The sequence below is a fragment of the Apium graveolens genome, chromosome 1 (genome assembly GCF_009905375.1).
Source record: "Apium graveolens cultivar Ventura chromosome 1, ASM990537v1, whole genome shotgun sequence".
Lineage (NCBI taxonomy): Eukaryota > Viridiplantae > Streptophyta > Magnoliopsida > Apiales > Apiaceae > Apium > Apium graveolens.
In genome coordinates this window covers 56,493,062-56,565,150 of record NC_133647.1, presented here as the reverse complement: position 1 = coordinate 56,565,150, position 72,089 = coordinate 56,493,062, and the positions used below count along the sequence as shown (strand labels likewise).

General features: G+C 34.7%; 1 protein-coding gene and 1 long non-coding RNA gene across 5 annotated transcripts; one reads left to right on the top strand and one right to left on the bottom strand.

Moving 5' to 3' along the window:
* Nucleotides 1–21,113: 21,113 nt before the first annotated feature.
* On the bottom strand, nt 21,114–22,827 carry LOC141719819 (uncharacterized). The gene is made up of 3 exons (XR_012574167.1): nt 22,372–22,827; nt 21,398–22,234; nt 21,114–21,244 (listed from the first exon to the last, which is right to left on the bottom strand). It is a non-coding gene; the product is annotated as an uncharacterized LOC141719819 (long non-coding RNA).
* Nucleotides 22,828–34,270: 11,443 nt separating this feature from the next.
* LOC141663987 (dol-P-Man:Man(7)GlcNAc(2)-PP-Dol alpha-1,6-mannosyltransferase) lies at nt 34,271–64,538 on the top strand. 4 transcript variants are annotated; one of them, XM_074469856.1, is made up of 20 exons: nt 34,271–34,402; nt 34,481–34,566; nt 37,103–37,144; nt 37,239–37,284; nt 38,119–38,187; nt 45,131–45,186; nt 45,768–45,885; nt 45,995–46,053; nt 47,111–47,182; nt 50,204–50,267; nt 53,828–53,931; nt 54,651–54,722; nt 58,221–58,307; nt 58,398–58,465; nt 58,593–58,661; nt 58,738–58,820; nt 61,012–61,111; nt 62,780–62,845; nt 62,951–63,044; nt 63,983–64,538. In XM_074469856.1, the coding sequence occupies exons 1-20, from the start codon at nt 34,378–34,380 to the stop codon at nt 64,073–64,075; spliced, it is 1,473 nt and encodes a 490-aa protein (XP_074325957.1). In that variant the 5' UTR covers nt 34,271–34,377; the 3' UTR covers nt 64,076–64,538. The 4 variants fall into 4 exon arrangements, with proteins under 4 accessions (XP_074325957.1, XP_074325950.1, XP_074325944.1 ...); XM_074469849.1 differs by having other exon boundaries at nt 38,101–38,187; nt 58,738–58,817; XM_074469843.1 differs by having other exon boundaries at nt 38,101–38,187.
* The last annotated feature ends 7,551 nt before the right edge of the window (nt 64,539–72,089 follow it).

Genomic DNA, 72,089 nt, shown 5'->3' with positions numbered 1-72,089 from the left:
TCATAATTTACAAGTTGGGGGAGATAGTTAGATATATTTGTGATGTCATGTCTAATCTGTTGTGTTTAGTTTCAGAACTTAATATCAGGACTTACTGGAAATCAGAACTTACTGAAGTCAGAACTTATATTAGAACTTAAGGCCGTCAAGATTTATATCAGGACTTAAGTGCGGGTACTTCAGATAAGGAATGCGGCTGATTTACAGGAGAGGATCTGGACTAAAACAAAAAAAGATATGCACGAAGAGTTGGACAGCTAGAAGACTTGTAGAAGACAATATTTGATTGATATATTTTAGGAGACAGAAATATATTCCATATCAATTAGAAGATATCTTGTAACTGTGTACTATATAAACACAACTTAGGGTTTACACTATAAGTGTTATCATTCACGAAAACATTATTCATTGTAACCTAGCAGCTCTTAGTGATATTGTTCATCACTGAGAGAGTAGTTTAACCTACTTTGTAACAGAGCTTATTATATTGAATAAACTTGATTACTGTTACATACTTGTGTTCTAAATTGATTTGATTGTATAAACATTATATTCAACCCCCTTCTATAGTGTTGTGTGACCTAACATGATGATAGCCCGATCATAAATCGATTTTCGAGAACCATGCCACTCCTTTCAGTTGGTCAAATAAGTCATCGATTCGGGGCAAAGGATATTTATTTTGGATAGTTAACTTATTCAGCTCACGGTAATCGATACATAATCGCATGCTACCGTCCTTCTTCTTTACGAACAACACTGGTACACCCCATGGGGATACACTAGACCTTATGATTCCTTTGTCGAGAAGTTCTTACAATTGCTTTGCTAACTCTTTCATTTCAACAGGCGCCATTCGATATGAAACTTTTGAAATTGGTTCGGTTCCTGGTGCCAAATCGATAGTAAACTCAATTTCTCGATCCGGAGGTAATCTTGGAAGTTCTTCTAGAAAGACCTCGGGAAACTCACAAACTACAGGAATATCTTCAATCTTCGGATTTTCTTTTTCCGTATCCAATACATAGGCTAAATAAGCTTGACATCCTTGACGTAACAATCGCCTTGTTTGCATCATCGTTAAAAATTTCTGCTTTTGCTTTTCGCCTTTAAACGTTACTGTTGCATTTTCTTCGGTTTGTAGATTTACTTCTTGTTTGCACAATCGATCTGGGCATTATTACTAGCTAACCAATCTATTCCTAAAATAACATCAAATTCTCCTGACTTGAAAGAAACAAGTCAACTGAGAAATGATGTCCTGCTATTTCAATATCACAACCTGGACACACTAGATTTACTGCTATCTGATCATCGTTAGATAACTTTATGACTAATATTTCATCTAACCGTTGAATTTCACAATATAGCTTAGGGATAAATTCTTCAGAAATAAAAGACCTCGTAGCTCCAAAATCAATCAATACTTGAGCATTTAGAAAATTTACGGGAAGCGTATCTGCAACCACATTCAGACTTTATACAGCTTCTTTCATTGACATATTGAAAGTCCTTGCCCTGGGCTGATTCTGTGGTGATGGCGGAGGTAATGCTAAAATCCTTGGAATGCTGGCGGCCATTGCTGCTCCTCTACAGTCTTTGGCAATGTGTCATTTTATTTCGCATTGGAAACAAGTGACTTATGCCTTCCCCATCGGACATTCTCCAGAATAGTGTCCCTTCTACTTGCATTTGAAATACGTGACATTTGGCTTGTTACAAATCCCAATATGTTTCTTTCCACATGTTCTGCAATCAGGTATTGGCGGTCGGATAAGTCTTTGTTGGTTTGAGGCTGGGAGTCGGTTACCCGTCCTCTGGTTGCCCTGCTCTGTCCTTCAAAAATTCATATTTCCCCGGGCTTGGAATCCCGGCCTTCTACTAGAGCGGTTCTGGAAACTTCCCGGTCCCTTTTCTTTCTGAGACGCTTCACTTTCTCCTTCAATAATCAAGGCCTTTTGAACAACGGCTGTATAAGTCGTCAGCTCGAACATTGCTACTCTACTACGGATCCATGGCTTCAATCTCTGCTGAAACCTCTTGGTTCGTTTCTCATCCGTGTCTACTTGCTCTGGAACGAATCTAGCCAACTCAGTGAACTTGGCTTCATAATCTGTGACCGACAAATTAACCTGCTTCAACTCCAGGAACTTAATCTCCATTTGGTTCTTCATATAGGGAGGAAAGTACTTTTCCATAAAAAGATCAGTAAATCTATCCCAAGTCACCACACCTTCGCCCTCCAAAGCCTTCTTTTATTCCCACCAGTAATTGGCCTCACCTTTCAGAAAGTAAGTAGCAAAATCCATTTTCTGACCTTCCTCAACTTTAACTAACACAAAAGCCTTCTCTATTTCTTTTAACCAAGCTCTCGCCTTTGTAGGGTCTGCGGAACCTTCGAATTCCAGAGGCTTCACCGACTGGAATTGCTTAAAAGTAACTACCGGTGCTGCTGCTGGTGCTTGTTGCTCTGGATGAACGGCTTGTTGTAACATTTGTTGTTGAAATTGCTGCTACTGTTGCTGCATCTGCTGCTGCATCATCATCATTTGTTGTTGCATGAGGTGGAACATCTGGTCCATGAGATTATTATTATTCTAACCCTCGGTGTTTCTATTAGACGAGTCAGGTCTTGCTTTTCTTTTAGGGACCATAGTTCTGATAATAAAACAACTGGTTCTTTTAATAACAATTTATTAAACAAGTGATATGAATAAAGAAACAGTTTGTATGGTATTAAAACAAAATTTAAATAGTTGATATTGGAAAGAAAACAATTTACAAAATATTTAAAACAAGTAATTAAAAACAGTTTAATATCTAAGTAAATCACTTGGAAATGATTTGAGAAATTTGGGAAAAATAAATAATACAACATGGTTGAAATTAAAGACAACATTTTAAAATATGCAACGGTAAAATAGTAAAATAACTGTAAATGTTTAAAAGATTGGAAAATAAAAAAAAAACATGAAAAGGTTCATTTTATTTATTTATAGGTATAACACCAACTACAAGTGTCAGTGCTTGATACAAAAAGGTCTACAACATATCAGGCATACTGCTACTACTCCCAGTCAAAACTAACGGCTACACCCTTACAAACTAGTCATACTATACTATGTTGCATCTATCTACATATAATACATATAGTACAACATCATACTGTCAGCTGAAATCAAAATCCAGGTGGTACATGGCTCAACTCTTGCTGTAACGCCTCTAATACGGCCTCCGTCAGTTGCATCGCTTTGCGGTATACGGCATATGTGCGCACATCCTGCTTTCTCAAATCAGCCATCTCCTGAGATCCTGCCCTAAGAATCTGACGAAGTCTATCCCTCAGTATATAATCTGGCTGAAGTGCTCTGACTGGTCCATACTGCTGAGTCTCAAATAATCCAAGGATCTCTCGGCACTGATCCTGCCATCTCAACCTCTTCTCTCTCTCACTCTGGAACTGTTGATAGGGTACCATATGGGGCTCGCGAAGGTCGGTGCAAGAACCTCGAGTAGGTAATGGCTGGTCAATAACTACCTCATCCATAAACTCCTGCTGTGGAAACTGGTATATCCTAGGCATAGGGGCATAAATAGCCAACGGTGCGGGAAATAACACAGGCTGCTCTAGGGGTGCAAACATAGGTGGCTCTGGCTATAGTGGCGGCTGTGGAATCTGAGGCTGCTCAACAAGTACCTGTGGATCCAAATCTTCCCATAAAGGCAACTCATCTATGTCAGGAATATCAAACATCGGAAACTCTAATGGCAGAAAATCAGGTATCTCTGGCTCAAAATGAGGAAAATAATCAACAAAGTCAAGTACCTCGGGTGCAGTGGGTACCAGCAACTGCTCTGGTGCGGGTCCCTGTGGCAATGGTGGAGATGGTGGTACTAGTGGAAACATCTGAACTGATGTTGGAGGTACCGCAGGTCATGAGGCTGTCCGCTCAGAAGACGACGCTGAAGAAGCCATCTAACAGAATAATCATAACACAAGAAAATCAAATCACATGCCTAGAACTCACAAATTCTTAATCTAATAAACAAATAACCCTAATACCATTTCTCCTATCTCATGTGATCTTCATATCTTATCTTAATACTAATGTTCTTGTTTTCAAGGGCCAACTGTAATACCCTCCAAATCCGGGGTAGAGATTTGGGGCATTATTAACACTAACTACTCACTAAACCTGTATAAACAAGATATAAAGAAAATAATTACCCCGAACTACTACTACTCAGGATCTTTTCAAGGTTAAGGATTGAAAACAAGAACGACAAACCAACTTTATTACAAACCATTCTAAACAAACTGTCTCAAGAACTCTCTTTATTATAAAATATTATTCTATTCGCATTTTTAAACTAAACATCTTTTATTCACACTATCATTATCACTTATCTTGTTACACCTGATCTGGCAACTCAAAGCTCTCTTCCGAGATAGGGACAAACACTCTTGAAATTAGAGGGTCCCGCAGCTTGACCCGCTTCTTGACTATTCGGGTTCTGATAGGTTTTATTCTCAGCCTTAACTGAAAAACAAAGTGAACAACAATATTAGGGGTAAGCCAAAATTGCTCAACAAGCCTGCAACAATGTTTATATATATAGTGTAAAGAGAGAAGAATAAACGAACTGGTAATCTAATGATTTGAACAACCATCTGTTTCTGTAACGAATAATAAATGCCATTACTGGCGAGTTCCAAATGAACGAGACTGGAAACAAGAACCAACATATGCACTATAACCTGCTGATCAGTCAGGATACAGTGCGAATCTACCCAACTGTATAGACCCAACCAACATAAGGGGTACCCAGGAAACTATGGCCTAATAATCAAGGGTTCGGGTTATACTCATCCCATATCATAACCATCCAGTCCATTGCTTAGCATCCGGAATAATCGGTATGCTTTCGATATAATCCCAACATCGGAATATATCAAAGTATATGTGTATATGAGTGTAGACAATTGAAACAGGAATAAGGGATTCATTGAAATAGGAGAAATCAAGAATCGAAATGAAATGGGGATAAAGAAACAATATTAGTGTATCAATGTTTATAAACAGGAATTATCAAGATATAGTTGTCATGAAAATTGTGAATCGATTCACTATTCTGAACTTAAAATAGGGGAAAAAACTTGCATGGCGTGCACTCACCTCGTATGACTTACTGTCTTCCGACTCTTGCTTGATTTGCCTTGTTGGTATTGAATCTATGATGGAAAGATATTTGTTTATATAACTTATTACATACGCGTATCTCGAATTGATACCACGTAACCCTAATAGTCTACCCATTCGATTCTATCTGACTCACATATATAATTATATAACACAGAAGGTTCACATAATCACGTAAAGCACATAGCACATAAGGCACATAATTGATTTTAGACTTATTATTATGTTAGATATATTTGATAATGTCATGGCTAATGTGATTTATGTTTAGTTTTCAGATCTTACTTAAACAGGATAAATCAGTACTTACTGGAAGTTAGGACTTAAGGATATCAGTACTTATATTATCAGGAGATAATCATCAGAAGATGGATATCAGAACTTAAGTACTGAAGGACGTTCAGATAAGGAAGGCAGCTGGTTAAAGGAAAGAAGATTGAGATAAACATAAGAAGAGATATGCATGAAGAAGGAATTCTATGAAGAATAGAATACTTGGAAGAAAAGATATCTGATTGATATATTTTAGGAAGTAGAATTATATTCCATATCAATTAGCGATTATCTTGTAACTGTGTAGTATATAAACACAGACATAGGGTTTACACTATAAGTGTTATCACAATCGAGAAGATTATTCATTGTAACCCTAGCAGCTCTCGTGATATTTGTTCATCACTGAGAGAGAACAGTTCCATATTGTAACAGAGTTTATTGTTTCAATAAAATTTGTTTTCTGTTACTTGAGTTATTAAAGTTCGATTTGATTGTACTATACATTGTATTCACCCCCCTCTACAGTGTGTGTGTGTGACCTAACAAGTGGTATCAGAGCCTATCTGTTAACACACAAACAGTTTAAGATCCAAATATAATCATGTCTGAAGCAGAAACTCCAACTAAGCCCACCAAAGCTGAAGAACCTCCAAAGACACAAATTCAAAGCCGATATGAGACTATTAGAGTTCCCATATTGAGACCATCTAAATATGCCATATTGAAGGTGAGGATGATCATGCTTCTGGAAGCTACAGATCCAGAATATCTTGATAGAATCAAGGAAGGGCCTCACAAACCAACCAAGCTCGCTGTTGCAGTTGCAGGTGAAGCAGCAAAGTCTGTACCAAAGGAGAAGAGTGATTACACTGCTGAAGATATCGCATCAATTGCTAAGGATGCTAAGGTACGACACTTACTACATAGTGCTATTGATAATGTAATGTCAAACAGGGTAATAAACTGCAAGACTGCAAAGGAGATATGGGATGCTTTGGAAACAAGATGTCAGGGAACGGATACGATCAAGAAGAACAGGAAGACATTACTCACTCAAGAGTATGAACACTTTGACTCAAAGGCTAATGAGTCATTGACTGATTTATATGATAGATTTGTCAAACTCTTGAATGATTTGTCACTGGTTAATAAGGAGTATGATCTTGAAGATTCAAACCTTAAATTCCTGTTAGCTCTTCCTGAATGATGGGATTTGAAGGCAACAACAATAAGAGACAACTATAATCTTGATGAAACAACTCTTGATGAAATTTATGGAATGCTCAAGACTCATGAACTTGAGATGGAACAAAGAAGCAAGAGGAAAGGAGGAAAGTCAAGGACAGTTGCTCTTAAGGCTGAAGAAGAATCCCCCAAGGCAGCTACCTCAAGGAAAGACAAGGGTAAAGCTCTCTTCACAAAGTCTGATACTGAGTCATCAAGTTCTGAAAGTGATGATGACTCAGAATCTGAAAGCTTGCCTGAGATGGATGTTGATGAAGAGATGATAAAGCTGTGTGCTCTTATGGTGAAAGGGATCACAAAGATTGCATACAGGAAGTTCAAGAAGGGAAAGAAGTTTTCCAGGAAAGGCACAAGTTCTGATAAGAAGAATTTCAGAAAATCTGAGGGAAGAGGAGGAAATTCTGACAGAGGAGATTATACAAATGTCAAATGCTACAACTGTGGTGAGAAAGGCCACATATCTCCTGATTCCAAGAAAGTGAAGAGTGACAAAGGCAAGGCTCTTGTCACAAAGAAGAAAAGCTGGACAGACACCTCAGATTCTGAGAGTGAGGAGAATTATGCCTTGATGGCAAATGTTGATAAGGCAAGTGCTGAAAGCAGTTCTGAAGCTGCTGAATTAAAGGTACCTCAAACTACTTATGCTTTTCATACTGATTATATTAATGAGTTGAGAAGATATCTTAAAACCATGTTCATTAGTTATAGAGATCAAACTTTAACATGTGAAAGATTAACTTCTGAAAATCTTGCTTGCAAAAAGAGGAATGATTATTTAGAAAAAGAGTTAGTCATGTTCCATCAAACTCAGAAAGATAGAGATGATGCTTTCTATGTTAGGGATGAAGTGCTTAAAATGAATGAATCTCTAAAAGCTGAGTTAGAAAAGGAAAGAGAGATTATCAGGACTTGGACTAACTCTAGCAGAACAACTCAGAATTTGTTAAGTAGTGAAAACTGGAAAGAGGGCTTAGGTTATGGAGAGGATAAGAATGATAAAGGAACTGTAGATATTAAGCCTGTAGTTGTTAAATAAAAGCCAAAGTTAAAACCTGTTAAGTTTGTAGCTGTAAAGTCTAATAATGAGAAATCAGAAGTTAAAAAGGAATTAACTCCTGATAAACTAAAACAGGAAAAGACAACTGAAGTAAACGTAGGCTTAATGACTAAGAAGCAGCTTAAGCATAAGCTGAAAGATGTTAAGAATGCAAACAAGGTAAAATCACCTAGGAAAAATAGGAATGGAAAGGAAGGTGTGAATAAAAGCAATGATTATAAGCCTGTTCCTGAAGCTCCTAGGAAAACGTGTCATAACTGTGGAAGTTCTAACCATCTGGCTTCTTTTTGCAGGAAAAATAAGAACATAAACTCCTTACCTTCAAAGTCGGGAGTTAAGAGTCAGTCTGTTAGATATAAGCCACAAAATCCTTGTTTTCATTGTGGTAGTTTATGGCATTCCATTTATACTTGTAAGGAATATCATAGTCTGTACTATGATTATTATCAAATAAAACCTTCTTTAAAGAAAGTTAGCATTGTTCATTCTAGTTTAAGTTCTGATTCAAAGTCTGATAGTGTAAATTCTGATAAGAAAAATGTTAACATAACCTCTGATGCTAAATCCGCTGTAAATGTTAATAAACTTAATAAGGCCAAAGGATCCAAGCAAGTCTGGGTCCTTAAAACTAATCATTAGTGGCCTTTGTGATTGCAGGACAACAGGAAAAACATCCTAGTTCTGGAGAGTGGATGTTCAGGACATATGACTGGAAATAAAGCCCTGCTATCAGACTTTGTGGAGAAGGCTGGCCCAAGTGTTTCTTATGGAGATGGCAACATTGGAAAAATATTGGGATGTGGCAATATCAATCTTGGAAATATCATCATTAAAGAAGTAGCTCTGGTCTCAGGACTTAAACACAATCTGCTGAGTGTCAGTCAAATCTGTGACAGAGGTTATCATGTGGATTTCTTTGAAGAACACTGTGAAGTTGTAAGTAAATCTACAGGAAAAGTTGTTCTGAAAGGATTAAGGCGTGGTAACATTTATGAAGCCAAGCTTTCAACAAATACTGATGGTTCTGCAATCTGTCTGATGAGTAGAGCATCAATTGAAGAAAGCTGGAATTGGCACAAGAAACTCTCTCATTTAAATTTCAACAATATATATGAGTTGGTCAAGAAAGATCTTGTGAGAGGACTGCCAAAGTCAGTATTTGCTCCTGATGGCCTTTGTAATTCTTGTCAGAAGGCCAAACAAAGAAAATCTTCATTCAAGAGCAAGACTGAATCATCAATTCTTGAGCCTTATCACCTACTACATGTTGATCTATTTGGTCCAGTAAATGTCATGTCTATTGCAAAAAAGAAATATGCTATGGTCATAGTGGATGAGTTCACCAGATACACATGGGTGTATTTCTTGCACAAAAAAAGTGATACTGCATCTATCTTGATTGATCATGTCAAGCAACTGGATAAATTGGTCAAGGACTCAATGAAGATAATAAGAAGTGATAATGGTACTGAGTTCAAGAATTTGATAATGGAAGAGTTCTGCAAAAACCATGGAATGCAAATGTTTTACTCAGAATGCAACACTCATCAACAAGCAAGGAAAGACACCATATGAGATGGTGAAGAAAAAGAAACCAAATCTGAAGTATTTTCATGTATTTGGATGCAAGTGTTTTGTTCTTAAGACTCATCCTGAACAGCTATCCAAGTTTGATCTAAAAGCTGATGAAGGGATCTTTGTTGGATATCCACTTTCCACAAAAGCCTTCAAAGTCTATAACTTGAGAACAAGAGTGGTCATGGAATCTATCAATGTCTCTTTTGATGATAAGAAGATTACTGGACTTGAAGATTTTATTGATCATGATCAGCTGAGATTTGAAAATAAAGACTCAAATTCTGATACTGAAAATCCTGACAATCTAAATTCTGATACTGCAAACTCTGATGGATCAGACTCTGATGTTATTAAAACTGTGGTGACTATGCCAAAGGAAGATGCACCTATGCAGGGGGAGCATACTCAAGATCTAACCACATCTCAAGAAGCATCAGAACATGCATCTGGCTCTTCAAGTTTTGATTCGTCAAGTTCTGATAAGCCAAGTTCTGATAGTTCTGAAAATCTAAATTCTGAAGAATCCAACTCAGAGAGCATAGTTTCAGGGGGAGCATCAGAAAATGTTAATGAAGACAGCATGGATCATGGGGGAGCATCCAGTTCTAGAGAAAACCTTCTATCTGCAAGGAAGTGGACTAAATCACATACACCTGATTTGATAATTGGAAATCCTGATGCAGGTGTCAGAACTAGTACAGCTACTTCAAGTGAATGTCTTTACAATTCTTTTCTTTCTCAGACTGAGCCAAAGAAAGTGGAAGAAGCTCTTCAAGATGCTGATTGGGTGCAAGCAAGGCAGGAAGAGTTAAATGAATTTGAAAGAAACAAAGTCTGTACCCTAGTGCCAAGACCAAAGAACAGATCTGTTGTTGGTACAAAATGGGTATTCAGAAACAAAACTGATAGTTATGGCATAATTACAAGGAATAAGGCAAGGCTGATTGCAAAAGGATATTCTTAACATGAGGGAATCGAATATGATGAAACATTTGCATCAGTTGCTAGATTGGAAGCCATAAGGATATTTTTGGCTTATGCTGCTCACAAAAAGTTTACTGTCTTTCAAATGGATGTGAAAAGTGCTTTTCTCAATGGAGAATTGGAGGAAGAAGTATATGTTGAACAACCTCCAGGCTTTGTAGATTCCAAATATCCAGATTATGTCTACAGGCTTGATAAGGAACTTTATGGACTTAAGCAAGCTCCAAGAGCATGGTATGAGACATTAGCTCAGTTTCTTCTGGAAAGTGGATTTAACAGAGGAACTATAGACAAAACACTGTTCTACCTCAACCATGGAAAGGACTTACTTCTGGTCCAGATTTATGTTGATGATATCATCTTTGGTTCTACAAATGACAGACTTTGCAAGAAGTTTGCCAAACTGATGCAGTCAAAGTATCAAATGAGTATGATGGGGGAACTTAGCTATTTTCCGGGCCTTCAAGTCAAGCAAAATGAAGAAGGCACTTTTATTTGTCAAACTAAGTACACCAGAAATTTGCTGAAGAAATTTGGAATGCAAGATTGTTCAAGTGCATCCACTCCCATGGCCACTGCAACAAAACTGGACAAGGATACTGGTAAATCAGTAGATATTACTGATTACAGAGGTATGATTGGCTCACTACTCTATCTAACTGCTATTAGATCTGATATCATGTATGCTACCTATCTTTGTGCAAGATTTCGAGCAGATCCAAGAGAACCTCACTTAACAGCTGTGAAAAGAATTTTCAAGTATCTTAAGGGAACAGCTGATCTGGGATTGTGGTATCCCAGAGAATCAGATTTTAAACTAATAGGGTACTCAGATGCATATTTTGCAGGTTGCAAAATTGACAGGAAAAGCACAAGTGGAAGCTGCCAATTTCTTGGAGGCAGATTGGTTTCTTGGTTTAGCAAGAAACAAAAGTCAATTTCCACATCAACTGCAGAAGCAGAGTACATTGCTGCGGGAAGCTGTTGTGCACAGATTCTTTGGATGAAGAATCAGTTACTGGATTATGGGTTAACATATTTTAAAATCTCTATTTACTGTGATAATCAAAGTGTTATTGCTATGACAGGTAATCCAGTTCAACACTCAATGACAAAGCACATCAGCATCAGGTACCACTTCATAAGGGAACATGTGGATGAAGGTACAGTGGAATTGCACTTTGTTCCATCAGATCAACAACTAGCAGATATCTTCACAAAACCACTGTGTGAAGCTACTTTTACAAGATTGGTAAATATACTTGGAATGGTTTCAGGTTCTTTCTCTAAATCTGCTTAGTTTTGTTCTGATGCATCAGACTTTATGATCAGTATTTACAGAAATTACTCTCTTTGTGTATTCTGTGCTTAATTGAAAATTGCTTAAGTACTGACTGTTGAGTGATGTGACTTTCTAAACTCTGATAGTGATATGTCTGTTTTTGTAACTATTCAATCCTATGAGGATATATGTGCTAGATGCTGACCTAGTAGTCTTCAATACACTAGAGATCCCTTGTTAGAAGTAATTATTTATGTGGAAATCCATTGACACAAGCAAATTCTGATATTGAGCTTAGTTAAGTTTACTCTGTCTATCTTATTACTAAGTCACAAACTAGAATAATGCTTCTCATCTGTTAAGTTCTGGTGTTAGTAAATCTACTGATGTACTAAGTGCTGATAAACCTCACTTATCAAAAGAAAAAGAAATAAAATCAAGTACTCCTTTGAGGTCTAGAGTAAAAATGTGGAAGGGACGATCCAAGTGCATTGCTGGTATTAAGTAATATGCATCAGAAAAGCAAAATATTTTCTTGGTGACTTTTCACACTCTATGATTACTGGAGAAATACTCTGATAATAGCATAAATTCTGATAAGCAGTCGTGACTCACTTACACTGAGAAGCCACTGTAAAATGGAATTTAAAAAGATGCACAAAATTAGCACAAAACAGTTGAGGTGGACTGAAGCATGAACTCATTCAATAGTAGGCTTCAGAATAATGACAGATTTTTAGTAAAGTTTTAGTTATGTCTTATTTCTAAGATGTACTGAAGTGAATCAGACTTTACTCTTTGTCTGATATTTAGCTTAATGCACACACTAAACACTCCATATGAATGATGAAAATTACTGTGGTGATCTATGTTATTTTAGATGAACAGTTTATGTGTCAGATTGCATAAATTTTGAGGACAAGTTATGTTGTACGTTCTGATGATTAAGTTCTGAAGAATCTATATCAGAATTTGTTTGAAGAATTACAAAGATAGGCATTCATTTTTCGAGTTAAGAAATCATGTTCAGATAACTGTTAAGTTCTGATATAAGTCTAAGTTCTGATACTACATTCTGATCCTTTACTTGACTTATTTGTGGATAAAATCTAAAAACAGTCTCCTTTTAAATCAGAATATGTTTGGGCGGAATATTAACGGTCAATATAATTAGAAATAGTGGTACACGTACATGCACAGTAATTTTTACTTGTTTCTTGTGCGCATTAAACCTAGTTTTACATTTCCAATGGCTGTTTTTCTTCTTCCAAGTCTAGGGAGACGAGGTAGAATTATTTCAACCTGTCAGCATTCAATTTTCTTGCGTCTCCTGGCATTCTCTTGCCTATATAAACAAACACTTCACAACAGCCTACACATCATTTCTTTTCTCACATACTCACCTTTATTTTCTTCATACCAATAAAACCATGGTCAACTACAACATGTTTTTGAACTATGAAACCTTCAACATGGAGCTGAGCTGTGAAGCCTGGTAGCAGGAATGGCACGTCACTGCCATTCCTCATGAGATTTGGGACTCGGTTCCCCAGGAGGTTCTCACCCACCTCCTCTTCTTTTACATGGACTACCATCGCCATCTGGAGCGATTGGAGGAAGAAAACCATGGAAGCTCTCCGCCAGCAAGAGCGAATCATCAGACTCGCTATTCTTTCTGTAGAGAGTAGGAAGAAGAAATAATATATTTTCTTCTTCATATTTTTCTTCATCGTCAGCCTTGCCCTGCTTCTTGAGCTAGGACTAAGGCTGTTGATGTTAGGTTTAGAAGCTTAGGACAATCTTGTAATGCTCTGATGTAATTTAAATTTCATGAATGTATTCTCTTAATATATTAATGGAATTTTTACTTTTTGCAAGTTTTTGTCTCTGAGATGTTTGTAATTTAAATGCACTGATAAATCCTGATATATTTATATTCTGATGACCATTTCATTTTTGATTTAAATTAAGTTCTGATCTTAAAATATCAGTACTTGTTTATTTGATTTATTTTAGTCATTCTCACACTCGATTTTTTTTTCCAGAATATTGATGTTGTAGTGAAAATAATTGAATAGGTGGGAACAGTTTAAATTTTGAATTAAAACTGATTTACCTCAATTAATGGAATTACTGGGTAAGTGGAACGGTTTTTTCCTTGAAAAACTGCAAGTGGGTAAGTAATGATTTACTATTTTCCCGTGCCCATTAACTATTCATTATTGCTGCATGACTGACAGGTGTCCAACGGTTATATTTTTTTACCAAGTATAAGTAAGAAAGAGAGAAGATTATACAATCTTTTATTTACTTTTACACTTTATCTCTCTTTCTTTGCTTTTACTATCTCTCATCTCCTGACGTTGGTTTTTCATACAGACATTTTATCAAACACCTAACAGGCAAATCTTAAATTTCAATTATTCTCATGGCACCTAAGGATTTGATCATTGATGGAGCTAAGTTCGTTCCAAATAACTATGCTGCAATTCTCGATCATGCTGAAGCTCCGTCGGAGTTGCACTTTGTGCAAGATCTTCTTGCACACAGTGAAATTGGGTATGCATTGACCCAACCTTCAGTCTTTTCAAGCCAACAAGTTCTGACGTTTTGGCGGACTGGGCATTTTGATAATGGTGGTACAACTGGTACTCCCAGTATTGTTTTTGAAGTGGATGATTCTGAACATGTGGTAACTCCTGGTACAATACGCAAGGCCTTACATTTACCAGAAGGCTGTATTTTCTCAACACCGGAGGAATCAGCACTACAAGAGTTAATGGCCAGTTTGGGGTATGAGCAGAGTTTGGCTAAGCTTGGACAGTTGAAACGGGCTCATATCAGAAAGGAATGGAGCTTCTTCTTCGACTGCATCACTAAAGCCTTCAGGAATAAGTGTTCTAACTTTGATGCCATTCCTATAATGAGTCAGCACATCGGGTATGCTATTATTAACCAAACTCATTTTGATTTTGCAAATGCCGTGATAGGTTTTATTAGGGATAGGATGACAGAAGATAGGAATGTTGTCTACTTTGCTAGATTTTGTCAGCTTATATATACTTTCTGTTGTGCTGATGAACCCCACCCTACCACTGACTTAACTCCACCTTTCAAAATTGTAAAACGAGCCTTTAATGACTTGGTAAATGCTGACCTTAAAAAAAAGGTGGTTAGACCTTTACAGATTCCTCAGTCTGTAAAACAGATCTTGGTAAATGCTGATCCTCAAACCTATAGATCTATTTATCCTGATGTCCAACCCACCACTACAACCTAAACACCATAGCAACCATCAGAACATACCACTCATACATCAATTCCTCAACCTTCCCTCAGAACATATCTCAAATCATATCTCTCAACTTCACAGACAGCTCAACCTTCATCCTCAGCACCTACTGTGAAGCCTTCATCTTCCAAGCCCAAGAGGACAAAGACTGTTTCTCAAACACCACAGAAGAGAAGAAGGATTGTTCTGAGAGATGAGTCTGATAGTGAGGAACAGGTTTCTTTATCAGAACCTGTTGTTAAAGAAGCTGAGAAAGTTCCTTCTCAGAAGAATGACTTCTGCTGAACCTCCCAAGGAATCCCCACCTTCAAAGAGATATAAGAAACAGAGAGCTAAAAGGCCAGTTTCAGATGATGAGGAAGCAGCAGCTAAGGAAGGAGATCAGGAATCTCTGATCTCACAAGAACCAGAATCTGCTGAAGCCACTCCTTCTCCATTGACTCCAACTCATGAAGTTGCTACAGAAAAGGCCAACACACCATCTGCTTCTCCTATAAATTGATATTCAGAACCTGGTTGTGTCTGAGGTACTTTACTTAGAAGCTCCAACAGTAATTCATCCATCAACAACACTTGTTACTGATGCTACTCAAACTCCAGAATTATCTACTACACCTTCTCTGCATCTCGATGTTGATAATCAGAATATAGGTGAACATCATGATATGGCTGTTGATCAGAACTTGGAACCAGATCAGCACTTAGAGGATGATGCTGAAGCCTCAATTGCTTCTCATACTGTTGTTTTATCAGAAGATGCTGATTCTGTAAGTTCTGATGCTGTAAATGCTGATGATACTGGTGATGATGCTCCAAATACAGATGCTGATGAAGCAGGTCCTTCAGGACATGCACCTCAACAAATTGTTCCTAAATCTGAACTAGTTAAGAAGTTTGTTACAAGAAAAGCACCAGTGCCTTGGAGTGAAACTCCTGCAGGACAGGAGTGGACTAAGGAATGGAACTCAGTTATCTGTGTTCCATCTGCAAAGAATCTTGCTGAGCACTTGACAAAAGCTGATAAGATGTTAATTACTGATGATTTCAAAACACAGCTTCGAGTCACTGCATTGAGTACTAAACACATACAAGGTCTCCATTCCACTACTCATGTAGAGTTACATAAAATTCAGGAAGAATTAATCAAGCAAGAACAAGTTCAGAAACTTGACAAGAAAAAATTCTTCCAACCTACCTTTGACAGAGTTACTTATATTGAGAAGACTCAAGAGAAACAACAATCTCAGATTGATGATATTTTGAAAAATCAAGCTTCTCAGCAATCTCAACTTAATAAAATCCAAGCATCAGGGGAATTGTTTGTCTATCTTCTCTTACATGCTGATGCCAAAAAGGGGGAGAAAGTAATTAAGTCCAAATGCAAAACTGATAAGACACTGAAGGGGAAAGATGATGAAAAAGATGACCAAGGAAACTTTGGAATGGGTGGAGGTCATAGTCAAGGTAGAGGTTTCTCATCAAGAAAAGCTGAAATCACAAGTCACAGGACAAGTTCTGATGCTGGGGAAAGAATTACTTCTGTTACTGGTAAACGGATAAGTTCTGATGAACTTTTAGACCTTGATGAAGAAATGTCAAGACAGTTATTTCTTAAGGAAAATCCAGGAAAGGACTTGGAGAGTCTGATGGAAGAAGAAACCAGACTTAAATCAGAAAAAGTCAAATCTAAATCTGAAGCTTCTGGTAAAAAGAAACTTCCAAAACTCAAAGGCATTGTGATAAAAGAAAGGACAAATCCTGAAGCAATCATGGCTAAATCACAACTGCAGATAGATCCAAGGTCCAAGGGCAAAGAGAAAGTTGGTGAACCTATCAAGGTTTATGTGCCTCCTGTGAATGAAGAAATTACTGATGAAGATGCTGATCTTGCTCTGACTTCAAGAAAAGTTTCTAAGACAACCTCTAACCTGGCAAAAGTTGTTCAGAGTCAAGAGATAGTTAGTTCTGATATCTCAAAGAAGCAAGTAACCTCTGACATAGCTCAAGTTAACTTGATATCAGAAGATAAATCAAAGGAAACCTCTGACATTGCTCATGTTAAACCTTCAAAGATACTCCTACCAGGATTCACTAAAGCCAAACAGACTCAACCTTTGAAGACTGCTGCAAGTGGTTTTGAAGCAAGAGTGGTTACTGGAAAGGAAGCAAAAGATAAAACTGGATTGAGAAGTGCTGATGAAAGAAGAATACAGAACACAACCAATGATCCAACTTCCTTAAGTGAACCAGGTATTGGAGCAACTTCTGAGAGATTGAATCAACTAGAATCTGTACAAATGGTTTACCATACCTACTTAAAAGAACACATCTTGTTGTACTTCATGACAGATGGTAGGGTTTATCATATAAGGGAAAATGCCATTCCACTGAAGTATTTTGAAGAGCTGGAACATATATTATTCTTACTTCAAGTGAATGACAAAATAACAGAAAGTCCTGCAAACTTTTTGAAGAGTCAAATTCAGAAACAGAAAAAGCTTTATTCTGTTAAGTCTGACAGCTCATATCTTCCAAAGTACAGAGATCACAAGGGTGATATTGTTGAGATGAAGCCCAACACTGCCAAGATTATAACTACATTTCTGGGTTACAGGGCTGTGGAATTCAATCTTGAGTCTGACAAGGCATATTTGATCAGACTGGATCAGGATATAAAGAAATCTAAAATTAATGATCTCAGGGCTGCAATCTTTCAAATTGGTGAAGATACTGCAGAACTTAAAGATGCTAAAAGGAGGATGATTGATGAACTCAGATATGCTGAGAGATGTTTATTGAAGAACTATCTCAGAACAACTCCTGACATCAGAGAGATCAGAAGATGAAGCCAAGTCAAGATCTACAACTGCTTAAATTCTGATATGAATATAGACTGAAGTTGTTATCAGAAGTTAAAGATTGGTTAAGCTTTAAGGACTGTAAGTTGTAGTTATCTAGTCAAATTCTCATGCATTTGTACTTAATGTTTTTGACATCATCAAATATTTGTTAAACTTGTATATTATGCTAATTTACAAGTTGGGGGAGATTGTTAGATATATTTGATAATGTCATGGCTAATGTGATTTATGTTTAGTTTTCAGATCTTACTTAAACAGGATAAATCAGTACTTACTGGAAGTCAGGACTTAAGGATATTAGTACTTATATTATCAGAAGATAATCATCAGAAGATGGATATCAGAACTTAAGTACTGAAGGACGTTCAGATAAGGAATGCAGCTGGTTAAAGGAAAGAAGATCCAGACAAACATAAGAAGAGATATGCATGAAGAAGGAATTCTATGAAGAATAGAATACTTGGAAGAAAAGATATCTGATTGATATATTTTAGGAAGCAGAATTATATTCCATATCAATTAGCGATTATCTTGTAACTGTGTAGTATATAAACACAGACATAGGGTTTACACTATAAGTGTTATCATAATCGAGAAGATTATTCATTGTAACCCTAGCAGCTCTCGTGATATGTGTTCATCACTGAGAGAGAACAGTTCCATACTGTAACAGAGTTTATTGTTTCAATAAAGTTTATTTTCTGTTACTTGAGTTATTAAAGTTCGATTTGATTGTACTATACACTGTATTCACCCCCCTCTACAGTGTGTGTGACCTAACATATTATTTTTAAAATCGATACCATACTTGTACTCGCACTAACAAACACTATCTGGTTCGATTTATAATTTTTCGGGATTTATTTGACTCAACTCTACCCCTAATAGGGCTATAAATAATTGCTTAACAAAAGACGACTCGCTTCTGAAAGAAATTATGGTTTTTAATTATTTTTAATGGATTTGGTTCACTTTTCTAAGTCTAAGGGTCTTCGTTTCACTCGAATCGGAGTAACGGTTTAATTACTACGCAACAAACAAGATTTAATTAATTACAAACCAATTATAAATAATTAATCATAATGAAATAAACCTTAATTATATTTTTAAATAATTATTTAGGAATTATTGTATTTTAAAATAATTAATCCCTAATTTTTAGAATAAATTACAAATTATTATCAATTATAAGACTAAATCGATTATTTATAAACAATTATTCGATACGAATAATTATCACATCTCCACTCGTATAAATAAATGAACGCTCGAATACTTATTCCAACTTATCGAACTATTACTCGCATAAATACGAGTTACTCGTATTATTCGCTCGATTATCGAATTATTATTCATTTTATTCGATATATTTTTAACCTTATTTATTAATTAATCACTTAACTATTAAATAATAAATAAATAAATAAATAATCAATTTCGAATTTCTAATAATTAATTATAATAATTTAGAAATTAATTTTAATAATTTTCAGAATTTAAAAATAATTTTTAATAGATTTTTGGAATTTATTAAACTGATTTTTGATTTAATAAAATATTATTAAATAATAATTTAATCAAAAATAGAAAACAAGAATTGATCGTGGGTTTTCATGGATCAAACCCGGGTCATTTCCCGGGTAGAAATCGGGTCGACCTCGGGTTGATCAAGAAGACGCCGGCCGGCTGCCCAGAACCCGGCACGGCGGAGAAATTTCCGGCGATGCAAATTGACGAAATCAGGTGGCTTCGATCCCATGCTTTCAGCGTTTTCAGTCAAGAATCACACCGTAACAACTTCGTGAGCAATTCCCAATTGTTCTCCTTCGTCTTCGTTATCCCTCGACGTCGGGAGTTCGCGAACGGCGACGGCGCTGTTTTCTGCGACGCTAGAACGGAACCCAAAACACGCAAAACCGGTGCCACACGATCGAGAATCCAACGATCTACACGCCTATAACATCAGAATCTTCTAACAACTAACAATAACCAAAACCCTAATTCAAGAATTTAACCCGAAAAAATGAAATCAAAATTGATTAATCAAACACTGAAAAGGATTACATAATCAGAAACTATGATTCACAAGCTTCAAAATGACTACTTACATGTTCGATTTGGTTAACAGAATCATCTTCAAATCTGTGGTTTAATTTTTGCCCTGTTCTTCACCAACACCAATTGTTCTTGATTTTCTGATTTTTTTTTATAATAATTAACTAATTAATTAACAATAAATCAGCTATTTATATTTATGAAAATAATACAAAATAATTATCCAAAAAATACAAAATAATTATCCAATAATTATCCAATAAATACAAAATAATTGCTAAAAATTTCCAAAAATTGTGAAAAATGCAAAAATGCAAAAAAAATGATGTTTGATAATTTCATGATCCTATAAAAATAAAAGTGTGATTTTTGTGGGTTTTTTTGACACCCGAATGGGCCCGAAAAAGTCATATTTCGCGAAAAAGGTAAATTTGTAAAATGTCTAGGGGTTCAGAATATCGATATGGCATAGGCCATACCTGGCCAAATAAGACCATTCATTTTAGTTGAAATATGGGCTTTTTAAAACAGTGTTAGGGTTGTACAAGTTTTAAAATGAGACATATAACTTAAAATAAAACACTCGATAGATACTCGAAACACATTCCAATCAAAACAGATATGTGGTACATATCAGCTAGGGTTTTATGACCCAACACCCTTAATCACATAATAATACATATATAATCACTTTTATTAGAATATAATACAACATAATTTCTTGGTCGTTACATTTCCTGTTCTTTTTTTAAAACTGGCAAAACAAGACACGATGACCAGTTCAGGTTAATTTTTATTAAACAGTCAAAACGGGATACAAAATGTCATTTTAGATTATTTATTTTTAAATTTTTTAAAAAATGGAAAAACGGGACACGAAGACCCGTAAGTTCTAATTTTTATTAGACAGTCAAAACGGGAAAAGAAATGTCGTTTTAGTTTATTTGTTTTTAAAAACAGGTAAAACGGGAGATTACAAAGTGTTTTACTGATATCTTGTTCAGGTTAAATGGAAGACGAACTTTCATTTTGTTTTATATTCATCAAAACGTAATTTAATGTGTTGTTTTGCTTCTACTGAATTATACTGTGGTATTTAAACAGATCTCAAATCCCTGTTTTGTAAAAATTAAATTTCTTAACCAACAAATAAGAAAAGTAAAAATAAGTTTCTTAATACAACCATACCATTAACACAACCAACAAAATTTAATACAAACGAAATATAAAACGAACTAGAATCAATATAAAGTTTGCAGCCTAATAAATAACAGAATATCTCCAAGTCTTTGTTTTTACAAGATTTCAAAAGTAAAATCCTACAAATAGAGAAAATAAACACAAGCGACTCCATCATCTGCATTTTCCAATATCCGCATAGTGCCTATAATCCAGAATCCACTCCATCATCTGAATAAAAAATAAATTTTATAAATATACAGTATAAAATAGGAATTACATTTGACAAGTAGCATACACCTCAACACTTAAAGTTACAATTAAGATGCATACTAAACATACACAATTAAAGACACACACTTAAGAACTTAGAATTAAGCTTACCCTCATTTCTTCGCGTACTTCTGCCCATCTATTCCACAGTTTGGAGGATTAGCAGTTCTATTTGAACATCGTTTACCCTGAGAAGTGTAGAAATGTCCCTACTTCCCGGGACGGTCCTGGGAACTCTGGTCCTGGGAACTTTGGTCATGGGTACTTTGTGAAGAAGTGACATCCGTACCAGCATCAGGATCAGTAGGAGGTGTAGGTGTAACATGGAGACTGAACGATGGAATAGAGAAATCCATAGCTACCCACTCAGTAGGCCGGTGAGAACGATGCAGAGGAGGAGGCTGCTCAGTGGAAGGGTCCTCGGTACGAGGCTGCTCAATGGAAGGGTCCTCGGTACGAGGCTGCTCGGGAGTAGGAGTCAAGCCAAGATCAAAAGGGGGAACATATCCATACCTATCAAAAATCTGAGAATCATGCTGGACGCGACTAGATGATCCCGACACATGAACAAAAACAGAATGAACAACATAATCAAGTACAGGAGGATCCCGATCATCCCCAAGATCCGTAGCCATAAGATCAGTACGAACATGAGTAGATGACTCAGGCACATCATGAGAATCAACATGTAATGGAATACCATCATCTCCAACCTCTGCAGCAACATGATCATCGTCAACCAAAACTCTAGCTCGCCTACCAGCAGCAGCTCGTGCACCGCCGTATCTACCTCGACGGTGAACTGCCTAGCTCCACGAACCTCTACATGCATCTCATCAAAACCATGTAATGTGTACGCTCTGACAAAATCACAACACTGGAAGCAAAATGAGACACATCAGGAAGAACATCCTGTGTCCGCTCAGATATCTTCCTGAACATAAGATCCTAAAAAACAAACAAAGAAAAGACACACATGTTACAAGATTCTTGTATGAAATAAAGAAACTACTAAGCATTTATAATGAAACTACAAAAGCAAAACAACCTATACTATAAATTGAATAAACAAGAAAAAAAATTACAATGCGATGATTAAATGCACCAACACGAGAAATGAATCTAACAGTCCTCTCTAAATACCAAGGATGGTACTCAGGCACTGCACTCTCAGCAAAAATCGCATCTCCAACAAACAAATGATCTAAACGATGCGCCCATATAGATGTGCTAGCTGCATGTTTCTAAATCCATCGGATTTTGTCATTGCCCCTCAAGTTTGTACTATGCTCTGCCTCCGAGTAAACAACATCAACATGTATAGTCTGCACGAGCCCAAACTGTCTAGCAACTCTATCAGGAGAGTGAAGCTCGACTACGAAAATACATATCAAAAGCCCGCAGTAGCGCCAAATACGATCACCAGTGAAACAATACGCAGGAAGCTCAAAAATGACATCGAGAGAGTAAGGCCGCCATATAAACTAAGATGGTCCAAGCCCATCCAATAGCGTCCAAATAACTGGAAGGGTACGACCTCCCGTACTAGTGTAGGAATGACCATGAAGCCACCTATAATGACATTATAATAAACTGTCAGTTTCATATTTAAATTAAAAGTCCGTATCATATCAAGTTCATTTAAATGCTTCTAAAACCCAATTTGGGGATTAATGAACCCTAAAAAATTAAAAAGTGTTAAATTCTAATCTAACATGAAAATAAAGATCCGGTTTCGGCCCTAAACCCTAGCTGCAATTAGGGTTTAGGCTACATGGTTTAGGGCCCTAAACCGCGAACCCTAAACCCTAACCCATTCCTATCATATCAAGTTCATTTAAACACTTCTAAAACCCAATTTGGGGATTAATGAACCCTAAAAAATTAAAAATTGTTAAATTATAATCTAACATGAAAATAAAGATCTGGTTCCTAGGGTTTAGGCTAAAATTAGGGTTTAGAGGCCCTAAAACATGAACCTTAAACCCTAACCTATTTCGTATTATATCAAGTTCATTTATACGTTCTAAAAATCTAATTTTGGGAATAATAAACCCTAAAAAATTAATAAATGATAAGTACCTGAGTCCACATGGAGCTGCAATCTGACCCTCCCAGAAACGAGCATCAAATAAAGTAGAAGAGGTGCGAATGAGAGCAAGAGTGGGAAATCTCTCCCACGCCCATAACTGCAACAATAGCAGACAACCAGCTACCTCATCAACGTCCTTTTTGCTTGTCTTGCATAACTCCCCATACAAATATGCAAGAACTGCAGCACCCCAAGCATAATCTCCGCATTTGTCTAGATCACGAATAAAATGTAGAAACATGGGATAAAAGAGACCTTCCGAATGATCAGTGAAAAGTACACGACCAAACAGATGAACACGATAACACAAGACCTGAAACCGAATATCATCTGCTGATGCATCTTGCGGTAAACGTGTTAGAGCACATGAAGCAATAAAAGACAACCGAACTCTTGATCCATTCATGTCTCTCTTCGGATCGGGATCTTTACCAAAAAGCTCAGCAACATAAGAATGCCAACTCATATCAGGGCTAGGGGTGACATAAAAAATAACAGCATCACCATCAACAGGAAGCCCTAAAAGAACACCTACATCCTGTAGAGTAATAGTGACCTCTCCCATAGGCAAGTGAAAGGTATGAGTCTCTAGCCGCCATCTCTCAACAAGAGCTGATAAGAGACTCCAATCCAGCTGTAAAGATGCCACTCGAGCAACGCCATAGAAACCAGTAGACTAAAGTAAAGGGACCATACGAAGATCTAGCGGTGGAAGATCATCTTCATTATTAGGGTTTTTTCGGCGACACTTCAATATATCACCACCACCTAACCTCCAAATATCTAAAGATTTATGTGTATGTTGAAGATCAAAAAGGCTAGGGTTAACAGGGCCCAGATGCACGTCCTGCAAATATATAAAAGTACAAGTTAACAATAAACAATAAACAAGTACGATTAAAACCTTTCACTTAACATATAGATATTAAGAACTGAGATGTTAGTACTAGTTCTAGAAATTAGAACCGATGACTTAAGTGCACGGCCAAATTTAAATGAAACTTGCATCTGTTCAAAACAGGACAGGTTATAACTACATTATCACAAGTAGATCTCATAACTATTATTATAGGATTATTTTATTTGGCAAATATACAAATGCATAGATATTCTTATCATCATTACTATGCTAGTAACATAATCAACTAAGCATCCAATACAGATATGGCCAAAATTGACATCAAAATTTATTATAATTACCTGAAATTAATGATCAACATAATGGTAACCTTTTTAGAGGACTCAATTGCATGACAATTGGAGGAAATGGCATATGACTACCATTTTAGCAACCGGAAAACCAATTCTGACTTATAGCATATGGGTACTGATTTGATAGCATACGAGTACTATTTTGATGTCAAAATTATTGGATGGGACATCCAGAAGGGAAAGTGTTAATATTGAGATGAAGGAAGTAACTTAAAGCAACTCGATACTTGTATTTACATTTATCACCGACTATGGCATCATTGTTTAGCACAACATTAAGAGCTACTTACTACTGCACAGAGACATTAAAAGCTGAAAAATGTTAGAAAGAAAGGTACTACTACAATATTTAAATCTGATGTCTAACAATCTGGGTCGGAAAGGATTTATAATTTTGATTGTCAATGTACTAGATCTCTTTTGCGAGGGCATTAGCTAAATCCAAATTGTTAAATTGTATATCAGCTTGATATTTTCTTGCTAGTTTCTGTGAGGTCCTGGTTTTTTCACATAGTTTTGACAGATACTACAAGTAGCATATGCATTATTTTAGTTTTATTTCATGTTAATTGCACAACAGGTTTTGTAATCCATACAGCCCCCAAGCATATATATTAAAAATGTAGAAAAACCAATTACAAAGTACACTAAAAGTGATTTGGTCAGAGAAATGCTTATGTTATGGTGCCATACTTCTATCATACCCTATTTTAAGATGTATTAATGTCAAATTTATCTTCTGTAATGCGACACCTGAAATACAAAACCTGACTATTGAGCCATTAAAATACATGTCCGGATTAAAATCTATATATAGGATGTTAGATTCGTTAAATCTCCGTTAAAAGGTAAATGACAAAGGGTATTAATCCTATCAATGCAAGCAGATGTTGAAGAATCTAATAAAATTATCGACTAAATATGTTCCGTGGATGTAGGAAATGATTATTGTATTATATAATGTTAATCCATCTCCACACATATAATTCAGGTATATAACATAAGCATTTATGTACTGCATACTTGAGATAAAACAGTTTGATAAGTTTAAGGGAGCCAACAACTAGCTTTGACCTTTTCACCTTCATGTGGAGTACTATTAGAACAATACATATATATCTTCATGGTTTCTGTAATTATGATGCCTACCAGGCTACCAACAATAACATGAACTGAAATATATATGTGAATTTTAGCACTCCATGACTCCCCATATATGTGTAACTTCATGAGATCTTAGCTGTAAAACATGCTTTTTCAAAAATAAAATAAGCTACACATAGATAGAAATACAGACAGCACACTTTACGAACTTCGTGATGGAAATATTACGCAATACAGCCACACCTGCATTATCTTCATGTACTTAATGTTAGAACATATTTTCATAAATAAAAGAAAAACCGACATAGAAATAGCAAATTAAAGAAAGAAAAATAAGACACTGAAAGAAACAAGGTGTTAGGGACTAAAAACTAGGGTATATTAATTGTTGTATTTATTACTAGTGTTCGTGAGCTTCGAGGCTCGATTTGACTGTCTTTGTGTCTCGTGACTCGATCTGCCTTAACAAGATGCCTACGTACCTTGCTGATTGCCAAGGATCAAGTCAAAAAACGTAGTTCTGATTTGGTGGGGGTGAGACCCCTTATATAGGCATTAGGAGTCCCTGAATTGGACTAGATCTAGGAGACTTGGTGGGCAAGTCTCAGATTTAGAATGGACTTTGGAGTCCTAGGAAGTAGGAAGTTGATTCCTTATTAATTTAGGTCCCTTAGAGGTTAATCTACAAGGATTTATGTCCTCACCAGGACTCATCTTAACAGCTGATTTCTCCCTTATTAATTAATTTCGTAATTAATTAATATTCAGGGTTTTGAGCCCTTTCTAATTGGGCTTCGTTATTGGACCATACCAGGTCTAATTAATTTTAATATTAATTATATTCCTAGGCTATTTTTAGGCCCATATCATTTGTCCCCCAACTTCTGGAAAATCGTAAGAGATTTCGCATGAGTTAAGCTCATTTGTTCCCTTACAAGGTATTGTTTTTGGCATAAAGTGTGGAGTGACCTACACATTTACAATGATTTACCTTGCACACGGCTTCAGGGTTGTTTTTAAAATTTCTCTATTATTTTCCATACCTTATTTCTTCTTTTTAGGAATTTTCTGGTATTTTTAAGGAATTTTCCTTTAATTTCTGAGATTTTTTCATATTTATAGAATTTTCCCTTAATTCTGAAATTTTTTCCTTAATTTTTAGGGATTTTCCCTAAATTATGGGATTTTTTTCCTTAATTTTCAGGAATTTCCCCTTAATTTTCAGGAATTTTCAAGTAATTTACAGGATTTTCCAGAAAATATTCATAATTTCTGGAATTTTCCAAGGTATTTCTATTTTTCCAGAAAATATTTTTAATTTTCCAGAAAATATTCATAATTTTCCTCCTTTTTAGGAATTTTCTCTTCTTTTTTTAAAAAAATACCTCCTTTTTTATCATGAATCCTTTCGACCAGGATCCTGGTCGAATAAGGCTTCAATATGCTCTGGTCGATAGCCACTTCGAGCAGGGGTCTTCGACTAGAATTCCTGGCCGAATTTTGGTCAGGATTTTTTGTTTTTATTTTTTTTACCCTAATCTTGACCGAATTAAAGGCCCATTTGCCCTGGTCGTGGGGATTTTCGACTGGAATTCTTCGATCAGAAATCCTGATCGAATTTCGGTCAGGATTCTGAGTTGCAACAATGTTTCTGACCGAATAACGGGCCTTAATTTCCTGATCGTGGAGTTATTCGATCAGGAACGTTCGATCAAAAACCTGTCCAGAATTATGTTCGAAGTTTAATATCAACTTCCAACTTATCTATTCGTTTTATTGCGGACTTGGACTTTACCGGGCCTTCATTCTTTTGGGCCCTTTACTGGGCTTTCCAGATTTTTTTTATCTTGGGTTCATAGCTTGGGTTAAGCCCTTTCTTTTAAATCCGGAACATTGAACTTGGGCCCAGGACTTGGGCTTGATCTGGTCCATATGTTAATCAATTGGGCCTGTAATATAGGCTTGTTATATTCTCAGGCCCAATAAGATTTGGGTTTTCACACATATTTACTATATATTTTCTGACTTGGGCCCTTACACTGGGCTTTTATACTCCCAGGCCCAATAACTTTTGGGCTCTTTAAATTTTCCTGTCTAGCTTATTTCCGGAATCTTCCAGAATTTGGGCCCATGAGATGGGCTGGGCCTTTATTCTCAAACCCAAATTCCAAAATATTCTGGAATTTCTAAAGCATTTTCTACATTTATCATTTTATTTCCAGATTTTTCTGGATTCTTCCAGAATTCCCTCAAATATATTTTTAAATCAAATTTTATTTTTCAAAAATCCTCTAGACTCTTCTAGATTCTTCTGATTTTTTGGCCCAAATGGGCACAGGCCCAATTGCTGGCTAGGGAGGCTATATAAGAGTTGAAGGGGAGTGTAATTTCACTCTCACTTCTCATTTTACAATCCCTCACCTCTTAAACACTTCTCTCCTCTCCAGCAATCCTTCTTTAGAAGTTCTCCGGCATTCTTCCAAGCTTTCCCGACCTTCTTCCTCTCCTTTCAGGGTTTCAAGTTCTTTTTCTTTCTATCAATGGCAGATAAGAGTTCTGAGAGAGCGGCTAAGATTGCCTCTGCTTCAAAAACGAGGTAATGATATCGAAATTCGCTCTTCTTATATGTCATTACTAGACATGATTAACACTAGAGGGGATGAATACCCTTCTAATGGACATCTAGATTCATTCGATTATTGTAAAACATGGCACAATATAGATTTTGATAAAATAAACACACTTTATAATGTTCGCCCCCCTCTTAGGCTAGTTCCTGTTAATGGTGGTGATCGTACTTGCCACTGGAAGCCCAAAACTCTTTTCATTTATACAGACGCCCTTAATATTGGGCTTAGGTTTCCTTTCCATGATTTCATTCCCCACTTACTAGCAGACTTACAAATTAATCCCTGTCAGCTTCCCCCAAATGCTTGAAGAAACATTCTATGTTTCATGGTCTCGTGTCTTAAGGGAGGTTTTCCTTTGTCAGTAGCAGTCTTTAGGAAAATCTTTCAGTGTTATAATAGCTCTTAGAGTATCTGTGGTTGGGTCTATATTAAACAAAGACCCAAATGTAAACATATATTTAATAGTGCTTCCATTCCCGACAATAACCAACACCGGATGAGCAGTTTTGTCGGGTTAAGGTGGGAGAATGGGGACTAGGGCACTCTCTTCAGATCTTCCTTCGGGAAGGTTAGCGATGGTAGCCTCAAATCCATTCACCTAACCCCCGAGAAGACTATTATCTATAATGAGCTCATTCGGGATGATGGTGCCACTCCCAGCTGGACTATATTAGAGGATTTTTCCCTTCTCCAAGTGGGGCTCTCCTCAGTTTCTGCACAGGGTATTTTTCTTCCCTTCTTGTTTTTACTTTCTTTCATGCATTATTGATACCACTTATTTTTGTTTCTCTTTCATCTTTGCAGCTGCTAAGGAAATTAACGTGGATAACGTGCCTGTCATTGAAGAAACTGCGAGGATGAAGAAGGCTCGGCTCGCAGGCTTAGACACCCGGGGAAAGGCTTTGGAGCCTAGCTTCTTAAGGATGCACAAGGAGCCTATGGTGGAGGCTTCTTCTGGGGGAACTGAAGCCCCAAATGTCCCTGTTTCTTCTGCTGCTCCCACTTCTGCTCCCACTTATGATGTTTCTCAAGGGCTGATTTATTAGCACTTCAATTTTATGAGCCTGAAATTAAGGACGCAACTTCCTCAAAGCCATTACCAAGGCTAAAACAAACTTCTCAATAGTTGAATAATTCAACTCAGCTCCATGCAGAATTTTGCTAATATAGTATACAGGTTTCTAGACTTTAGATTTGGAGATGAAACGTCCTAGAGCTGCAAATCTTCCAGTGAGTTTCTGAACGTCCTTTATGGAACGCGGTGGTTCCATATCCAGGATAACCTTTATCTTATCAGGATTGGCCTCGATTCTCCTCTTGGAGACCATAAGACCTAAAAACTTTCCAAATCCTACCCGAAAGCACATTTTGCAGGATTTAACATCATTTTGTGATATCTTAGGACCTCAAAAGCTTCCCTCAAATGAGTTATGTGGTCAGTCCTCACTAGACTCTTGACTAACATATCATCGACATAAACTTCCATGGTCTTGCCAATAAGATCCTTGAAAATCTTATATACCAACCTTTGATAGGTGGCTCCTGCATTCTTGAGACCAAACGCCATAACAAGATAACAAAAAACACCAAAATCAGTAATGAACGATACCTTAGGGATGTCATCCTTATGCATCTTGATCTGATTGTATCCACTAAATCCATCCATGAAACTCAACATCTCATGACCAGCAGTAACATCTATGAAAGTGTCTATCCTTGGCAACGGGAAACAATCCTTTGGACATGCATCATTTAGATCGGTGAAGTCCACGCACATTCTCCACTTTCCATTAGCTATCTAACCATTACAGGATTTGCTAACCATTCCGGAAATTGTATCTCTTCAATGAAACCAGCCTCTAAGAGCTTCTCTACTTTTTGATTAATAGCTTCTTGCCTCTCTGGTGCAAAGCTTCTTTTCTTTTGCTTCACAGTCTTTCGATTGGGATCCACATTTAGCTTGTGAGTGATCAGTTCCGGGTTTATGTCAGGCATATCAGCTGCCGACCATGCAAAAACATGACTATTTTCTTGTAAAAACTTCACCAACTTTCCTTCAAGGGGCTCATCTAGAGATGCTCCAACAAAAGTCACTTTTTCAGGACCCTCGGGAGCCAAAGGAATTTTAACCAAGTCTTTTGCTGGCTTCCCTCTTTTCTCGTCATTCTCACGGATATCCAGATCTTCAATTGGCAGAACCTGCCCCCAGCTCCATCAGCCCTAAGAGAGGCCACATAGTAACTTCTTGCCATCTTTTGATCTCCTCTTTCCTCTCCAATCCCGTCCCGGGTGGGGAACTTCATCACTGAATGGTAAGAAGAGGGGACTGCCTTAAAAGCATGTATTCACGTTCTTCCCATAATTGCATTATAAGTTGATCCGGCCTTTACCACTACAAAGTCTAACATTTGTGTTGCTTGTTTTGGTTCCTGACCTATAGTCATTGGCAGCTTAATTATTTCTTTCACGGGGCACTCCACTCCAGCAAATCCATATATCGGCATATCAGTCGGGGCAGTTGAGAAACGTTGTAACCCATCCTTATAAAAGTATCATGGAGTAAGATGTCCAATGAAGCTCCATTATCTACAAGGACTCTCTTCATCGGGTTGTTTCCTAGTACGGGTGTTATGACTAGTGGATCATCATGAGGAAATTTCACACCCTCCAAGTCAGAATCATCAAATGTCATTGTCACTCATGTCCTAGCCCTCTCCGGGGCTTCCCCAACAATATGCATAACCTCTCTAGTATATGCTTTCTTTGAGTTCTTGGATAATCCAGCAGCAGTTGGTCCTCCAAAGATTGTATTTATCATAGGCCCTCGGGGTCGCGGTCCTCCAAAGATTGCATTTATCACCGGTCCCCTAGGCTGGGGATTTCGCCCCTGATCGTCTTGGTCCCTCCTACGATCATTAAAGTTTCTTATTCCATTATTACTCCTATCTCCTCCATCTCCAGTATACTTGCTTAACCTTCTATTTCGAATTAGGAACTCTATTTCATCTTTCAGTTGCCTATACTCGTCAGTGTCATGTCCAGCGTCCTTATAAAACCTACAATACTTGCTTTTATCCAACTTAGTAGGATCAGCTTTTAGGGGTTTAGGCCAACGGACTTCCCTATCTCTTTCAATCTCCATTAAGATCTGACTCCTAGGGGCGTTCAGTTTAGCATACTCGGTGAACTTTTGACCAGATCCTCCCTTCTTTGGGGCTGAACCAGTGTTTAGCTCAGTTCTAGGATACTTGTCCTTAGAATTATATTCCAAATCAGTTTTTCGCTTCTTACTTCCAGCAGGCTCGTTATTCACTACCATCCTCCTCATGCTTTCCTCCATTTTGATGTACTTCCCGGCCCTGTCTTGGAGCTGTAACATGCTTTCAGGGGGGCGCTTGGCTAACGACATCTTGAAAAACTCGTCCCGTGTTCCCTGTTGTAGTGCTATCATAGCTACCTTGTCATCAAGGTCTGGGACCTTCAAAACTTCCTTGGTGAAACGATTCAGGTAGTCTCTCAAGGACTTCTTAGCTCCCTGCACAATACTCATGAGGGATGCTGAACTTTTCTCGTGTATTCTCCCACTGCTGAACTGCTTGATAAAAGCTTGACTTAGATCTCTGAAGGATCCAATAGAATTCAGAGGCAAATGGTTATACCATCTTTGAGCCATTCCCGACAGGGTTTGAGGAAATGCCCGACACTTAATGGCGTCATTCACGGGCTGCAGCAACAGAGCATTAGAGAATGTTCTAACATGATTAGCGGGATCTCTAGTGCCATCATAAGCTTTGATGGTGGGCATCTTGAACTTTCTTGAGATATGAGCATTCATTATCTCTTTAGTGAATGGTAAAGTGGGATCATCAGGATCTCCTAGGGGCAGAAGATCACTCAGATCAGCCCTTGGGACAATAGCCCTTCTTGGTATTGGACCATCCAGGTCTATGACTTGAGGATTCCTCCTCGGGGGTACTGGGGGTCTTAGGTGCGCCTCTAGATCGCGCTTCAGCCTTTGAATCTCAGCTTCATGAGCCCTGATCCTCTCCTACACTTCTTGGGTATTCGTCTCTTGTGTGTTTCTAGGGTGTCGGTTAGCATCATCCATAGGTTCTTTACCAGCACGCCTCCTCCTTGGAGCCACATCGTCATTCGAAGATTCAGAGTCTCTTTCAGTGTAGGGTCCAGAGAATTCTTGGTCCTCCGGAATTGGAGCCAAACTTCGTATGTAGAGGGTGTTTGTCCCCGTGCTTCACTTCGTCCAGCATGTCCACTTCCCCCAACCTCGGGGTACAGGGGCATCCCATAGGGAGTGGTAACAATAGTTGAATATTCATACCTTGCAGGTTGAGAGTTCACAGGTGAATGTACCTGCTGAAGTTGGGGATTCGTCCCTTGAGGAGCCGGGGGACTCGTCCCTTGTGGTTGAGACTCAGTTGCCCCTATCGGGGTTCCTCCTTGGGTGGGGGCGTAGGATGAGTGTGGGGGTATCTCCACTAGCGACAAAATCGTTTGAGTTGTCCCAACTGGTGTTCCTTCAGGGGCGCTGTTTCCACTCCGTATTCTCGCCATGGTTGTTGTTATGTTTTCCCACAGACGGCGCCGAATGTTAGGGACTAAAAACTAGGGTATATTAATTGCTGTATTTATTACTAGGGTTCGTGAGTTTCGAGACTCGATTTGACTGCTCTTGTGTCTCGTGACACGATCTGCCTTAACAAGATGCCTACGTACCTTGCTGATTGCCAAGGATCAAGTCAAAAGATGTAGTTCTGATTTGGTGGGGGTGAGACCCCTTATATAGGAATTGGGAGTCCCTGAATTGGACTAGATCTAGGAGACTTGGCGGGCAAGTCTCGAATTTAGAATGGACTTTGGAGTCCTAGGAAGTAGGAAGTTGATTCCTTATTAGATTAGGTCCCTTGGAGGTTAATCTACAAGGATTTATGTCCTCACTAGGACTCATCTTAACAGCTGATTTCTCCCTTATTAATTAATTTCGTAATTAATTAATATTCAGGGTTTTGGGCCCTTTCTAATTGGGCTCCATTATTGGACCATATCAGGTCTAATTAATTTCAACATTAATTATATTCCTAAGCTATTTTTAGGCCCATATCACAAGGTATGTTAATGATGAAAAGAAGGTCATGTCATTGGGTAATTTCATTAAACAACATGGATGCAATCCAGATAAGTACCTCGACGTTCATGATTGATGCAGGAAAGTAACTTGATTTCGAAGCTCTGCTTGTTCGTGTAAATCGCACTTCTCCCTCTCCAAATTACATAGTTCTGTGGTTTTTCTCAAGATATGATGTCCCGTGTTCTCCAGACAAGCAGTGTGTTCTAACTTGTTATGTGTTTAACGGGCATATGTTTTTTGTTAATGTAAAAACACTAAAACGGGGAACGATGTACCGTTTTTGTGCTTTTAAAAAATGGAAGTTTATATACCGTTATAAGATGACATTTTGGGCCTTTTTCACGGCAAGTGTCATTTTGGGCATTATTTATTCAAATAGTGATATATTGATCCTTTATTCCAAAATTATTAACACCAATAAAGAATCCTAGTTCATGGATTGCTTTCCATCATCATTAAATTATTAATTTATTTGCTCTTTAGTTTAAATTAGTTTAAAACACAACCCTATTATTCTTCTCACTTCGAAATTTTAAGGAGTAATAACTTGAACTTATATTAACATCAGTGTAAACGAACTTAAACACAAAAATTACTTGAACAAATAACAATAATAATAAATATTTCATTTTTTTTTAAAATTTAAATATTTTTAAATAAAAATATCAATTAAATATATATAATAATTATCAATATGTATCATACAAAATATTTTAATAAACAAATTTCGTATATTAAAAATTTCAATTCAATTTATAAATTTTTTTATCGGTTATAATTTATTTTTCTTTGCAGTGACGCAAGAAGAGAAGTAACTCTACTTTGTCGGGTAATTGAGGACGCACGAGTTAACTATAAACCCCAAACACAACTGATATCACACGCCTCTCAACTCTAATCCTACTCAATGGGCAAATTCATGGAAACTTACGGTATTATTTTCTCTCCCCTTTTTATTTATATCAAACATTTATATACACTGTGTGTAATTGACGTGTTTATTTATTTAGGTTATGATATGATATTGGGTTCAATTGCTGCATTTTATGTGTTTATGATACCCTATACCAAGGTTGAAGAAAGCTTCAATGTGCAGGTTCCATCCCCCCCCTCTCTTTCCGTTTTCGTGTTTTTGTGTTAATGTAAGGACATATTATGCTAATTCGATTCACTGCAATTGAATTACTACAGATCTTAGTTAATGTGTGGACATATTATCCTAATTGAATTAATTCGCCTATTGCCAGGGGTACCTCTGCCTTAACGACACCACTTGGTTGTATAACAACACGGTAGACAACATGATGTTGTTTTAATTAGTGTATACTAGTACATTCCCTATGTAGCTGTGCTTGATTTGCCAGCATTTCAAGGAAGAAAAATTAAATAAATTAACTCCAACTCAAATGTATTTTAGCTGACTTATTTATGGTCTTCCCATGTGGTATTCTCTACAATGGAATGTGACACTAGCTATAGGCTATAGCTAGTGTCACATTCCATTGTAGAGAATACCACATGGGAAGATCATAATTGTGGCAGTGACATATTATGATTATATGATCAAGATAATCATTCGCTCTTAACTGATGAAATTTTATCTAGAAATAAAGCTTGTTTGGTTTAATAAAACTTAACCATCATTTTTTTTTAAAATTAAAAATTGATACTTCCAGTGCCAAGCAGCGGAGCAAGGCTTCAAGTCCAGTGGAGGCTTAAAAATGAAGTAGTTATAAATTTTTTTCTATACCTTACACTTAGCAAACTATTAAATCAATTGGTACAGGAGCATATAGCATGAATATCTGTCAACCACTCAATTAACACAGATTTTTGATATGATTATAATATTCTCAAACAGGATGAAAAATGAACTCATCCCAAAAACAAGTTTAAACATCAATAAAGCAGCAGCACCACAAAACATGCGTAGAAAATTTAAATAATTGCTTTCACAACCCAGCATTTGCCTGCTACCCCCCATCGACCTTGAAGGCTTCGCCCTTTGATATTCCGTTTAGAATTTATGTTTTCTTTATATTCTTGTTTAACCCCTTCTATTTACATCTAATATATATTTCTGTTGTACATAAGTGTATTATATTAGCAAGTAATAAAAAGTCCTCTGGTAAAACAACACCATTGGTCATTTTATCCTCTATATCAAGTAACATATCAAGTCAAAAATGTAATTTCATGGATGACGGTACCTGATGGCACAGTTTAATTTTTTTCTTCTTTTTTTTTTCCTTCAAATTTTGACATTATGATTTTAATATTTTAGTTTGCTGGTTCTAAATTGACAGCTTATATATTTAGGGTAAATAAAAAATAAAAAGAATTTGCCTCTACAATGAATGTTTATTTTTTTTATCTGTACTCGTTGCAATTTTATATGCTAAAAGTAATATATTGGTACCTTCTTCCCTAAATAAATGGGCCACTTAGTGGTACCTCTATATCTAAATGCATCTAATACTAATTGCGGGATGGAGGATGTATTATTTTATATTATGTAATGTTTGGGTTCTTTTATTTCAGGCTATGCATGACGTTTTATATCATACCCATCGACCTCGAAGGCTTCGCCCTTTGATATTCCGTTTATAATTTGCTTTCTTTATATTCTTGTTTAACCCCTTCTATTTACATCTAATATATATTTCTGGTAAAACATTACCATTTGTCATTTTATCCTCTATATCAAGTAAGTTATCAAGTCAAAAATGTAATTTCATGGATGACGGTACCTGAGGGCACAGTTTTTTTTTCTTTCAAATTTTGACATTATGATTTTAATATCGTAGTTTGCTGGTTCTAAATTTGCAGCTTACTTATATATTTAGGGTAAATAAAAAAAAATTGCCTCTAAAATGAATGCCAATTTTTTTTTATCTATACTCGTTGCAATTTTATATTCTAAAAGTAATATATTGGTACCTTCTTCCCTGAATAAATGGGCCACTTAGTGGTACCTCTGTATCTAAATGCATTTAATACTAATTGTGGGATGGAGGATGTATTATTTTATATTATGTAATTTTTGGGTTTTTTTTATTTCAGGCTATGCATGACATTTTATATCATACCCATCGACCTCGAAGGCTTCGCCCTTTGATATTCCGTTTAGAATTTGTTTCCTTTATATTCTTGTTTAACCCCTTCTATTTACATCTAATATATATTTCTGTAGTACATAAGTGTATTATATAAACAAGTAATGAAAAGTCCTTTGGTAACACAATACCATTTGTCATTTTATCCTCTATATCAAGTAAGATATCAAGTCAAAAATGTAATTTCATGGATGACGGTACCTGAGGGCATAATTTAATTTTTTTTTGTCAAATTTGACATTATGATTTTAATATCATAGTTTGCTGGTTCTAAATTGGCAGCTTTTATATTTAGGGTAAATAAAAAACAAAACACAATTGCCTCTAAAATGAATGTCAATTTTTTTTTCTGTACTCATTGCAATTTTATATTCAAAAAGTAATATATTGGTACCTTCTTCCCTAAATAAATGGGCCACTTAGTGGTACCTCTATATCTAAATGCATTTAATACTAATTGTGGGATGGAGGATGTATTACTTTATATTATGTAATGTTTGGGGTTTTTAATTTCAGGCTATGCATGACATTTTATATCATCGACATCATATAGAGAATGTAAGTGGTACTCATATAGTGGAGGTTTGTTTTAGCACTTGGTTGCAGCTATAATATCTACTTCTTGGTTTCCGCTGTTGGTTTTTATTATCAGTACGATCATTTGGAGTTCCCCGGAGTTGTTCCTCGCACATTCATTGGTAATCCTATTTATAAAAATTATACTACTTGTATATCTTTGAGTTTACACACAATATTTTTAATGTAATCCCAAAAAGGCGAACTATGAAGAGGAGATTGAACTGTAGATCATATGTTGTAGGTCCATATTGACTTGCATGTAATTATATGGTTTTCGTGCAACTGGGACTTGTTCTACTATGTACATTCTTTAGAGTCAACTTTATGGTAATATTGTTCTACTGTTAACTGGTACACAGTGGTCTGGATTTTATAACTCATTTGCTAAAGGAAGAATATTGCGAAGGAGAAATCTTGTAATTTTTAAAATCCTGTTCACACACTATGCGACAAGCTGCATGTTGTTTGCTTCCTCAAGCTGCATATCCAATATATCTGTGTACACATCAATTTCATCTAATATTGAATGATTATAGGGCTTAATCAAACTAGCCAGCAATCAAATTCTAAAATTGATAAAGAATATCGTTTAATGTTAATTAAGGTCTAGAAAATAGAATTGTTTTTGTTGTCCGTGTCATGATCTTAATTCGTGGAAGTTTTCCATTTGCTGTATTTTCTGTTACCCGTGGTACAGGCAGCTGTGCAGAAAATGTTCATGTATAGCAGCATGATGTTATCCATGCTTCTGTAAATCCTGTTGTTTTTTTGGTTTGCTTGTTTGCTTACTGATGTAATTCAGTACATGGATTGGGTGTGGCAGAACAACTAGTGTCCTTGTCAGCCCCAAACTTTAAGTTTCATGTTCTCAAGTAAACTATAAACGTGCTAAGCTATTTTGATGTTTTAAGTTGCTCTGATTATATTATTTTTAGGTTCATTACTGGTATCAGGTTTGGCATCTCCGCTTGTATATGTGATGACTTTGCTGCAGTTACCGAAGATATATAGTCTTTTTGCAGGTTAGTCCTATGCATATTTGGGATACTCATTCATTCTTATGCTTATATGATGATATAGGGATACATGTAGATGGCGCTAATAGTATTTTAATTAATTAATTTTTAAAAGTTTCTGGTTTAACTTAGATAACATGTTAAGAGATAACTTAATTAATATTGATATTTGCTTTTGATAGCAGGGTCATTGTGTCTAAACGGTTTGAGGTTCGGTTTTTAATTCCATTGAACCGAGAATCATACATATAAATTTATGTGTGTGTGTGATTTCAATTGTAAGTTTCTTTGCATAGTACATCCCACGGATTAAAACTTGTAACTTATATATATATATTTTGTTATATGTGTATATATATATGACACCAATATTAATAATTTACCATAAATTAAAAGACTTTAAGGTTGCACAATGCATTTATTTCGGATCGGTGTTTTGTTGTTGCTTTCTAAATTTCTTTTTTTTAAAAGAAAAATGGAGATAATTCATTAAAGAAAAGTTATACGGCAGCTACAAAAATGATCGAGTCGAACAAACATAAAATAGATCAAATCTCCAGTCTTCAAGCTGAGAAAAACAAGCGATATGTTGAAGATGATATATTTACAATTTTCCGCTTCGTCATAATCCGTTTGAGCTATCGACCATAATTGAAATCCCATACAAACTTTCATTACTAAGGGGTCATTTGGCAAGTCTGAATTGTATATTTCTTAATCTTTTAAATTTCTGAAAAATTAATATCATTTGATAAAAAAATAAATAAAATAGCTGAATGATACTTAAATTATCTTTTCCAAATGTATGAGTGAATAATTTTATTTGTCAAAAATTTAAATACTCTATTAGAATGATACCCATTTAAATATAATAATATTTTAAAATTGAAACAAATTATATAAAAATCAAATTCCATTGTTTTAACAAACTGTAATCTTAAAAAAAATATATTATTGCAAAAAAAAGGTTAGAAAGCAGAAAAAAAAATAGATCTTAAAATTTTATATGAGTAAAAAAAAATTTAAAAAGAGAAAAAATTGGTCTAAAAGTACAATTGCAGGAGGTCCCCAAGTGACAAAGCTAGTGACAAAGCTAGGGCTGCAATTCGGGCCGAGTATTGAGCCTTACGTAATTCCAGCTGAGCCGAGCCGGCTCGTTTAACTAATCAAGACTAAACCTCTGCCCGAACTGGACTCGTTTAATTTAACGAGTCGAGTAGAGTCGAGCCCACCCGTTTAGCTAAACGAATCGATTTTAACGAGTCGGGCAAACAAATCGATTTTAACGAGTCAGGCGAACTTCGCCTCGTTTAATTTTGCACTTCTTCGATCCTAAATCTCTACCCAAACTCGGCACGAGTCGATTCGAGCCGACTCGGGTAATACGCCACTGATGTGCATTCAACCCTTTATGTAAGGGTATTTCATACTACACTATTAGAACAAGAAACAAACTTGAGAACTTGCAATAATCATGAATAGCACACATAAGTAATCTTACAAATGTAGTGTGCACCGAGAGCTTTGATGATGAAAACCGCAATTGAGAAGTTAATTATATAATAGACTTAGAGACGAGTTCCAGATATTTTCGGATTGGAGTCGATGTAATCTTTTAACCAATTCAACATTTCATTAATTGCTTTAATTGTGTAGATTTGATATATGCATATGTATTTACATCGATATCTAAATCTATAGAAATCTTCTAGTGATTTTTTTTAATTTGTAATTTATTTGAAACTAATTGGACCTTTAAATCTTTATTTCTAAGATTTTTCCTGGATAGATACGTAACATATTAAAATTTTTGTAGAACCGATACTGTTCCCAAGAAAGTCGTGCAAATTAGATCTTTCACACCTTAAATTACTTTCAACCTATATGCTTACATATTTTTTTTAATAGAAATCCATTATTGTTGTTAAGAACAAAAACTTCGAACAACCTTGACTAATAGTGGAACCTGAAACTAATTTGATTTTTAAAAACCATTTTTAAAAAAATATACATTACTCATTCGGGCTTAAACAAAATAATACTATTTATCCGGTTAAAAATACAAAATAAAAAATGAAAATAAAAAACTAGATATAGTTGGTTGGATTTGCAACGGGCTAAAATAAAGTAATATATACTACTGACGGTTAAAAAAGTTATACTATTGAACCGGGAGAAAACAAAATTAAAATAATATTCTACCTTGGCTAAAGTAAAATTAAAAACAAACTTAATGTGATCACTTAAATTTGGTTGATATAATGGGCTTATGTAATTATGTGTTTTCTTGTATGTTTATAATATCCGTACTATTTCATTAAAATGAAACTCGAAATAATTCGTTAATTTGTGTAAAGTGTCGTACTAAAACAAAAAAAAACTATTCATTCAGGCCAAAAAAGATTTATACAATTAATCCAACGTTAAAAATAATTAAAATAATAAATAATTAGACCAACTAAAACTAAATAATATATACTTTAACCCTGGGAAAAAATAAAGTAATAAGATGTGAACAAATTTCATATCATAAAATTTTTAATTGATGATAAATTTTATAAAATATTATATAAAATTAAAAACAATTCGTGCATCGCACGGGTTCCTGGTATAAAATTTATTTTCAAAACTTTAAAAGTTTGATGTTAAAATCTGGAAACAAACATATTAAATTATAATGTGTTACATAGATCGTAAAGCAAACATGCACGTTCTTCTCTTGACATGAGATGTTCTTGTTGAAATTTAAAAATACCTGATGATTTGTTTAGATAAGTTGTATGAACAAGTTTAAGTTTTTAGGTAGAAAATGGAAATGTAGATAAGAAAAAGAATAGATTCCCAAAATTTAGAATTGCATATACATTTTAAAGATTTTTTTATTAATAATTGATCAGGCTGGCACACCTTTCTTGTCTTTAATAATATTTGGATTAAGCCTCCATGAAGGAAACGAGGGAGACATCGTTATATCAAGTTTATAAGAATTTTATATATCCTAATTGTTTTCGTTTTAGAATTTAAAATTGAAGATTGAAAGTGAAAACATTTTGATTTTTTCTACATTTTCACTTTATTGAAGCATAGAATACGTAGTTAAGATAAATTTTATGTATTCTACTTCTTTTATTCCTACGTCGAAATAATTTTGTCATAATATTGTTTCTAAACTTAATATATATATATATGACTCTAATATTAATAATTTACCATAAATTAAACACTTTAAGGTTGCACAATGCATTTATTTAGGATTGGCGTTTTGTTGTTGCTTTCAAAATTTCTTTTTTGAAGAAAAATGGAGATAATTCAATAAATAAAAGCCATACAACATCTACAAAAATGTTCGAGTCGAACAAATATAAAATAGATCTAGTTGAAGATGATATATTTACAATTTTCCGCTTCGTTAGAAACCCGTTTGAGCTATCGACCATAATTGCAATCCCATACATACTTTCATCACTAAATCAAAACCAATTCTCACAATAAAGGAGATAACAAACAACCTCCCACCAAGGAGAGCAAACAAAACTGAAATTGCAAACTGAAAACCCAAATAAAAACTCTTAGATCTTAAAAAATGAAATCATAGTTAGAGATAATCGACCTATTAAATTCAATAAATTCTGCTTATATCGAAGACGATAAGCTCCAAAACTCCGATAAATCAAATCTAAAAAACAAACCAAATAGGTAGAAATTCTTTCTCAAAGAAGAAGATTATTGAAGTAAAAAAAAATTATACAAAACAAGATAAAAGATTTGGGGCTTTTCACCGAAAAACCGGTAGAAGGCCCTCCGACTTTGTGCTAAAGAAGGAGGAGGCTGCGATAAGCGAGAGCAATGGTTTTAATCTTGTTTTATTACATAATGCTTTCTAAATTTCTTGATTACATATTATTGAGGAAGCTAGCAAGTTCATCAACAATCAGAGGCTTGGTAAAGAAGTGATTTACACCAGCTTCCATAAACCTTTTCTTGAGAGTATCTTCATCACATGCAGTCACTGCAACTATTTTGCAATCCACGCCCATGGCTCTTAATGCTTTGGTCGCCTGAAATAGAAACATCTAATATAATTAAATTGCAGAAAATTCAAATATATTGAAATTTGAATATGTTATTCGAGAAAGGAGATTATACATTTAATTAAACACTAACCTCAATCCCATCCATTATGGGCATATTGAAATCCATAGTTATTAGGTCAAACTGCGCTCCAGATTGACACAACTCCACGGCTTGTTTTCCGTTTTCAGCTATATAAGTTTTGAACCCTAATATGCTCAGAATACGTGTGTGAAGCTTATGCATCATCAAGTCATCATCAACAATAAGCGCAATACGCGCAGATTCTTCTTTTTCCTTTGGAGCCATTTTGCAAACAACCTTCTTTGCCTTCGAACTTCCAACTTCAAAAGCCATACTTTCTATGATCTGTCACCAAAAGAATATAGATTAAGCAAATAATAAATTTTGAAGAGGATGATAATCTATGGCGGGCAACAACAAAGAAGAGTAAGATTTTGTAATTGGCTTGATGTAAAATTAAAATATTTTTAAAAATAAAGCAATATATTTATATGTATGTGATATCAGCGTAGTACAACTATTGACGGTACTACGCCAGTGATGTGCCGTCAACCCTTTATGTAATTGTATTTCATACTACACTAATAGAACAAGAAACAAACTTGAGAATTTGCAATAATCATGAATAGTACGACAAAAGTAATCTTACAAATGTAGTGTGCACTGAGAGCTTTCATGATGAAAACTGCAATTGAGAAGTTGATTATATAATAGGCTTAGAGATGAGTTCCAGATATTTTCGGATTGGAGTCGATGTAATCTTTCAACTAATTCAACATTTCATTAATTGCTTTAATTGTGTGGATTTGATATATGCATATGTATTTACATTGAAATCTAAATTTATAGAAATCTTCTAGTGTAAAAAATCTTAATCTGTAACTGATTTGACATTTAAATCTTTATTTCTAAGATTTTTCCGGGATAGATAGGTAACGTATTAAAATTTTTATTGAACCGCTACTGTTCCCAAGAAATCCGTGCAATATAGATCTTTCACGCCTTAAATTACTTTCACCCTATGTGCTTACATAATTATTTTATAGAAATCCATTATTGTTGTTAAGAACAAAAGCTTCGAACAACCTTTACTAATAGTGGAACCTGAAACTAATTTGAGCTTTAAAAATTATTTAAAAAAAATATAAAGTGTTCATTCGGGCTTAAACAAAATTATATTATTTATTTAGGTTGAAAAATACAAAATAAAAAATGAAAATAAAAAACTAGATATAGTTGGTTAGGTTTGCAACGGGCTAAAATAAAGTAATAAATACTATTGACGGTTGAAAAAGTTGTACTATTGAACCGGGATAAAACAAAATTAAAATAATATTCTACCCTGGCTAAAGTAAAATTAAAAACAAACTTAATATGATCACTTAAATTTGGTTGATATAATGGGCTTTTGTAATTATGAGTTTTCTTGTATGTTTATAATATCCGTACTATTTCATTAAAACGAAACTAGAAATAATTCGTTACTTTGTGTAATAGCATCGTACTAAAACAAAAAAAATAAACTATTCATTCAGGCAAAAAAAGATTTATACAATTAATCCAACGTAAAAATAATTAAAACAAAAAATAATTAGACCAACTAAAACTAAATAATATTAACATATGGAAAAAATAAAATAATAAGATATGAACGAATTTCATATCTTAAAATTTTTTATTGAAAATAAATTTATAAAATATTATATAAAATTAAAAACAATCTGTGCATCGCACGGTTTCTGTTCCTGGCATAAAATTCATCTTCAAAACTTAAAAGTTTGGGGTTCAAATCTGGAAACAAAGCTATTAAATTATAATGTGTTACTTAGATTGTAAAGCAAACTTCTTGAAATTTAAAAATACCTGATGATTTGTTTAGATAACTTGTATGAACAAGTTTAAGTTCTAGGCTGGAAATGGAAATATAGATAAGAAAAAGAATAGATTCTCAAAATTTAGAATTGCATATATATTTTAAAGATTTTTTTATTAATAATTGAACAGGCTGGCCCACCTTTCTTGTCTTTAATAATATCTGAATTTAGCCTCCATGAAGGAAACGAGGGAGACATCGTTATATCAAGATTATAAGAATTTTATGTATCCTAATTGTTTTCGTTTCAGAATTTTAAATTGAAGATTGATAGTGAAAACATTTTGATTTTGTCTACATTTCACTTTATTGAAGCCTAGAATGGAAAATTAAAATAAACTTTATGCAATCTACTTCTTTTATTCCTCCGTCGAAATAATTTTGTCAAAGTATTATATCTAACATTAAAATGATGAAGAATTGTTAGATTAAAAATTAAATTTGTTATTCTAAATAATAAAACACAAAACAAAAAATAAGGTATTGTTTGAAATGTTTAAATTCTTCTGGCATCACATGAGTAATAAACTAGTATAATCCGACTTTTTCAATAACAAATATAATAATTATATTTGAATATGAGTTCCCCATCAAGTAAGGTTTGTCTTCTTGTTTCAATATTAAGTTGTGAGCCTTTACCTGATTTTTTAAGTCTTGGATAATGGTATTAGTTGAATCCATGTAAGTTCGTAGTTTTATTGAAGTGGTTGTAATTGAATAAATTATATGCCTAATGTTTTTTTTCTTGATTAGCAAGAAGCATATGATGCATTTAATTATTTCTATGGTGCATGAATAAGCGAGTCAGTTTATTAATCTTATGTTCATGGATTTGTTTGTGCTCTTTCATGCATGTGTACTTGTCGAAGTGGATTTATATCTGGACCGTTGCAACCTATTGTAATAATCTCAATATGTTCAATGTATCTTCTATATCGTTTTACTAAATGGAAATTAATTATTTAATTTTTCCCTTTGTAGTTCGTCTGGCATTAGGCTGCATCATATTGTTCACATTGCGATTTTTCCGTGCCCAGGTATGTGTTTAGCCATTTTAAACCTGTTGCAGTAATTATAAAAGTCATTCCAAGATCCTGATTGGAGCAATGCAAGCACTCGTACATTGTTGGAAAAACTTTTGCAGTTGCTAGTACAGTGTTGCCTTTTATCTTAATATTATATGGACCTATTAAATATTTAAATGTAATCTCCACTACCTTCTGTTTGGGGTCTCCTCTAGTTGCTCTTGAATATGACTATTCCTTTATCTTGCGTATGGTTTTGGTAGAAAACTAGACTACAATTGAAGTTTTAAAAATCCAGTGTTGGATAAATATGACCTCAACTCTCATGACTGAAGGAATACATATTGCAATGACAAGTATTTGTAGATATAAAAATAATTTAAAATTAAATTACTGCAAAATGTCTCAGTTTTTGTAAACAATTTTAAATATTCTTATATTTTAATGATAACGTTATTAGCAGTTGCAAATATTGATTCTGGTTTGTTAATTTCTCTAAACAGATGAAACTTGTTGACCAGAATTATGACTAAAAGCACTATACTTGTATAGTCTTCTGCTGTAATGATGAAAATGTACATTTTCATAAACAGATTAGAGATAAGTTTGGCCGTCAAGTTGAAGCTTTTTTTGTGATATTCGTCTCCATCCAATTTCATATGCTGTTCTACTGCACACGTCCTCTTCCTAATATTATGGCGCTGGGTTTTGGTAATTACAGTGGACATCACTACTATATGCGATTGTTATAAAGTTCATATTGATACATGCGCTTCACTGTACAAACATTTAGTACAGATGATTTGTTGACCTTTTGCAGTTAATATGGCTTATGGGTACTGGTTTAGAGGGAGTTTTTATGCAGCATTAAATTGTTTGGTATGTCATCTTTGAGATTATAACCTATATTACTAGGGACATTTGATTATAAGATTATTAAATAAACCGATAATAATTATGCAGACTTAAATTGTTGCGCTGGCTACTAAGTTATTGTAAAATATTCACAGGATGTATAGTTATCAGCTATCTAGTACCTATTTTAGGACTCCTGCTGCTTTGTAGTATCTTTGTTTCACATTTTTTTGCACACCAATATTTTAACCAAACATTAGAAGTGTAATCCTTTAGGAACTGGCACTTAAATAAAGATTAATGGTTATGTTTGGGATCACTTTGATGACGAATATGCAATTACCGAGGGAACACTATATATACGTATTAATAAAAACAAAAAAAGTTGCGTGACTGAACCTAGACATATATATTAGTAGTGATTGTTTTTGTATTTTGTAGCAAAGATGCTGTGAGCCCATCCTAGCGAAGGTGCTTAATTCAATTAGAATAAATTATCTTCTAAGCAACTTATTTATTCAAAAGTATTAATGACCAAAATCAAATGAACAAACTTGTCACTTGTAGTTTCCCTGCGGCCCCTACCAACTTGCTTTCTAAGAAAAACCAAGACTGAACTAAAGAGTTTTTATTAGATCCCTACATAACTTTGATAAAAGTTAATATTTGAATAATAAGGCTGTAATGATAGTATAATACTATGTGCTGGAGAAGAACAACATGCTTTTTTCTTGATTGATTATAGACTATTGTACCTTTTTTATATTATTATTCCACCTTGATTGCGCTACGAAGGAAGTCTTTTAAGCAAATATGCTGAACATTGAAGAAATATGAAAGCACTCACAAAAATCTTTTAACTTACCTTGGGCACTGATGTAAAAAGTTATCCTTTTTTTTATAATTGCATCACCTTGTGTTTTTGGATCTGTTAGCATGCATACACATGGCTTCTTCTAAATTCATTATCCAGTTTATAAGTTTTTTCTTGTATATTTATTGTTGTGATTAGTTATAATTTTTAAGCCTTATTCAAATTCGCCAAATTTGGTTCAAACGATGTATCTTTTTTGTTGGCCAGATTTTTGCTACAGTCATCTTCCGATGCGACATATTGCTGCTGCTCGGCCCTCTTGGACTAGAACTCTTGCTGGTACATTTTGGGGGCTTCTCTTTTTCTCTGTGCTCTTTTTTTTTTGTTTCAAAAGTATTTTATCAGCTACTGTAATTGCTTGATTAGTGAATTGAAAACTAGATGATTGTTTGCAAGACAATTTTTATATACTTGAGATAAAAGAAATCAATCTAAGAGTATGTCAATCATTATTGTTATTCTGTATAATTTCTTCCAAGCCCAATAACAGTACTGAACGTCTTTAAACACAACACAGAATGTATGTCACTTGAGGCTTAGTGGTCGGGTTTCGAGTGTCCAACAGGGTATCTAAGGGTGATAAATAGTTCAGGGTTACATAGGTTATACGAATAATGGCTTTCAGAATTTTTAGTAGAAAGAATCTTTAGTTCTGTGTACTAATTTTAAAGCAGTGATTGGTTGACTTAAAGATTTTTTTTTAGTAATTCGAAGGTGTCTTAACTGTTTTGGTGTAACGCGAAAACTGGCCTATTCAACATTTTTTATTTTAGTTAAGCTTGGTTTCTAGGCATAACAAATTGAGTTTGTTACTTGCAATCTCATATTCCTTGTAGAATACTTCCCTTTCTACTTAACATGGTTCCTCCAAATAGTCAATCCTTCAGGTGTTATCTTTAATAGCTTGCAATATCATAATTTGACCAACACATGCACAGATTTTTCCTATGCTAATTGTGAGGATAACCACTTCCTGGGTTTTGTGAAGAGTTCCGAGAAAACATACTAAATATTAATATCCGAGATGTGCAACCTGCTATTAAGAGATTTAGCATACACTTCTGTGCGAAGATAATTTTCTATCTTTGAGGTAGTATAGCTCAAAAGCCCGTTGTTTTAGAAATGTAGGGTTTAAAAGGAGCTCAGCAATAATTTTCAACTTATCTTCATAAAGTAAACTTGAAACAGAAGTGCTTTACTGGAGGAAACTTAATTCTACATTAAATAGGCGCCTGTATTTTTTTTTTATCATCAAAATCCCAAATTGATTGTAAATATGGAATATATAGTTGGTTTAAGTTTCTTTGAGTGGCACTAAGTTTTCTCATTTTGTTTGACATCTCTTAAAACAAATGGCGTCTTCCTATATTGTCAGACTATATTGTAGTGATCAATTCTGCAAAATGGCCTTAAATCTTGGCTTGAAGTATACTAGATTACCTTTTTGTGCAAGGTTCACATAATTAGTACAGAGGAAAAATAATTAAAATACACATTAATTATTTTATATTAGTATTTGGACACATTGTAGTGATTTATTCTGCAAAATGTTCTTATATCTTAAATTGAAGTAGACTAGTTTGCTTTTTGTGCAACACTTCATATAATTAATACGGAGCAGGAAATATAGATATATGATGACTATTTGCAAGAAATTTAGATATATGATAAGAGTAATGTACTCTCTTTATTTCAAAAATGAATGATCTTGCTAAGATTTATATGCTCACTTCGTTTCCAAAATGAATGAGCCATTTCATTGTGCACGCATTCCAAGGCTTGCAGAAATTTGTACAAAACAAAAGTTTTGAAAATAGGTATTGTATACAAGTACCTGTTTTGCATGTCTTTAAGTGTGCACAAAGAAGTGACTCATTCACTTTGAGGCGGGGAGTATTAAGGATCTAGATAATTATTAGGATTAGTTTCTTATTATGCAAGATAAGGTTTTGCTTTTATAGAAGGAGATGTAATAATAGAATATTATTCAGATTTTAAATTTATTAGTGTGCAATAATCTGAGAATTTATTTATGTTTCTACCCATTTTCCTCGGAGATAACTTTTATCCCCACCTTTAAACCCTTTCGCCGTCTTTTCTATAAAATTTATGTCATACTGATAGCACAAGTTCTCTACACCTTCCAGCCAAGAAACGAAACCTTTCCTCGTTACGAACAACCAACTTATAATAAATGTTCATCAAGCCTTGTTAATGGGGAAAACTGACCTCTGAGCACAAACCCAAAGGCGTCATACATTCAGGATTTTATAGTTTGGACCATGCCACAACGTAGTAACATGTTTTCTTAATAAGATCCTTAAGAACTTGGAATTTGAAAATTTCAACTTGATGTATTACTTCTGCTCTTTGCGGTTATTCTATTGGACCGCAAAAGAACGTAAAGAATTATATGATTGATCTGAAATGGCCAAGATGGATTAATTACTCTGTTTGATGGTTTGTGCATTAAGCTCACATCCCTTATACATACCGTGAAGCCATATGTTGGAAAAATTGTAATTGGCAACTCCGTATATCATCAAAAATAATCTTCACTGAATTTAGTTAGATATGAATGTTGATAATGAGAAGCTTCTTTCTCCTCAATTTAATGTTTCCGTTATTTCAAGACGCGAAAAGACACACGTTGATGACGTAGAAATTGTATAAGGGGATGTTACCGATCCCAAGTCCCTTCTTGAAGATGTCAATGGAACTTCCAGGGAGAATGATGCATAGAAGGAAATTAGTTAAAGTAGCTGTTAATTTTTTTTTATGATGTAGATATATGTAATATCTATTACTAATGTCTGGATTGTGTTATTTATTTGTTAGGGATCTAAATACTTATTGGAATCAACTTCGTGTCAGAGGGTTACACTTCTATATATTGAGACACTGTTATCATATTTTAATTAGATTTGAATATTTGATAATTCTGAAATTTAATTTGTTTTACTGTCTCTCAGATGAGATCGGTTATTTCCACTATTTTAACCATTTCTTGTACATATTTACTTGTCCCTAGTTATTCCTTCCCAGCCTCCTGTTTTACTGTTGTTGCTGTCAGTCCTATTTGTTTTTTCACATTGACGTCTAATCGTTAAAAATATCAACTGTTGCTTGCATGGATTCTTGACTAGCGTCAAGTTTATTATCAACGACTTTGATTTCCAGTTTCTTGTAACATGCTTGTAATAGTGAATATAGTCACCTAGTGTCTATGCCTATTCCAAGAGCATTTCCTATTTTATTTAGTTTTTCTTGCTAGAAAGATGATCCTCATATTTTTTGCAGATCAAGTCAATTTCATTCTGGAAAGCATTCAGGTACTGCGTTGGAGCTGCCTTGTTCTCCATAGGTTTGTGTTTTACATATTTCTAATGCCAGTTGCTACATGTTCTACTAGCTAATTAATTCATCTTTTCCCCAAGTTCCCTAGGTCATGCAATATCTAATATGATGGGTACAGCTCCAGATTGTCAAACTCAAGTGGTTTATTTTTTCAACTCAAACTTATTAAACATGTTTAGTTTAAAAAGCTAATGATGCTTGTATGAATTGTCGTTACAACCGACTGTCCGACTCATTACCAAAGTGCACATATGGTTTTTATAACTTAAAGCTATATAGCCTTTAACTAGACTAATACACAATTTTAAACTAATGCCAAATCAGTTATGAGTACTTGAATGAGGCTGAGTAATTATTATTTGTTTCAGATTTTATTCATTATAACATCATTTGAATGTCTTTATATAATTTATAAGTTGTATATGTGGTTGAAGAGTTCTATTCTAGTTGTTAGGCTATTAGTTCCTGGGTTTCTATTAACTTAAGAGACAACTCTCTTGTGTATTAATATAATAGGGAGATAAGTAGGCATATACAGGCCTGTTAGTTATTCTAATTTAATAATAATTCCTGAGAATCAACTAAGAACAATCCCTAAGAATCAGGGAACGTTGTCTCTAAACTAGGAAACAAATATTACAGCTGCTGTACAGTAACTTCCCAATCATTTCTGATTTGATTCATATTTTCTACACTCCTTCCCCCCCAAGCTGGACTGAAGATATCTTTCATGGACAGCTTGCCAATTAAGTTCTCAAATTGTTTTGTTGGTAATGCTTTGGTGAGAGTATCAGCAATCCAGACTCCAGTGGGAACATACGGCATACAGACTAGTCCATTCTCCGGCTTCTCTTTTATAAAATGCTTATCAATTTCTATATGTTTGGTCCTCTCGTGGAGAATTGGATTATGCGCTATCAAAATTGCTGACTTGTTGTCACAATATGCCTTCATTGGTAATTTTATTCTCATCCTTAGCTCTTCGAGAAGTCTTTTAATCCACAATATCTCACAAATGCCAAGTGCAACTGCGCTGAATCAGCTTTAGCTACTTCGTGCCACCACGCTCTGCTTTTTGCTGTGCCAAGTTACTAAGTTTCCTCCTACAAAAGTACAATATCCTGAAGTTGATCTTCTATCAGTGACACTCCTGCCCTATCAGCAACGGTGTAAACTTCTATTCCAAGAAACTCATTTACTAAACAACAATCCCTTTCCTGGTGTACCTTTTAAGTACCGAAGCACCCTCTTGACAACATCAAAATGTTGAACTCCAGGATTATGCATAAATTGACTTACAACACTAACTGCAAATGCAATATCCGGCCGAGTGTCAGACAAATATATTAGTTTTCCCACAAGTCATTGAAACTGCTCTTTGTTCACTTGCTCTTCTAAGGTTGCAGGCTGAAGCTTCACATTGGCTTCAAATTCTTTTGCTAGCTGACCTTTAATATTTTGAAGTTCTGTGTAATCATCTCTTGTCAAAATTTATATCATCAACATAGACAATTATAACTGTTTTTTTTCCACTCTTCGAGTGTGCTATCATCTACCTGGCTCTGCTTATAGCCATGTCGTTTTACAACCTCCTCAAAACCAGGTTCGTGAGGATTGCTTTAGGCTGTATATGGATTTTTTCAGCCTACATACTTTTGCATATCCATATTTTCTTTCAAAACCAGGAGGCAACTCCATGGACACCCAATTTCCCATTCAGAAATGCGTTTTTTTATGTCAAGTTGATATAAGGGCCAATCATTTTGAACTGTCAGAGAAAGTAAAATGCGTACGATTTCAACTTAGCAACAGGTGCGAAGGTCTCTTGATAATCGGTGCTATAAGTTTGAGTAAAGCCTTTTGCCACCAGCCTCGTTTTGTATCTTTCGACACTACCATCAGCATTATATTTTACTGTAACAACCCATTTACATTCAACCCATTTACATAGGTTTTATATTTTTAGTACAAAATGATAATTGTTAGCTAAAAATTAACTAAATTTTGACAGGTTTGTAAACTGCAACACTGTGATGATGCAAAATTCATTACGGGTTGGGTTAAAATTTTTGAAACCGATTTAATCGGGTTGGGTTGTCGAAACGTCTTAAACCCGGCCAACCCGACCTGTGTACACCCCTAATTAGAGTACATCTGAGTTGTTTATCCCATAATTCTTTTGCTGTTGAATAACACACATATAGTTAGCACTAATATCTTCGGTCATAGAATTTACTAACCAAGCCATAATATGGAGTTTTCTGCATCCCAGAGAGCGTAATTGGCATCAGTTGTCTCTGGAGCCTTAGTGTCACCAGTCAAGTAACCCATCTTGCCTCTCCCACGCACGTACATTCTCACCGATTGCGACCATCTCAAGAAATTCATCCCATTCAGTCATATGGTAGTAATCTGGACATAATGGGATTCATAGTTGTTTATTTTAGTGGCTGTGGGAACAACAGTATTGGCGTCATTGATTTCAAAATTTTCGGACATTTTCGTACGAACTTATATTAATTACATACTTTCTACTATATTATACACTTGTTAAAAATAGGGTTATTTTGCACCTATATGAGGCAAATTATGCTGTACCAAACATCCTCTATATGTCGTTTTTGAGGCGCTAAGTTGTGTCATCTGCGTTCAGGTGGATCTACTTGGTACCTTCTCTTTTTTGTCCTATTACTTGCATCTGTTTTCCACTAAATCATGAATTTAACACACGACGATCCCAAATACACAAAAAAGATATAATCATAGTGGTTAAGATCATATACATAATACAATCTACCTTTTTGCATTTTATTAAAAAAATTAAAACTTTTTAATTATATGTGAACCTTCAAATTTTCTATAATTTTCACTATATTTCCAAACTTGCCAAAAAAATTTCTCAAAGTGCACGGGTTTTTTCTGAGACGACCTTTCTGCGTACATCTCATCCTCCCATACCCTTCTTCGCGGTAGGTATATTTTTTTTATATGATCTCCTAGCTCTATGATCCAATATTGAACGAGTGGGATCAGCAAGATCATCAAATCTTCCATGACTATTAATTACAAAAGGAGATGTATTCTGCGTGGCATGAAAAGTGATGTGTTTCGCGTGGAGAGATGTAATTTGCAAAGGGAAGCATTTTATTTACTGGTGCCTTGTAGGTCAGGTTATAAACTTAATACTTGGTATACGTTATTATTCGGCACCACAAGAACTTTTTCTTCTGCACTTTTAGGCATGGAATTGAAGCACTCTTCAGGTTGTGAAAGTTTAATCTTTGCTGTTGAACTGAACCAAATGGTGCAGGGCAAATATGTTCCCTGGACCTTCCCCTATATATAAAGTTTTAAATTTTTTAAAGTTTGCAAAACCTTTTTTAGTATTAGTAGATAATGTATGTATAGCTTCTCATTCTCAACAACTTATCTTTGCATGACAACGAAAAGAATGCTAAAATGGTATGATCTATGTTAATAATGGTCAATATGACCATAGAGGTGGTGAGGGTAATCACACAGGAACCATGTTTGACATCATTTGATTTAAACTTTTTATGTATGCAGGTCTTACGGTGTTGGTTGATTCGTTTATATGGAGGAAGCCATTGTGGCCTGAATTCGAAGTTTTTTGGTTCAATTCTGTTTTGAACAGGAGTTCTGAGTGGGGTGTATCCTTTTATATATATATATATATATATGGGGGAATGATCAAATATAAACTAAAATTAAAATAAAAACTAGGAACTAATCTAAGCCATTAGATCAACCTAATCCATTTGATCTAATGGTCCCCCTTAAATCACCCCACCCAACTACTCTGCACCCTCCCACACCCAATTTCTGCTTTTCCCCTCCGTTTTTAATTTGATTTTTCCCGTCAAACCGTAAGTTTTTTTTAAAATCCGATTTCACTGTATTTTTCTACATCTCTCAACGATCGATTTGCATACCATATGTGTTATATTTCGAAGTAATTTAAAAAAAAATATTTGGTTTCTAGTTTCTATTTTAAATTGGTTTCTATTGGAGTAGCCCCCTATATATATATAAATTCTATGTCAGCTCTGCCATGATTTTAAAACAATAACAAGGTTATATCAAATTAGCCAGCGGATTTGATAAAGGTCAATGTCTAATCCAAATCATCTTTGTGGCATAAGTATAAGTTAATGAAAAATGCTAACTTTGGCTGTTAAATACTTACATTGTTGTATATTACACAATAAAGCTTAAGTTGATGAGAAATGCTTACCTTGGCTGTTAAGTACTGACATTATTGTATATCACATAAATTCATATTTCACAAACTTTTGTGATGACTGATCTGTTGTAAGATATCATCTTTCCGTAGTACATACATTTTTTCATCCTTAATATGCTATTTTAGACACATTCCTTCCACTGGTACTTCAGTTCCGCGCTTCCACGCTCCTTGCTTGCTGCATATCCTCTCTTTGCGGTGAGTTTACCAACTGTCAGAATTGTGCAACTGATAAGCAAAAAATTTATCTAATCTATGTTGCTCTGCTCTTCCGTGCTTGAATACGTTTTGGAATATTATATCTCGTACTAGTTGCAAGTCAAAACGCTGAAATTACTGGTAGTAACCCACGAGGTCATCTTGGTACTTTCGCAAGTTTTGGGATCGAATTTTAATCTACTGGACCAGTAAAATTATTTGTAGATACTGTTTTATCTAAAAGATTTTCTTTTCAAGTTTGTATTAAATGGTTTTGGAGATTTTGCAAGACCACTTCGTATGAAGTCTTCTGTCTTTCCCAGTTTTTTTAATTGACAAGCAAATAACCAAATGGAGATCACATGTAGGTTGCGTACCTTGAGGCAGTAGTCTTTATGTGAAAACTAAAAACACGTTTTTGGGTGGAGATTATAACAGTAATGACAAAATCTCGGGGAATAAGCCCAAGATATTTACATACTAAAAAAGATCACTAATTTATTTCTTAATTATGGTGATTCGAAGTCAACTTTTCATATAGTTTCTGTACTTGGTAAAGATTAAATTAATTTTTGTTATGGACTATATGCTAAACCGCTTCGTTGTTTTATAAATATAGTTATTTATTTTTTCCATGCAAATTATGTGTAGTGTGTGTAATTATGTTGATACACATCCTTTCTTTTGGGAAATAAATTGACATTATTTTTTCTGTAGTGTTGAGTTTTCTTTCCATGTACTTATCGACTCCGTACTTCTCCGAGGATGTGGTATAGGGGTCCTGCATCTCAACTTGGCAAGATGTAGAAAGCATAAGGGAAAACCTTCAGTATAAAGTAATAAGGATTAGTGAATGAAAGAGGGTGCTGGATCTGGCTCAAATAATATACTAAGTTATCACCACTTAGTTCTCTTGTACAACATATCCTCGAAATCTAGTGTAAAGGTGTTAATAATGCGTTAAATAATAGTATTGCCATGTTCATGTGAGTTCTTGCCCACAGTTGAATCCAGCATCTGATTTATATTTCAATGAATAAGAAACCCGAACAAGGTGGTCTTATGAGGCTTTGGTTCTGGAAAATCTGCCAAAAATAGAAGTCATGACAAGATGCGTGGAAAAACATTAAATGAAAGTTATTTTTTAGTAGGAAGGGTAAATGACCTCGCAATTTGATAAATGTGCCAAATGGTGCAAGGAAAAGCTACAAACCCTGGTGTAGCTATATGTAACAGAAAGAGTTCAATCTAAAATTATTGACGAGATATTTCTCATAGTATGTGATCAACAAATAGAGGATTGATTGTATAACATGATTTGCGAGTTAATGTAGAAGAAAAAGAATTCTTAAATTATGTGATATGAGTTAGGTTATGCTTAAGAAAAAGGATTGAGAGTTCATGGGGAGTCTTATCTTTGTTAGGTAACTTTAGATGCTGTGTAACTTTAGATGTCGATGTACACAGAAGAAGAATATTTGATCTAAACATAGTGTTCTTAGGTAATAAGAATTTCAGACCACTTGGGGGTGGCTTATAAATGCTTATTCTACCCCTGGAGTCAGCCTCACATGATCAGATTGTTAGTGGCTCGTTCATGCTGTTGTAGTTGCTAACTTGCTATTATCATTATCCGAGGAGATTTTATCTAATATGAAACTAGTAATTTTTTTTTGTAGGAATAGAACTGTTGGAATATTAAGAGATAAATATTACACAGTTTTTCAATAGGAAGAAAGGGTAATTTGGCAGCAGAAGTTTTAATTATGGTAACCTAGAAGGCAGGATTTGAAAAGCTAGTTTTTAAGAAGCAGTTATGAAGAGAAGGCAGGATTTGAAAAGCTAGTTTTTAAGAAGCAGTTATAAAGATGCTTCTGGCAATCTTCTGCTCATTTTAGGGACATATATGATAATTTCTGCCCTTCCTTTTTTCTTTTATTTTTCTTCTTCCAAGTTTTTTAAAGTCAAAAGCAATAACTCGTTAAACTCTAAACTCTAACTTCTATCGAGTCAATTTTTTGTGTATCGACTCGTTAACAAAAAAATTGTTCGCAAACATGTTCACGAATAGCTCATGAACAAGTTTCATTAGCTACTTACGAACAACTCATAACTACTGCCAACAAATTCCCGTTCACGAACAATTCATTTAACAAACTCGTACAAATAAGATGCAAATTGGTAAAAATATTTAAGATATACTCTCTCGTCCCTCTAGGTTCTTTACATTAGGGGAGGGGGGCAGACACATTTTAAGACTCCTATAGAGTATAGTTACCTAAATTATTTTAATTTTATTTTCTTCTAAATAAGAATAAAATGTTTGAATTTTAATTCAGCAAAAGAATATTTTTGAAATAAATTATGAAATTATAATTTACAGTAGCCTTAAAATGCGTGTCAAGGATGAGAAAAAAACTATAAAGGAATGAATGGTACAGAGGGAGTATTATTTTTATGTATGTTCTGTCAAATATGAAAGTAATATTGTGTATAAAAAGTATTTATAAAATATTTTTTTCACTAATCTAGAACAAGAAGATTTTGATATTCTTGAATTTTATTAATCATGTCTTTCGTGTTCCATGTATATTTTCATTTTCATTTTACAAACAATATGTTCATTTTTGTAATTGGCAAAGGTATGTTAATTTTTTAATATATATGTGGTTGTTTAAGAAAAAATCGAGTAAATTGCGTTATAAAGTACATGGTACTTATATATTTTTATCTAAATAATGATATGTATTTACTGATAAGATGCATAAATATATATTATATATAGTAATAAATATATGCTATCATGTAAATATATTATATTTAAATTTTAAAATATAAAAATTTAACCAAAAAAAGCTATTGAATGAATTAAATATATTTACTAATTATCATTTCATGAAATATGTTCACAAGTATATATAACTAAGTATATGTAACTAATCACGAACTATATCGATGAACCAGTTCATGAACCTGTTAACAAATTATATTAATGAACATGTTGGCGAACATTATAACGGAACATGTTTGCGAACTTTCAAGCGAACTAGAAACGAATTTTTTTCGTACCGAACACTGAACTGTTCCAGATCGTACCTGCTCATTTACAGCCCTATATAGGATCTTGAGACTGTTTACACTAAACAAGCATACTTGGTATGACCCAGTCCCAAGTAATCCCAAGTAGGGTCCAACCATGGTGAGATGTATGTGGAGAGGTATTATGTGAAGACCCCCAATTTTCGAGCTTGAGACTGTTAACTGGGTTTTACTATTTAGTTGGTGCAAACTTGAGTAAATTCTTTATGTGTACCAGAAGTTCCCTTACTCTAGTAACTAGCTAGCCAATCCCCTTCGACAAGAGTTGGCAAGTTAAATACATTTCTTTAGATGTTTATCGTTTCTTTATATAGTATATCTTGCAAGATTATCATACACGTCCAGCTTTGTATGCTTGCTAACAATATTGCTTTCCTCTGCTGTTTTGATTTGCCGCAGTTGGGAGTTCTAGTTGAACGGAGACTTTTATTCTATGTTCTCCCCGTTTTTTCATTTGTTTTACTTTACTCAAAGCTTCCACACAAGGTATTTTAAATAAATTATGTCTCATCTAGTACAATTTTACTAAACATTTTCCCCTTAAATATTAAATGTCAAGATTATTAATGGGTGCAGGAGCTCCGATTCATTATTAGTTCTATCCCAGTATTTAATTTATCAGCAGCAGTTGCAGCTAGTCGAATGTATGTTCTTTCCCTTTGATTTACGGTTAATATCTGAACTGATTTCATGCATATGCCTTGGTTCTTATAGTTTCTTCATTATTAGTTCTATCCCAGTATTTAATTCATGCATATAACCATTATGTAGTTACAACAATCGGAAGAAGAATATCTGGAATTTGTTTTTTATCGCTATGATTGGATTGCTCATTATCAGGTTTGACGAGTATTCTTTCGTCGCCGGATTGTATTGAAGTATATTATCTCTCAGTTCTTGTATTTTAATTTTGTAGTCTTGGAGGTACTATCACAACTTTCATGGCATCGCATGAAAATTACCCTGGTGGTATTGCTTTGAGAGAATTGCATAAACGTGGTATGATCTTCCTCTACTTCTCCCTTGTTCTTGCTCATATGCACATGAAAACACAAACAGTTGAACCCGACGCATGCATGTTATGTGCTAACTTTTGATTGTTGTGGCAAGTTAAGTGGTTCATAGGTATATATCAACTTGTATCAGCTTATAAACTCTCTTCATGAGATAAAACAAGTAGGTGTATAAAGTTTACATGTTGGATTTAATTCTGTCTGATGTTTATCATTTGTTGGCTAAAATTTTTTTGGGAGATATAATAAGTGGTACAACCATACAAATTTTTGGAGCAATGATCTGAGATGAATTGCATTTATACCAAAATTCTTGGTTGCCATAAATAGGTCAAGTCTTGGGTGTAAGCCGAAATTTAAAATTATATAATTACATAGGTGTCACTAAACCCTAGGTATCTTGATCGCAAACAATATTTTGATCCATGTTACCTATTTGTATTTACCAGACTACTTGTTTGACATGACTTTGGAGTTACCTTTCCACATAAATAACATTAATGAAGATGGAATCTTAATTTTATAGGATATAAATAATCAACGGTACATTATGTGATATGGGAAAATAAACACTAAACACTAACTAACTTGGAAATTTATATTTTAAGAGTAAAAAAGAAGATAAAAAGAACTCATCATAAATTAATTATAAAAGAAGATAAAAAGAACTCATCATGGTACTATATATTTATTGGGTCTTACTCCATTAGAAACTACCTTATAATGAAAACTAGAAACTAAAATAAAAAAAAATTCTAAATCGCGTCGAAATATAGCACATATGATATGCACACTGATTGTTGGTAGATGGAGAAAAATTAAGTGAAGTCGGATTTCAAAAAAAAACTTACCGTTTTACGGGAAAAATTAAATTCAAAACGGGAGGATAGCTGAGATTCTTTGGGAGGGTGAGGATAGCTGAGATTGTGTGGGAGGGTGTAGTTTAATACTGTGTGGTTGCTTTAAGGGGCCATTAGATTAGATTGGTTCAAGGGCTTAGATTAGTTTCTAGTTTTCATTTATAGAGTTGTTTCTATTTGATCTTCCTATATTTACATATCCTAGGTAATATAATTGCTTCAATCAGTTTGTGTACAGTTCTCAACCAATATATTCTCTGTGAGTGATAGACTATTTCTACATTTAAACCTTACATCGTTGAGACGTTGACTACAATATACGTAAAACAGAGATGAGATTTTGAAGGGTACAGATTGTGTATCATGTCATTGGATTTAGTAAAGGAAGGATTTGTGCATCATATAACTAGGATGTGGCAAAGGATTGATACTTGTTTTCTTTTCTTGACTCGGATTAACTTTAATCTCAGGACAGGTGGCAGGTTGAAGTATAATTGAGATCCATTAGAATAGCTATTTGCTAAAACTATTTTGTTTTGTCAGTGTGGATGGGTTTATTCCTTGGTACTTATTTGAATTGTTAGCCCTTTGGCTGCAGTTTAAAATTTACTCCTGATGAACTACCCCCTCCCCATCCTGCAACAATAACTATACATTCCTTGCAACTTTGACATAAGGAACGTAGCATCCTCTTATGCTATCCCTGCACCCCCACCGTACCTGTCTGTCTGTCACAGAATATGAGCCTATATTGGTCATCCTCAGATTACCTGGTGCACTTATTAAATAGGAAGTTCTCGAAATCAAGCACAAAGGAAAACTATCATGCCAGAGCTACCAACAGGGTGATCTATGTTGGGTTGCATTCACTTTGAGAGTCATGGCATCAGTATCATATATATGATAAAACCACCGCACCAGATTAAGGTGTTCATTCTGGTTTGTGCAGTCTAAACATATGGGCTTGGACAATACATACCATTCTTGAATATCAATCAATCACAATTTTGATCCTAATGTAATGGCAAATTCCACAGAAGTTGTTTCCCTACACACACGCACTTTGTTAAATAAAAAACAAACGTAGTAAATTTCATGGTTTGCATATATTCGTCTTGTTTATCTTTGGTTTAACAGTTTGTGGAGCTAGGCCTTCGATTAATAGTCTTAAAATGCAATCCCATTAACTATCTTGCACGTTTTTGTTTGTGCTCTTTCACCTTTTTCAGTACAAATCTCTTGATGTCAATAGAACTAGATATGTTTTTTTTTTAATTTCTTTAGTTTTTTCATATAAAGTAATTTTGTTCTACACAGGTTATGTCACGAACAGTACAGATGAAGTGTGGGTTCACATAGATACCTTCTCTGCAATGAATGGAGTATCCAGATTCTGTGAAAATGGTTTCCCATGGAGGTGTAGTAAATGAATTTCAGTAATTTAGCTAAAACTTTGTCACTGTCATTAAGTGAACTGTTTCCTTTTGTTGTCGTAGTAACCATTCATGCAAAAGATGAATTTGATTTTGATTACAATTGGGTTGAATATATTTATATTTTTTCAATGGTCAATCAATACTTACACTCCAGCCTTCATTGAGGTTTAAACCCTCGATCGAGAAGAGGTATTTACTAGGCCTCAATGCTAAGGAATCACTTTTACCGTTTAGGAAATCATATTAGCGATCTTCCACGTCTCTCTCTCTCTCTCTCTCTCTCTCTCTCTCTCTCTCTCTCTCCCCCCCCCCCTTTCTCGGCCCCACTCTCTCTTCCCTTCCCCCTCTCTTTCTCCCCTCTCTCCCGCCCTCCCCCCCTCCGTCCGTCCCTCTCCCTCTCTCTCTCCCCCCTCTCTCCCGAGTCCCGCCCCCCCCCCCCTCTCTCTCTCTCGCCCCATCTGATCTTCAACGTCACATTTTCTCTATTTATATATATACACACACACACACACATGTATTCACTCCAGATACAACATATGGAAAAGGGTCTATAACTTCCCCACCAGGACCTACTCCCTAACCTAGAGTAGCTAGGTAAGGAAGTAAAACTAATCCTTGTTCATACATAGGCTTTTCTGGTACAATATGAGCCACTTGAAATAGGTTCATTCCTCCGGCCCAATTAGATGTCCCTGTTCTTCTCTAACTTTTTTCTGCTTAGGGTGAACTTGTTACAAATCGAAATAATGATATTGAGTTTTTTCAAAAAAAAAAAAATATTTAAGTGATTCTTCATTTTGTTTTTAATCAAATCCAAATAGGGAAAACAATTCTGGGTTATTCCTTTCCTTTTTCCTTATATCCCTTTTAAAGTTCCATTCCTTTTACCTAGTACGAACTAAATGCTCCTTTAATTTAGACGCGGCTTTCTCTTTGATGTGCATCATATCTAGATATCAACATGTTTACTCTGCAAATTCACTCACTCGTATGCGTATAAACGAAATGGGTAACTAGATTGTATCAAATAGCTGTTCTTGTTTTTGCTTAGGGTTCAACTCGTTACAAAAATCAATCTAATGATATTGATTTTTTCAAAAGAATAAATAAATAAGTTAGGGGTTGTTCATTCTGTTTCAAATCAAAGGCACACAGGGGAAATGATTCTGGGTTATTTCTTTCCTATCTCCTTCTTTTCCTTTCTAAGCTCCAATCCGTTTACCTAGTACGAACTAAACGCCCCCTTAATTCAGACGTGGCTTGATCTTTGATGTGCGTCAATATATAACAATCTTCTGTCATATTTTGTGAAATAGATGGTGATATGCCTGCCATCTACTCGAATTCCAAACCAATCTTTCTACTGTGCCGCAAATAGTATTCCAGAGCAATCATGTACTATATGAATTATTTATTAACTAACTGGAATGTCTCAAATATCATCTTTTGCATTAGCATTGGATGCATCACATTTTATTGAATGTTTGTAGAATGAGCAATTTGCTTATGTAAGCCACCATAGTTCTTTTATGTGAGTTTGCTTTCTTGCCAAAGTCTAAGATGATTGCCATATTATGTTCTAGTATCATTAACATCTCCTACCTGCACGTTTGTTTGACAATTTGTACTTGGGTTGATTTGGTGTCCAGGTATTCTAAAGAAGAGGATATACCTCTGGATGAATACCGTCACAGAAATTTTACGTATCTTCTGAAGTGAGTTCCAATATTTATTTTTTCTTAAAAAACATTACCAGCAATGAACTGCAATGTTATAGTTCTTGAGCTTAGTATCTTCTCTGACATCCATATTCAATGTAGTGAGAACCGCGATATCAGAGGTTTCAAGTGTTTATTTACTGTAAATGGTTTCTCGCATCTTCAACTTCAAACTGGTTTTCCCCAGGTTTCACTGGTAAGCTTCACATTTTCTAGGTTTTTATATATATATTGTAAGATTACCAACTTTTCTGAAATCGTAAGGTGATTGGAGGACTCGATATAATTATAAATTTTATGTCATTAGTCATTACGCCCCCTCACTTGAAATCCCATTTGGTGCTAAAGAGTGGATCAGTAGGAGCCAGCAATATTAGACCTCAATGTCACCAATGATATGTTTCCAAAATTTTGGGGTTACCGAGGTTCGAAATCTTGCTCATAAATCTGTTGTGTCACAAAGAGGCTCCTGCATCAATATTGAACCACAAAAAAACTTAATGAGGAGGGTTAACTGTCCATCCGCTTTAGTTGAAATTACATATGCTTAAAAAGACTAAGCTATACAAGGTTCCTCCAAATGGACTTGTTCTTATTTCAAAAAATGTTGTGCCATTCTTGCGAGAAAGGAAGAATGAACGAATGGGAAGAAGAGATCGTTACAGCTGGTTCTGACCCTTTAAGCCCATAAATACATCTGTATGTCTATACGACGACCAGTTTATACTAAAGTTCTGCATGAGCTTCTGGACACTGATGATTAGTTTAGATTTATTGTCTTGGAGAGTGGTGTCCTTTCTTGGATTGAGGGCAAAAATTGTGAGGTTTAATATAAGTTCCATGTCGATGCAAGGTGGGAAATTAGCATGCAACCTAATGGTTGTGCCCAAGTAGAGAATGCCATAAATTTGTTACAAAGACAGCCGAACTTGCTACGCAGTTTATTCAATGAATCCCTTCACTAGCCAGCCAGATGCTACAGGGATCGATACTTTCAGGATCTGGCTTGAAAGGACTTAGGACTTGCATAAATTTGTATCCTATATAATAAAAAAGATATTACATATTTAGCAAAAAAAAAAAAAAAAAAAAAAAAGATATTACAAAAAAAGTCCACCATTGTCTCTGTTGCAGGTCAAAGAGCCGAAAGTGCATATTCTTGGAAGTATAACAAACATGTATGTCTCCGGTGAAAATTGGCAAGAATGTTCTGGAGTTGGCGAATAAAAGGTTGATAGTGGTGACGTGTCGGCATATTTCCCCACTTACCAAGTGTTAAAGAGAGCTTTGGCGTGATATCCTAACGGAAATCAGTATTCTGCGAGACTGCAACTTTTATCGGACTACTGCCCTTCTGAGTTCTGACTATTGCTGAGTGGAGATGAAAAGAAAATGCCTAGTTTCATTGGAAAACCAGGGTAAATGAGAATCTAACATTCACAAAGCAGTTGACTGTCTTGTCTCGTTCTTCATATTATGGTCCTATAGCTTATTTATATTCCATTCTAGGGTCATTGGGTAACTAGTCTGCTAACTAGTCTGCTGTGGTAACTAATTAATTATATACAATTGGTCCCCGTACAACACCTAGTCTCAGGCCTGCTACCGTCAAATGAAACGTGTTTACATAACTAAAAGAGATGTTTACTATTGCAATGCACACAACACACAAATTTATAATTTTGTGTTACTCATTGTTTAAAATTTAAATTTTATTGTTTTTTTTAAAAAAACTTTCATTTATTAATTTACATTTTTATTTTATATCATTCTTTTTGTCACATACACTTACTTTTATATGTACTATAAATTTTGTTTGTTTTTTCTACAAAATATGTTATAGTAGATTTTTTGTTAATAGAATTCTTTTACGATGTGTTTTTTCATTTTTTAATATTCTTAATTTTATAGATATTCAAGTTGTGTATATTCTAAAGTATTACATAAATTTTTTATGTGTTTTATGCCACTTGTTCATTAGGTGGATATGATAACAAAAATTACAAACAAGAAAGACTCAACATGTAAAGGTCAGTTATTAAAATGAACTTTAGGTTATCTGTCAGGTGCACTAACGGAATAATCTGAACTATTAATACAAAACTGATCTGACAGCTATTGTTGAATGACTTAGTTACCCAAAGGTTACAGTTTGATAAGTTATCAGTGAGCTTTTAGCTAACAATGATAAATTGGAATGACATGATGTAAAATTTTGAAAAATGGTAATCAATCTCATAATTTGAGAGTAAATGATCCAAAATGTCCTAATTTAGTAAAACAATCCTAATTATCACGTAAAAACGTAACTTAATGATGCGTTATTACTTATTCATAATACCCTGCTATTTTTCTTATTGGGCTTTGTAACTGGGATTACGCGTTTATGTATCTTGCACACATTTTTGACATCGTGTTTACTGCATAAAAGCATCATTAAGATGCGTTTTCAAAAAAAAAGTTGTATCTTTTAAAAATATTAAAAATGTAAAGTATAATTGCCTTTTTTTAAAAAACACATATAAAAATGCGATTTTTCAATGATATAAAAGGCCAAATTTCATTATTTGTGAAATTTTGGGTCAATTTTTCCTAAACTATAATGCTAAGGGCCATTGCCCTGAAATAATTTCTGTACTATAATGTTTGCGGTCCCTACAAATTCTTTATACCAACCTTGGACATAGTGATATCTAGGTTTATTGTTTGTAATCGTCTGACCACCCATTATTTTCTCAGTTTTAGTTTTTGTTTATCATATTTAAAATGTAAATTTGTGTCATCTATTTATTGTGGGAGATATAGTTATTTTTTTAAAAAATAAATTACACCTCAAGTTTTTTACTATAATTCGTTACAAAAATAATATTACAAAATAATTTATATTATCATTTTCAATAATAGTTTGTATTATTACTTTTATAACTAGTAATCTTATCCGTCCTTTGCACACGAGAATCTCTTGCGATATACAAAAGTTTAAATAATGATCCTTCTTTAATTTAATTGTTTTTAAAAAGAGTTGAAAATGTAAAATGTATTAAAAAATAGAGAAACTGCTATAAATGCAAAGTTTGTTTGTAAAACTTGTATACCTAAAATATACCGTTTCGTAATTGTATCATCTATATCAGTATTTACTAATACTAGCTTAAAACCCGTGCGATACACGGATCGCACAGATTTTTTTTTAATATTATATTATTTTATAAAAAAATTGAATTCGATTCCTAATTTCATTCATTTAAAACTTTAAATGATATGACTTCATAATAATTATATTAGTAGACATATATGTTCATAACTTTTTAAAACATTTAAACTTATTTAAGGTGATAACATTGATAAGAGAAAAATATTATTATAACGAAATTATCATTTTATTGAGTGTAAAAATATAATGTCCCCATTATGTTCAGACCGTAAAAAATATTATTTTAGCATGGTGATAACTTAATCGATTAACTATAATTCTATAAAAGATATTTGAAAAAGTCAATATTACTGATCGAATGATATAGTTTTATTGATAATTTTATGTGTATTTTTTTTAAAAATAATATTTATGTTTTAATTAAAATTTGATTTTTTAGTTCACATCAATAGGATATGAATTATACTTAGTCTAATATTAATTTGATTTATCTTGGATCACTGGTTTACATTATTTTATTTTAGCTCGATGCTCAATACACCGACCGAATCAAACTAATTATTTTTAGTTTAATTTTAATTTTTTTTAAAGTATGGATTAATAAGATAATTTTGTTTTAGACTGAATAATTAGTATATATGATTTTATTTTTATTGTTCGAATTGTATTTTTATTTTAGGTTTGTATTAGTCTGAATCAATTATATAATATATTTTTTATCCTGGATAAATAAAATATATTATTTGTTTATCCAAGTTCATTAATATATATTCTTTAGGATGATGGATAATATTATTATTTTATCTTAGCCCGACTCACATGATATATCAACTAAATCTTAATAATTATATTTAGTTTGCTTAAATTTAATTTAGCCCGAAGTAACAAATCAAAATAATACAGAACTCGATATGAATTAAATTTGTTAGTCCCTTAACAATATGATAAGAATTACAGAAGGGGGGTTGAATGGAATTCTTGAAATTTTTTCTTGAAATAAAATGTTCTAACTCAAATATAAATATAAGTGTATTGATTAGCACAATGCGGAATAAAAACTTAAGTGAATCAAAACACAAGTAATTAAAAACAAGAATCTTTAAAAACTTTCTGGTGGATTTGAATGATTCCACTAGAGATATATATTATATATCGAGAGAACCCTGTGTGCAAAAATGCTCACAACTGCTTACAAATGTTGAACTACTGAGAATACAGATAAATGCTAATAATTCTGCTTACAAATGTTTCTCTTGTTGTGTTCCCAGATCTATGTTTCTATTTGCTACTTCTTGGTTTATATATTACCAAGATTACAAACTCAAAAGACAGGATCATTATAAAAACTATCAGGTTTAATACTTTGCTACTTTGTTCTCTATTACCCAGTTAATAGGCTTCCTCATTCCATTTGCATACACTTCGACGCATGTGACTATGCTGTCACTGTCAACTGATATTTGAATTCTTTATCCGTTGAGTACATGATCATCCGTCGAGTTTATGATCATCCGTTGATGGCTTTATTGATCATCCGTCGACTGCTATATTGAACATCCGTTGATAGCCATTTGATCATCCGTCGATGGCTTTGTTAATCATCCGTTGGTAGCTATTTTGGCACTTGACTTAAATTCATTTATGCAGAATTACAAGACATCATCTATGTACAATTAATCAACCTATTCTGCATATCTAGTTAAAGTCAACATGTCTTATATGCTACTACGGAATCTATACAAAGGTGTATGCAAAAATGTGCTACAGACTCATTATTACATAAGCTACTCACTCGATGGATAATGAGTCATCATCCGTCGGGACTATAATGAGTTATCCGTCGGGACTATAATTCTTATCCGTCGAGTGCTACATTATTTCACTAAGTAAAATCTACCTGGGTGTTTTGTTCATGTAATTATCAAGTACACAACATATGCACAACAATCTCCCCCAATTTATGTCTATTGGAATTGTAGCCATAAATTAAGAGATACTTGATGATAACAAGACACCCTAAACATACAACTTTAAAAGAAAGTAGATAATACTGAAAAGTGCTTCAAATAACAAAAATTATACAAAGTTTTGCTCACAGTCATTTTCAAGATGCTGCTCTGGCCTGAGCAGATTTATCTAGTTTCTTGAAGGTCTGGATCTTCTTCCAAGCTTTCTGTTATTTTCTTCAATCTGATTTTGGAGCTGCCTGTGGAATTCTAGTTCATTAGATTCTGAGAGATTTAACTTTCCTTGCATTTCCAAAAGAGTCTCATTGCTAGAGATGCTCAATTGGTCTTCTAATCTAAAGAATCTTCTCACACCTTTGTCATCTATAAACTCCATCATCCAGTAGGGCCTTAGATGCACTCTTCTCCCTGTGTAAGGGATGATTAGAGTCTTTGGGAGTGCATCTTTAGCTCTAACACTCCTTAGTTCTTCAATCTTCTTCAATACTAGTCTTCTTGCAGTGACATTGAACCCAAAGTTCTTCTTGAAGGATGAATAAACTTTAATCAGTACAGCTTGGCTCTCTTGAAGAATCATGTGAAGTGGTCACTGAATCTCTTTTTTCCCTTTGTACTTGAACACTAACCTTTCAGGTAGGTTTCTGTATGCATCAATACCTCTTACTTCATCTAGTTCATCCAGATAGAGATTTAGATCAGAAAATTCTTTGATGTCACACAAGTACAGATAGTCTCCCCTATTGACTTTGGGCTGAGCTTTGACTATAGATTTGGATTTGAGAGGAGACAGCTTCACTTTCTTGACTGCTCTTGACTTTGTCCTTTTTGGCTTGCTAAGGATTGGTAGATTGAAGTCTGGAATTGGCATGTTCTCCCATTCTATTGGCTCATCCTTGGGCACAATAGGTTCACCATGAATATTCCTGTTGGGATCCACCACCCTTATGTCTTCAAATACCACAGAGGGCTTTGTTGCTTGAGTTGTAGCTGGTGTGGATTCCTTAGAAAATTGATCTTCCAATTACTTGTCAACAATATCCAGTCTCCTTTTAGTTCTTTTAGCCAATTCTTTCTTTTTTGGAGATTTCTTCTGTTCTTCAACTTGCTTCCTTGATTCAGTAGCTTCAGATGGTTGAGAGGGAATTTGTTGTGATGAATTTACAGCATGTAGCTTGGCCAAGATAGCAATCTGATCTCTCTTATGTTTAGCCTTTTTAGCATCTAGAGCAGCCTGCTTCTTTTCTTGCTTCAATCTAGCTTTTTCTTCTCTCTTTGCTTGAGCAAATTGAGGGTGTCCAGCCACCACACAAATTTCTTTCCCATTTCTGAAAATCTTAGCAATCCTCCTTTTAGAAGCTGAATCAGCTGGATCTTTATAGAAGGCAATTGATCTTGACAGAAGCTTCTTCTCATCAGGCTTGGGTGTCTCATACATAGTGTCCAAGGGGTTCTTCAAGGATGATTTTGAGTAGTCTGCCCTTGGTTTAAGAATCATTTCAGCCTTTGGAGACTTGATGCATGAAGATTGTCCTCTTTCCAGATAGTTCATGCTCATCTCATTCACACTAATTTTCTTGACTTGAGAGTGATGGATGGATGACTTAACTGGCTCCTTGACAAGTTCAAACTTCTTCTGTATCTCCTCATCAATCTTCTCCCAGTTGACCAAACTCAACTTTTCTTTCTCAACAACTTTGAAGTTGGCTGCTGCTGCTTGTATCAGATCTATACCATCTGTGACTGGTGGCTTTGAGATAGTAATTGAAGGCACAATTATTTTACTGATTTGAATCTGAAGCTTCTCCCCCTCACTTGGTCCTTTCTCCCCCTTTATGTTATCATCAAGTTGAGCTGTGGAGGGGGTTTGAGCTGCCACCAGTTTTTGAAGTAGATTAGTCTGTTGGGCTTGATGGAGATGAATGGCAGTCAAAGATGCTTCCATGGATGATATTCTTATATCTAAGGCATCTATCTTGGTTGACAGATCAGAATTTTTCCTTAATTGCCTCTTGATGTCAAACATTGTATCTTCTGGAAGTTTAGAATCTATCATGTCTGAAATAGCCTTCTTCATCTCCTCAATATCACCCTTCATAGAATCCACATCTCTAGCATGGTGGAGGCCTTGTATTTGCTGAAGTTGCAGGGAGGCAAGATGTGCCTGAAGGAGCTTCTTGGTGCTTGCATTGGTAGTGGTTTGAAGATCAGTATTTGTCTGATTGATTAACTGGATCAGGGTTGTCTTGAAGTAATGCTCATCACAGTTCTTTGAGAATGCCCATGATGGCATACCTGACCTTGAGCTTGAGCCTAATTCTCCCCCTATGTCCATTGCTTCATCTTCACTATCCCCACTCCCATCTCCAAAGAAATCAGCTGAACCCCCAGTCTCATAGTCCACATCACCAGCTGTAGAAGGCAAAGCTGTGATGGCATCCTTAGCCCTTTGCATAGACTGGGTGGTATGCACCAGATTGAGCATCCTTTCTGCATTGTCATTGCCCTGTTCAGCTAGAATTTGATAAGCTGGAACAGGGTGAGTAAATGCCTCAGCATCAAGGGAAGTAGAATCTATAACAGCTTTAGGATACTGAGATAGTCCTTCCCTGTCTGCATCCTGGACATTCATTGACTCACTAGCAATGACATCCATCCTTATTGCTCCAGTACCTGTATTTCTCTCATTTTCTCTCTTTTGTTGCATCAAGGTCTCACCCTGGCTCCCCACCCTCGCACCCTCACCTTCACCTACTAAGGTGGGACTCCTCTCACTCCCTTTTGCCAATCCTGAAGAAATGGATTGCAGATGTTCACTCATTTTCTCTCCTTTTTCCTGGGAGCAACCCAGACTCTCGCTCAAAACACTCTTCTCTCTCAATCCTAAGAGTGACTGTACAACCACTAAATCTTCTGCACTTGAAAGAATTGAAGTTTGAAGCTGTGCAGAGATACTCGAAGGATGAGTGATATCCATCGAGTGAGTGGTTTTGCTATCCGACGGATAACTACTGTTAGGCTTATCCGTCGGGATACAATCACTACTCAACAGATGAGTAATATCCGTCGAGAGAGTAGAAATGAATGAGTTGGGAATACAAACTATTGTTGACTCTGTGCTGATTGAAGATATTTTAGGCACATATGACACAACTGTAAGGCATATATCATAGCCTATTTGTATATTCGAGGATTTAACTCAACTCAAATAAGAATGTAATAAGTAAATAGTGGATCTACCATCAGAGAGATCTCCCTAAGTAGCATCTGTCAAAGGATTCAGAAACAAGGTTCATCTACAGACTTGAGGAATTAATTCACAATTTTCAGTGATTTTCAGAAGATTTGCAGAAGAATGGTTGCAGTTCAAGAATAGTATTAATTCTCTATTAATTAATTAAGTCATATAATTTAATTAAGAAAATAAATTATATCTGCAAAGATTAATTTATTTATTAATTGAATTAATTGATTAATTAATTCTGAATTAATATTAAGATTTTTCAGAATTGTTTTTGGATTAAAATCAGTTAAAATCAGCAAGACAATTGAAAATGAACTAGCATGACAATCTGGATTGTCATACCGATTGTCATGCCAAGTCATTTCAATTGTCATACCGAAAGTTATACTGGGAGGAGGATTGTCTTGCCAGTTCATTCTGATTGTCTTGCTAGTTCAATCAATAGTCTCACCGAAAGTCTTGCTAGCTCAATGGATTGTCTTGCTAGCTCAATGGATTGTCTTGCTGAGCTAAAAGGATTGTCTTGCCAATTAAATAAAAGGTTGATTGATTACAAAAACAAAAGAAGCAACAGAAGTCAATATCCATCCGAAAAACAGTTCAAGAACAAAGAAAAGCAGAAGCTGAAAATTATATCATCTCTTCTCTGCTAAATTCAAGATCACAATTTCTAGCTAGTAAAGTTAAATCCAAACCACTAGAAATCATTATCTTGTTCTTGTGTAACAATCTAGCGGATCAAAATCCCTAGAACTTAATCTCAAATTGCGTTTAGCATTTGAATCTTTTTATTACAAAAATAGAAAAAGTTCATGTCGAATTTATTCTAGATTTGTGATAATTAATTTGAGATAATTCCTTGTAATCGATACAGTTGTT

Bases quoted from the DNA above. Each gene is read 5' to 3' on its own strand.
- LOC141663987 (XM_074469843.1), top strand. From the start codon at position 34,378: ATGGGCAAATTCATGGAAACTTACG. The intron at 37,285-38,100 runs GTAATCCTATTT...TATTATTTTTAG, and splicing joins TGTTCCTCGCACATTCATTG to GTTCATTACTGGTATCAGGT. The intron at 62,846-62,950 runs GTGAGTTCCAAT...TATTCAATGTAG, and splicing joins AATTTTACGTATCTTCTGAA to TGAGAACCGCGATATCAGAG.